This window comes from Hakea prostrata, chromosome 8, assembly GCF_041222555.1.
Source record: "Hakea prostrata isolate BN-2017 chromosome 8, UWA_Hpros_2, whole genome shotgun sequence".
NCBI lineage: Eukaryota > Viridiplantae > Streptophyta > Magnoliopsida > Proteales > Proteaceae > Hakea > Hakea prostrata.
In genome coordinates this window covers 40,163,906-40,235,287 of record NC_142607.1, presented here as the reverse complement: position 1 = coordinate 40,235,287, position 71,382 = coordinate 40,163,906, and the positions used below count along the sequence as shown (strand labels likewise).

Sequence of the window (71,382 nt, the reverse complement as noted above, 5' to 3'; positions counted from 1 at the left end):
GATGGTCGAGTACTGATCTAAGCATGCAGCAGTCTCATGTTTGATGACTTTTAAATGGAAGATGCAATGGAACATGCATCTTTCTCATCCTCCACCCCCCCCCCCCCCCCCCTCTTTTCCTTTTCTGAAGTCTGAATTGAGTTTTCAAGACAACATGATGTCCCAAATTAAAAAAGAGTTATAAAGTCTAAGTCCAACTTGTTTGTTTGTTTTAAAGCATCCTAATGTCATGTTTTCTGTAGCTGTGATGAAAAGTAATGTTTAATGGTGAAACAGAAAGAGAAGAAAGAAAGAAGAAAAAAAGCTCAAACCTAGAATCAGAAAATCATTTTCATTCAGAAGAAATTAAAAAGTATACAAATGGAATATGTATGGCTGAAGGGTACCAACATAACAAAATCACTTGTCTTTCTGAACTTTCTTCCCGATCCAGCCGGCTACAATGGGAGTGAGAGCTACGGTGGGAGGAAACCTGATTGGAGATGCAGCTTTATGTGCAGCATATGCCAGAGCAAATGTTCCAACTTTTTCTCCAGTCTCAGAAGCAGGAATTCCCACCTGGAAAAGAAAAAAACCAGAATATTCAGTCTCCATAGAAAGAAGGAAGAATTACAAGCACAATCTTCAATTAGATAGAAAAATTAGATGTTCTAACTTCTTTCTTTACCTTCTGCAACAGTACTTGTACATCAATGCCTGCACTAACGAGGATGTAACACAGGGAGAAGGAAATCAAGGAGAGAGTAATCGAAGTAGCAAGATATGCTCCCCCGTATTTCGCCAATAGCTCTTTAGCTTGATCGCCTTTGGATTTCTCACCTTCCCCTTCCTCTCCTTCCTCTTTCGAGCTAAATATCTGTCAAGTATAACTCCATTAAATCGAGAAAGGTAAAGTGAGCACCTATTTGAATAACGAAAAATTCAGAATCGATAAAATACCTTCCATAGACCAGCTTCGAGACCGAATTTCTCTGTAATTTCTTCAGGAGATGGAGGGGTTGTTGTATTGGCTTCCTCTGTCTTTTCTTTGAGAGCTTTGATTCTGAAGTGCTTAAAATCAGATTTGCAGCGAAGTGGAGATACATAGTTATACAGAACTCGTTTATTGCTCTTCAAGAGCGAATAGGAAGGAAAGTTGGAGGAGAGAAGAGGGAAGAGCAGAGCTGCTGCCATTGCTACCAAAATATCTGTCTTATCTATCAACCGCTTACAGCTATGGAGCAGAAGAGCAACGGAGAGAAGGAGGAGAGAGAAACGAAAAATAACAAAAAAAAAGAGAATATTTGTGTATTTACGCTTTTAACCCATTAAAGTCCTTTTTGCTATCAACTTTCATTTTTTTTTTTCTTAAATCATTTTTCATTTGTGTTTGGTATCTATTCTTAAGCCTATTATGACTATGAATTTATGACTTGAAAAACAATAGTACAAATATTATTTACTCAAAATTTGTAAAAAAAAATGTCCCATTGTCCTTCCCATCTACACTTCAATTGACTTTTATAAGACCACCATCAACTAGCATCCCATAAAAATAAAAAATAAACCATTATAAAACTACGTCCAACTATTTACTTGCCAAGCCTAAATGGTTTTAAGTATTGATTTATTTTAATAAAGCCAGCATGAGAACAAAGATTGACACCAAAAAAGGTGTTAAGATTGATTTTGGTACTATTTTTCAATCTCTAAGTAGGTGTTTGATAATGATCCTACGCAAATAGTTTTTATCGTTTATTTATTTTCAGATAATAGAAGAACGAATGGTAGGTATTTGTCCAAACAACTCATTCTTTCACTCTTAGGCTGCGTTTGTTTGCTGGAATAAAAGTGGGGTGGGAAAATTATTGAAAAAAATGTAGATTTCTTATTTTTTCCTTAAATCCCAAAATGGTGGATTGTTTGGTTGCTTGGGGTGGGAAAGTGAGAGGCAAGTTCTGCTGATGTAGCAGCCCAACTTTCCCACCCTAAGTCATTTTAAAACCTCACATATTTGGACTTTGTGGAAAAGTTGAAAAAAGTAAAAAGTGGGACCTACCACTATCACTTTTTCACAAAATAGATAAAGTTTTGTGAAGGTGGGAAACCAAATCGGATTTGTATTTTGCCCATTTCATTAATTCAAAATAAATGAAGTTTAGGGTAAAATTGACATTTAATCTTGATGCGGATCAATTATGCTTCTGGATTCGACTGAGCCTCCTCTTGTATCTGGGACGATGAGTCCTGCAAGAAAGGTTATATGCGGGTCGGCTTGTGTGCCGGGCAGCCGCCTCCGATGGCAAAGTCAGATAATGAACAGAGTAAGGACTCGTGCAAAAGCTACACAAGATTATACTCAGAATGTATTGGATTGCTTACCAAGGAGATGCGTCCCCTATCTTATAATGATTAACTTACCTTATACGTATTTGGTAAGTTAGCCCAATAAGGGCTATTGTTTCTTCTAGGATCATGCTTCCTTGTCGTTGGTCCGATTCAATCAGCTGCTGAGTTGACCTTCTATATCAAAGATGATTGCTATATATGTGGCGTATGTTACGCTTTTGGTCATGGATGATCGGCATCTTTCCCGATTAACTAGCATGTGGAGCCCCATCCGGGTCAGACCCGGTCGGATAGAAATCTTCCGTATCATAAGCCCCCTATTCCGGACGTTGTTTACATCGTGCGGGATAGCAAGGAAGATTAAAAAAGATGCAAGTCCTTATGGAAGGTGCAAGATGAATGGGATTGACCCGATTCAAATAATTACCTTAAAAAAGGTGTAAGTCCTTATGGAAGGCGCAAGATGAATGGGATTGACCCGATTCAAATTATTACCTTAAAGAATGTGTTACCTTAAAAAAGGTGTTACCTTAAAAAAGGTGCAAGTCCTTATGGAAGGCGCAAGACGAATGGGATTGGCCCGATTCAAATAATTACCTTAAAAAATGTGCAAGTCCTTATGGAAGGCGTAAGATGAATGGGATTGACCCGATTCAAATTAGTACCTTAAAAAAGGTGTAAGTTGACCGGGATTGTAGAAGGACCCACACGGGTTTCCAACCGATGTCTTTGATCATTGTAAATTCTCAATCCTCCCGATCGTTGTAAATTCTCGATCCTCTTGATCGTTGTAAATTCTCGATCGTTGTAAATTCTCGATCCTCCCGATCGTTGTAAATTCTCGATCCTCTCGATCGTTGTAAATTCTAGATCATCTCGATCATTGTAAATTCTCGATCATCTCGATCATTATCACGAGCAACATGATCATTCCCTTGCGAAGCTCGTCCATATCTGCTGCCGTAGCATACCCCTGAGGGCCTCGGGATGTGCATTTCCCGTTTGGATTTTCAACGACCAGGTTCCCCTCGGGAGGATCCTGTTCCACTCGGGTTGAGTGGACTCCATCGTCTTGATGTGTTTGATCTTCGGGAATCTGATTCCCGCCAACATTTTCTATTCGGGAACGTCTATTATTTCCTCTTCGTCTTGGCATGACTTGAAGATTTTGTCGTTCCCACAGACTGCGCCAAACTGATGCGGATCAATTATGCTTCTGGATCCGACTGAGCCTCCTCTCGTATCCGGGACGATGAGTTCTGCAAGAAAGGTTAGATGGGGTCGGCTTGTGTGGCGGGCAACCGCCTCCGATGGCAAAGTCAGATAATGAACAGAGTAAGGACTCGTGCAAAAGCTACACAAGATTATACTCAAGAGTATATTGGATTGCTTACCAAGGAGATGCGTCCCCTATCTTATAATGGTTAACTTACCTTATACATATTTGGTAAGTTAGCTCGACAAGGGCTATTGTTTCTCCTAGAATCATGCTTCCTTGTCGTTGGTCCCATTCAATCAGCTGCTGAGTTGACCTTCTATATCAAGGATGATTGCTCTATATGTGGTGTATGTTACGCTTTTGGTCATGGATGATCGGCATCTTTCCCGATTAACTAGCATGTGGAGCCCCATCCGGGTCAGACCCGGTCGGATAGAAATCTTCCATATCAAATCTGGTTTTATAAATGGGGTAGCATCATCTTTTGATTTCTTAATTATAATGAAGGACAAATTAGACATTACATATTCAAACTTAACGGCAACTTAACACCGTTATAAGGAAGGGGGCAACAGTAATTTCGTAAAGAACAGGGTTTTATTAGTAATAAAATCAAACTACAGGAGGGCATCAGTAATTATCCCTTTATAAAACCTTTCAACAACCGGTGCTCCATAATCTTTTGAAGGAACATGCCTATACGACAACCACTTTAGAGGATAACTGTAATAGAACAATATCTAGTATTTGTAACTGCTACCAATTTCTAACTTAATGCATTTTTCTTGTTTTATTAAAAAAAAAAAAACCAGAGAGTGGACTGGGTTGAGGAAATTTGGGAAGTTTTTCATTTTAGTTTTGAATCATATGTTTTTGCTATATAAATATGAATGGTAATCAATTTGCTGACTTTGACCCAAAAATGAAAAAATCAATTTGCTGACTATCTAGAAAAAACTTATGTAAAACAGTCGTCTTTTTCTAGACTTTGATGGTTGTTTCTTACTTTCATTGAAAAACCTACTTTCTTAACCTCTAAGCAATCTTCTTAGAGAACTCAATACAATTCTTCTTTTGACTGAGAAAATAAAAATAAAAATAAAGTATGGACAACTACGCTGCAGTGCTGTCTTATAGCTTGCGAGTTTTCAAATATTAAAAAAAAAATTTGTAAAATTTGTAAATATTAAATTGAAAAATATAATCTAGGGAGAGGGAGTAAAATAGTCCCCCTTTCTTTTGGTAGAAGAATAGCCCCCATTATTCAAAAAAAAAAAAAAAATCGAAGTCTCTAAGTAAGAGGGGAAGACTTTTTTTTTTTTTTTTATTTTTATTACGGACTTAAATAAATTGTACACAACATGTCCTCTCTCTTTTTTTGGGCTCATCTCCATAACAAGGATTCGAGGTCCATAAGTCCCGGAGATGGGGAAGAAAGGGGAGATTAGGAAAAGTCTAGATCACTTCCCTGCAATGTGCTCTCCTAATATTTTTTTCACCACACATTATATAGGGCCCACGTCTAAACATGATAAAATAACTTACAGTAACTCCTAATGATATACATGAGTCTCACACAATATATGTGGTGAAAAAGAATATTGTGTGCTTCCTTTTCGAACAAGTGATCTAGGCTCATGGGGAAAAAGTGTGGAAGAATGGAGACTTGAACTTAAGACCTCATAGCTATATAAGAGTCTTTCAACACTGTGTTACAAGCACATCATTACTTAATACCTCCTTGAAGCAAGGTGACTCGATTCCATGATGCCCTAAACTGCTGCTGTTCATTGAGGCATCACCAACCATACCACTTATGCAACATCAGAACTTCATTGATAATAGTTCAACATCTGCAATAGATTTCGAAGATTTAACCGTTCACTTTTCTTTGTGAATTCTTCTAATCCAAATCCAGCCCCAACAAAACAAACCTATCACCTAATCATGGTTGATTATCCTAATCCACCTTGATGTTGACAGCTATTTAATTTAATCTCTAATATCGATATAAATTTTTTTTTGTAAAATTTCAATATAAATCTATATGATGAAATCTGTATAATAATATTCATGTATATATTCAACTCTTGTCCACCGAATTCGAATATTTTAACCCTTTTTATATGTGTATGGAGGAAAAATCCTTTGAACCTTTATGATTTGTGATACTATTTCATTACATCTCATTGGTTGTTTAAAGAAGTCTTTTTTTTATTTAATTATGATTATAATTATTTAATATAACTTGCGAAACCAAACAATACATCTCATTGGTTGTTTAAAGAAGTTTTTTTTATATTTAATTATAATAAAAATTATTTAATATAACTTGCGAAACCAAACAAGCCCTTAAGCCTCTCAAAGAAAACTTGTGGCCGGTAGTGGGAACTCCCTTTCTGCTAGGGACTTCTTCAAAGAATATCCGCATAAACAATAATAAAAAAATATTTTGTGGGACCATCACGCAACTACTTCGTGGTGCCACGTCATTCGCTTACCAGATACCGTGCCGAGATCCATGTTGTCTAGCAGTCATAAACAAACCCAAGTCAACACATTTTTCATGTGGTACGAATAAAGGGTAATTTGTAATTTGAACTTCGTGAAAACATTGTTCCATTCAATCTTGACCGTCTAATTAATCATCTGAAACAAATGGAGAGGCGCTACTTCATTTAGATGCTAATCGTATGGTCAATATCATCAGAACAGCAACTTATCAGAAAGCAGCATGAAACTGAACCAAGGGTCAACGATCCAAATATTCCATCCTCCCAGACAACCAATAATTACCAGAAAGTGAAATGGAGGACAAGAGATGTTCCAAATAAACGGCTATGATTTCCTCCAGTGTTGATATAATCTAGAATTCCTCTTGCGCTGTGGGCGTTGAGGGCTCCCTCAACCCTTCCTCTCTCTCTCTCTCTCTCTCTCTCTCTCTATTTCTCTCTTTCCCTCTCTGGTCCTTCGATGACGCAGATTCGACGGAGGAGCTCTATTGCAGAGTACAGTCTTTCCTTCAAGGAAGACAACCCAAGCTCTCCAATCTTTAGTTGTGGAAAGAAAATCTCTCGTGTTGTAGATGACCTCGAGCTTATTTCTTTGGGATCAAAGACAAGATACACTTCTTTGAAGGATTTGAGAATCCAATCTCCAACTGAAACTACTGTTGGTGCTCACTCTGGCTATGAGATCTGCATAAAAAATCCTCTTGTTAAGCAGGCTGCTTGGGCTTATTTACAGCCAAAGTATGTTTCGCAGAATTCTTCTGGTCGACATTTCATTATGCGGTTGTTGGTCAAGTTTTCCAGGGAATACTTGAGCGGCCCTGTTATTCTCTGTTCTGAATTCATAAATCGACATGTTGTATCAAAGATCACCTGTGCTTTTCATCAATTATTTGGATTGATCTGGGCTGGAAAGAAATAAAGGAATACGAATGGAGAAGAACCAAGAGGCTTGGTTCAATACTTCAACTTGACAAAGAAGGGAGAGATATATTGCAAACTTTGCAAGAATAATAAAAAAGCAATTTTCAGTCGTGTCACAAACAATTGGTAATTTTTGTTTTTTAATACATCATTTTCTTTTCTTTTCTGGGTTGGGGTGGGGATTCATTCCTGGTGTGTCCGGGAATGGGAACGCCGTAATCTGAACCGAGCTGCACGTAGTGTTTCATCCATGTCTGGTTCTTCAGTAGCAGGAGGTCCGATTGAATCATCAGATGCCAATATGTTTGTATTCACCACAGTAGCTTCTGATTGTATGGTAGAGGGCAGTTGCTCTGGCACATCATCAGATTTTCGGGATATGAACTCTGTTCTTTTGATTCGATTCAATGATTTTTGCGACTCTAGGGATGTCGTGCTCGCGGGCCAGTTCTTAACAGATTGTCTTTGAATCTGCTCTTCAGGCGGCTGCACTGATGTTTCCATTGGAGGAGGTGCCGGATTGACAGGCTCTGGGTTGATTTTCTACAGGGTTCAACACAAAAAATCAGAACAAACCTGGTGGCATGAACATACATAATTGAATATAGGTTTTAAATGTACGAATTTTGGATCTTTGTTTGATGAATAACGATTATCTATTATGTACATGAGCCGTTTTAACAGAGATTGAATTGAACAGGTTGTGGATGATGAGTACACAAAGTTTGATCTCCTCTTTATGATTTGATCAATATTTTTCTTTCCTGCAATGCTGTTAGAAATATGAAGTACCTGTGAGCCAGGGCTTTTGGCCTTTGAAGATTGAGAAGCCAAATACTTCAGGAGTTGAAAGAATGAGCTTTGCCCATAAATGGCGAAGTTCTGCCATTGATAAATAATCAAATCCCAGGCTTTATACCTCAGTTCCTGCAACTTCTGGTCGATTTCTGTCTCATGCTGTGCGACATATGGCCGCAAGAATGTCTCGTACACATAGCTTGTTCCCTGAATTCACAGTGTCTCGTATAAAGAAGAAACCAGGCAGTACAACCTAAGAAAATTTTGGGAACCAAAAATGTAGGGGGTGGGGGTGGGGAGAGAGGAGACAATTATTTTGCATTGGTATGTCACCTTCACTTTTGGGTACCATAGGTAGATGTAGAACGCCAATTTCAGCTCCCCATACATGGGTAACCTTCATAAAGATTAGTAGAAAGCTCATTGTAAGAACTTGATTTTTCTTAACCTTCAAATTCATAGAGAGCTCTGCTTACCATGAGACAAAAACATCCAAAAACCTCTCGCATACAGTCAGTACTGCAACAATGATCCTGCAAAGTCAGCATTCATGGTTTATTCAACAATCATTGGAAAGATGGCCTATGTTCATACTATTCATTCATTCATAAATAAAGCCTCAACCACAGAAGCCATAAATATTTCTTCCTTCCCTGGGTTAGCATTGTTATCTGATTGTGTTCATCAGGCAACTCTGAATAGGAAGCAGCATTGGGTACAGGAGACAAAGATAGACACTGTAATACCAATGCATGCCAAGTACCTGAGCTCAATGCCCAAACGGTGACCGGACTGGACTAGACATCATTCAGCCTACAGTACCAAGATTGAGCTGGGGAGGCTCAACCCCAGGTCCATAGATGAGCTTGGGAAGGCACCCTTGTCATGGTGGTAATACTTTCGGTCCAAGGGCTCGAGCTTTGACCTTGGGATGCAAACCAAATAGTGGAAAAGATCAGTGTTCAGGAATGTGCGACTGGACCTCCTGAACACCTCCTCCAAAAGCCAAGAGTTGACGCATGCAGTATCCCATTGAGTCCATGCACAGGAAGAGGGCTCAGGAAGACACTGATCACCTTGGAAGTTTCTGAGCCCAAGTCAGATAGGAGATATATTGACCTAACAACATATTTGTCTCGGGTGGCATGTCCTCCGAATTACTGACTGTGAATGGCAGGGTCTGTCTTGTCAGCAGTGGCGGAGCCACATTGGGACCGGAGGGGGCCCGGATTTTTTGAAATTGGAAATATCATTGTTTTTTCTTATTCTCATCTTTAAATGGAAATACCACAGACCCCCAAAATTAAAATAAAAAAAGATAAGAAAGGGACAAAATCATCATAATCTCTATCAAGGTATCACAACCTAGTCTTAAGGAATAAAGGTAAATTTAATAAAACACTGAAACAACTCACACCGAATTCCTAATATCTCTCCTATTTTCTTTTTATTATTCTCTCTGGTTTCCTTTATTCTCATCTTCCCCCCAAAAAAAAAAAAGAAAAAAAAAAAAAAGGGTGGCATGTCTTTTCACCCAAAAAAAACCCCCGAATTTTCATATACCAATAATGTAGACTGACATAAAATATAATAAAATATGAGATGGGGGGCAGCCCCCTCCATGTCAACCGGCTCCGCCTCTTGTCAGGCCATGGCTAACACCTACAACAAGTTGACGTGTCAGAGAGATCACTCATATCCAACGTATCAACCTCAGAGGAGATCTCCAGCTGAACAATTTGATGATCATAATTGATCAAGTTACATTATAAAGATCCCAACCTACCTTAGTGATTGGTAATGCTCATTACTCTTCAACTACTTGGCTTGGAGCTCTAAAATGCCATCCTTAGGGTGGTCTTGTAATTGAATTTAACTTGATCGTTAGAGGCAGCTGTTCGACCACCCTTGTTGGCCCACTCTCACCTTTGTCTGTGTGAACAGGTACTTGTCCGACCAACTAAGTTGGTCAATGGTTCACTTGGAGGGTCAAATTTGGTCGCAACAAAAACAATGTCATGCTTGATTGCAGCTCGGAGTCTTGCGATCAATAGAGTAAAAGACTATTAAGTTGGCTTTCTGTCAAACCATCCAATTGCCAATTATGAACTGCATTTATCATTTGTCCTGCACCTGTATTTGGACTAGTGAGCTTCAATTCAAATTGATCTCTTCCTTTGTTTTCATCTAGTAATTCACCTTACTCATGAGACGAGTGGTTTCACCAAAATTTAAATTTTGTCTTTGTTTTAATTGATCGATGTTTTCTGTAGATGCTTAAGTTTATTTTGATCTAGGATTCCTAAAGTTTTCTTTTGGGTGTTAAAAGGGATCCTCCATGGTTGTGAACATGGCCCCTAGGGGTAAAAAATGCTTTTGAGGACCAGCTAGCAATAACAGAGTGTACTGGGTTCAAGCCTACCTGTTAACTCAAATAGTGCTCTCAATATTGAAGTGGTGATGTATTACAACTTGAGAGTGAAATATAGAATCTAAATCCTGAACTTCAGATGTAGATAAGTGTACAAATTGTCATATCATGTAACAGTTTTGTACTCAAATCTTTCGGATAATAAAAACCTAAAAGAATTTAACCCCTCATATTCCATTACATTAAATATAAGATTTAAAAGTCCACAGTAGTGAAGATCATCTCCACCCAACTTGTCCATCAATCATTCTCTCACACTCATATGAATGTGGGTCTCACAACACGGCCAGACCCTATTGAGTGTGGGAGGAAGTCGGATAGGCAGGTTGGGTGAAGAGGATCCAAATTCAATCCAAATTCTTTACTCCATTATTAATGATAATAAGATCAAACTGTGTCAAAATTATAAAAAACAAAATGGAGAGGTGAATTGAATTTCTTAAAGAGAATGTACTTCAAGAAATGCGGAATATGACATAAAACTATAAAATAGCTGAAAGAGTTGACATTTTCTCCACTATTTTAAATAAATGCATTTCTCTTACCAATATTGACACCAAAAGCGGAGTTGTTCAATCTCAATTCTGTTCTTTTCCACGGTTTTGTAGCATTCGTACGCAGGATATGCATATCCTAAAAGCAACCTGGCATCCAAAATTGGGAAACCAATCCCAAAATTCCAAGAAAAAGGGAATTGTAAGTATCTCGTTCTGTTTTTATTTTCCTCGTCTCTTGCTAGGAATTTAATGAAATAAAATGAAAACAAGATTAAAGCATAATAGGAGAATCAATACATACACAAGACCTCGATTTATGAAAGCACCCAGCATTTCTGCTTCCCTGGAAAATAAAAAATCATCAAAATCACAGTTTTCGTTCATCTATCCTCCATTGTTCGACATAAGTTTCTTCGTAAACACGAAATCTCGTGAGGGAATAACACTAAATTCTCAAGAACAGACGAATGCAATATCACACTTTGAACGCGAATGAAAAGAGATACCTTGATCTACTTGTAAACAAAGAAACAGACCGAACGTACGATGCTATCAATCTCCTGCAACAACGAAGAATCGAATTAAACACATAAAGCAGCGAAAGAAGAAGAAGTTTCAAAATAATTCAAACATTCAGTTTGTAATTGATATTTTCTCTAAAAACCTCCAATGATGAATCCCTAATTCTGCAATTTGGAAGAAGTAGAGAACATCAAAGTAGGAGAATGGAATTCGCAGAACCGAGATCGAAGAAGACAAGTCCGTGATGAATACCAATATATAGAGGAGGGGAGGGAGAAATGGAGAATGGAGTTGGAAGAGAGAGAATTTTTTGCCACGTATGAATTTTACCCTTATTTTTAAATTTTAAAAGGATTTCTCTTGTGACATTCTGTTGGCCCTTTGGCGCCTTTGGCAGTTAGGTTCGTTAAGGATCTTTTTGGCATTGCACGTGTTATGCAAATAAATCCAGGCCGTCGATGGTCGGCGTTAATTAATAATTTGCCCACCGTTTATGAACTCTATGTCTTTTTCTTTTTCAGACATTTATGAATGTTGTTGGTACTTTGTCGTGACCTTCATTGAACGGAACTGAAACAAAATACACTTTGATTTAATATAATTAATCCGGATTACTCGTTCATTCACTAAAATTAATGCTCCTCATTGGTCAAACCATCTTATCTAGAATTAACAATGTCCTCTTGGGACTTTGTAATTAGACTTGTAAATGGATAGTTGAAATCAGCCTTCGAATTTGTATTTGTATTGCTCGATTTTCATCGAAATCCGATCCACGGGTCGGTAATTGTTATCGGTGGAATTCCAAAAAAATTTCCGGGAGAGAAGCACATTTTCCAAAGTAGATGACGCGCGGATGGAATATCTAGGTAGAGTTAAAAAAATTTTGAAAGGGTGATAATGGACTAAAAGTATCATTATCGGAAATGAATAAATAAATAATAATGCAATCACCTCAAAATCGGATAGTTTATGTCCGATAAGTCGTACGGATGCTTTCTCTAGCGGTTGGTAGTGGTGTTGCTAATAATCAGATTCGGATCCGGATATTGGTGTGTTCGAGCCGAATCCGATCCGTTTATAGGTCCATTTGTAATGAGTTCAGTTCCTCCATTGTCTCTCACCAAAAAAATAAAAAAAGAGTTCATCTATTGTCTAGGTAGAACATAACTTTCTTTTGACCCTAGCATCATACATTTAACGATGTTCACTTTCACTAGGGACCCTTAGTTGTCACACATTCAAGGAGGCTTACTTTGTCACTGTTCAAAGGTGGACGACCTCTTGGAATGTTTAAGAGGTTAAGGGAGGATTATCCTCTACTTTCGAGGATAAAACATCCCATCTCATTTTTCATAATATTAATAACCCTTGTACGTTTTACATCTAATCATCCTAAAACTTGTTCTAATTACAATTATGTGGACCTTAGAATACAATACACACCTAATCTCAACATCTGGCAATATTTATCATTCTATTACTTGAAGACTAATTATAAATTGTCTCCGGAGCTCTATTTTATTAAAATACTTCCTCTTGTTTGATCACAACAAACCTAAAGAAGTAACAAAACTTGTCTCCGTGTTAAATTACTTCTTAAGTCACAACAAACCTAAGAGAAGTTGTTTCTTCACAATAGTATATTAGAAAAGTATATACATATTTGATAGAAGAAAGGCTAAATTTAGTCAACTCTTAAACAATTTTAAAAAATTATAAATTGTTTGTTTATAATAAAAATTATAAGATATTTTGTGATGAAAATTATACATTTTTTTTGTTTATAATAAAAATTATATATGCAATGAAAATTTCTTGATCACTTCATCACAATGGTAAAAACTTGTTAAGAAGACAAAATTTAAGGTACATGTCCCCATGATCTCTGCGTGGGGGAGGAAATTTACAAAAAGTTATCTCACTGTTGAGGTTTCCTTTTTATTTTGAGTATAGATTTTTATATTTACTCAAATGACTTCTTAACAAAAAACAATGATTATATAAGTATTAAAAGATTAGACTTGCTGAGTTTGTCATGCGAGTCATGACTCAGGTGAAGACTTGAAAAATCTGTTGACCTGGTCTTATCATTTTCATACTTTACCTAGTCTAGACGATTCTTGACCAAGTTATTCAAAATTTGGACTTAATTTGAGTTACCCTATTTTTCTTTTGGAAATAAGAACTTGAGTTATTTGACCTAATCACACCTTGATTTTCCAACTACATATATTATTTTGCCTTGAAGGTCTTTTTTTTTTCTATTATTTAATCATGAGTTGATAGCATGCTTAATTCTTTTCTAATTAATTTATAATTGGTTTAGTCAATTTCTTATTCATAAATGTTTACTAATAGCTATTAATTGGCATTTGTTCAAGTTCAAGCTTTGAGCAATTTATTTGATAGGATCTATCATAGTTTGAGCATGTCAGCTTATCTCCAATCAAGTAGAGTTAGCCAATTAATGACTTTATTAGCTCTTGGAATCAGGGCTAACTTGGGCTGAATTTTCATACCACTATTTTGGGCCCCTTCTGTTCTTCATCTTTAAGCCCATTTAGACAATCTCAACTTTGTTTGTTTGTTTGTTTTTTTTTTTGCCAGATGAATGAAAAATTCATTAACCAAAAGAGAGAAGGGGGAGAACTATAAGAAAAGCAATGGCCAATGCCCCCAAAGAAGCCAATAAGGCCAAATTAAGACAACTAAAATTGGAACTGGGCACTAAAGGCCGACGACAAAGAACCTAGAACAGCCCAAGGCTTAGACTATCTTTTCTTATTTTTATTCTCTTTGACCCTATAAGATTGGATATCAACTATGTAGTCTTCGGTGAGGTGATTCTGCCCTTTAATATGACATATACTTCTACTTTGATCTCGAAGCGGAGCAGAAGAGGTTTCGGCTTTCAGAGAACCCCTAGGTTCACTAACAAGCAACAAAATTGGTTGAGGTTATGTTCAAGAAGAGCGGGAGAGGCAAGCCTAGAAGAGGGGAAACAAAGGTTTGGGCCAGAGGGGGGGGTGGAGGAGGGATATGGGCTAGGTCTAGCCAAAGGAAGAGGAGGATGAGGGAAAATGATTGGGGGGGGATGTCTATAGGATTAGGGGTATAGAGGAAAGTGTGAAAAGTGGAGGAGTGGGTGGGGCCTAGGTGGTCCCCACCAGTGTGTGAAGAGGGTGGAGACAAGAGAAGAGGGCAAACAATGGGAAGGGGAGATGAGGAAATTGCAAAGATTAAGAGGTTGAAGCTTTGAAAGGGTAAATGTAGAGGGATGAGGAGGAGGGAGCAAGGGGCTCAAGGAGTTTATTGAGAAAGCTAGAACAAGGCCGATGGGGTGGCAAAGGTTAAGGACCAAGAGTTGCAGAAGTCAAAGACAAGGGGGGGGGGAGCTTCAGCAGACACGGAAGTGGGGGGGGGAACCAAAATGGAAGGGGGCAACGATAGATGTGCAGTAGTGGTGGAAGCCAAGGTTTCTTGGCCAAGGATGGATAAACAATTATGGCTTGAAGGGCCAAGGTGTTCTCTTTTGAACAACAGCTTAGCTTCACTTTTTCATGGATCAAGGATTTGGGGTGTTGACTAAAAAAAGGAGATTCAGGAGATTAATAGAGCCTAGTTCAATAGAGGGATTCATTATGCAAGAGGTATAACCAAAAGTGTTACACAATGGGTAGTAGGGAAGCTGCCACTTGTAATGAACCTCTTGTATGAAAGAAAAGCCACCTTCTTCCTTAACTAATATCACAAAGGGCAAGGTGGTTGAGAGAAAACTTTGATATAAATGAGGGCGTAGGATAGGTTGTCCTTCACTAGCATTCTAGAGTCCGAGGACAATCGTGTACCAATGCAGAACCAACAAGACCTAGCCCCTCAAAGCACCAATAATAGGGAGGGATCCCTAGGAATGAGACTTAGAGAGGTATGAAGGTGAACTTCTCTCCAGTTAGTGGCAATTCAAGATGCCAACATTGGAGGAAGATCGGTTTCTTCCCTACCATCCTAGGCCCTCCTTCAAAGACCCAAGTCTTGTTTACTTTAACCGAAATTTTGAAGAGGAAGAAACCTTGCTCAAGCAAATTGGTTCGAGCTTTCCATTAAGCTTTCATTGCTTAAACAAAGAATACTTGACTATTCGGAAGGGGGGGGGGTCAATGCCTAGGAAGTGGAAAATGAGGTAGCAACTCCAAAGGGAGGCTTCTTCGTCTAAAACTTTGGTTGGGCTGAAAATGAATGTCTGACCATCTTTCGAAGAGTGGGAATCAGGCGAAGGGGAAGGTCGGCGAGAGGAGCAAGGAGATAGGACCATGGGCGGGTAAGGATAGGTTGGGAGGGGTAGAGTGCAGTGGTTGGAGAGGATGGAGTTAGGGAGAGGGTCTCAAGGGAGCAGGGGGGGTGGGGTGGGGGAGGAGGCTCATTCACTTTCTCCCCAAGTGGATCTAGCTTCACCTTGTTTGTGCTTTTCATCAATAATTCTGAGACAATCTCAACTTCAATGAGTTCAATCCAATGGCAAAATCTATGCCTTGCCAACTCTTAATGTAGGGGAAGAATTGCCCTCTTGGATGACTCTAAAGAGCAACATTTATATCGATATACTATCACATCATTATGTCTAATGAAGAATAATGCTCGGGTTTTAGGAACATGTTCTGTTGGAGGAACAAAAACTTGATAAAATGGTCTTAACGAGGAAAGTCTCTCAAGAGTGCCTCCACCCCTTTACCTTGCTCTCCTACCTTGTGCCATTGTTCTAAAATTAGGTATGCATTTGGTTTTCATTTTGGGAGTTCAATTTTTGTGTTAAAATTGTTTTCATATGTTTCAATGCTAAGAAACCATTATTCTTTGGAAATGGGTTCATAAGCCGATTCAATAAATATTTCTAATTAGGCTTACAATATGAAAATTTTAGTTTTCTAGCATGGAAACAAGGTAGGAGAGTAAGGTAAAGAGATTTGCAAGGATCGGCATGGAGATGGTCCTGAGAGGCTTTCACCGTCAAGGCCATTTTATCAAGTTTTTGTTCCCTTAATAGAATATGTGTTACATATCTTGCAAAAATTGCAGGTTACATGTCTAGCAAAAATTATTCTTTAGACCACTTTTTTTGCCGATTCATTATTTAAGAACAAAAGAACGCCAAAGTGTTCTCCAAGAGCATTATCAAATGCATCCCGGAATATTGCAGGTTGGTTTAGGAATATTCCTAGAACTGATTTATCAAACATCCGTTTTCAAATAAAGAAGACCCACTCAACAAAAAAAATGTAAAACGATTCTATAAAAGAATTGTTACCAATTGGTATCGACCGATACCATTGTGGATAGGCAGATCCGATATCGATTTGTTGAACCATGAGGTGAGACCAGTACAGAAACTTGTCTTCAAGATCTTCCAGGTTCCAAATACGGCAATCGGCACGAATGGGTAGTTTCAGTCTTTTTATCCCTTTAAAATAACAGTTAAGATGCCACTCCGGCTTCCATTGTTCGTTTCTCGTCACTTGTCGTTCCCACTCTCCATTTGCAGTTGCAGGTAGGCAGTTGAAAGCTTTTTATTCCTTAATTCTGATACTTCATTTTCTTTAAGATTTTCACTTCAATTTCTCTTTCCAACGATCCGTTTCAAGAACTTCGATGCTATAGATCTCATTATTAATCTTCTTTCTCTCCTTAATCCCAAAATCGTGTGGAAAGACCAAGGAATATGTACACAGTAGCGAGCACAGATGATGGTATCTGTCAAAAGATTTCACCGTTGAAGAAACAGGCAACTCTTCGGTTCTGCAGTGTCTCAAGGTGCATGCATTAGGCGATTACAAGTTTCTCTTCTCTTTGTTTAGTTAAACATTCGTGAACAAGCGATGCTTATGGATCTCATGTTTCTTTTTAATTTCCAGTCATATGACCGAGTTACTCGAGTTGCCTGCAGAAGATCCTTCATTGCATGTTCTGTTCATACCTGGAAATCCAGGTTTCGTAACAAAGCCGACAACATCATAAGACTTAGTTTATATTGATTTCTATTTTTTTGAATGTAAGATTAATCTGAGACTTGGTAGTTTGGGTGGTTATTGAAGGTGTAATTTTGTATTATAAAGAGTTTGTTGAAGCATTATACGAGCTGCTTGGAGGAACTGCATCGGTAACAGGCAAGAGATTAACGATTTCCCCTTCTTTTGGTGCTTCGGTTTGGAGTTGATACCAGTATGCTAACCGTGCCTATATTTGATTAACATCATCAGCAATTGGGCACATCTCTCAGACAAGAAAGGTTGCTACTTACTGCGCTGAGCGATCTTTATGCAGAAATATAGCAGCTTTCCCCCTTATATGTAAAACTAGAGTTCTGAAATTCCTGCCGCCATAGAATTGTGATTTATTATGTATTTTTTCTTATAATCGTTTAAATATCTTGGAGTTACACTTTTTCCAAGATTAATGATATTTCAACGACTGGATGAATGGTGTTGATCAATTTCTATGCTTTGGCAGAATAAATTGAACTTCTTCATCTGGTTTGGAATGATAATGAAATCATTTGTGAAGCCCGCTGACCCAGCCAAGCCATCCTTTTCTGTCAATCAGATGGTGTTTTACTTAGGATGCCCTGAATGGATAAAAGTTTGTACACAGTGTTACAATATTGTCCAAGCAACTGTTGCCATGTTTACCTATGCCACAGACATGCACACACACACAAACACACACAAAAAACCTGCAATTTTCTCCACATTATTTCCTAAAAGAATGGTTGAATTTGCTAAAGATTTTTCTTTAGTTGTATAACTGGTGTCTTGAATAGGTGTCTTATATGTTTATATAATACAAAGAGAAGGAGGAAAGTAATTGCAAATCAAAAGAAGCCTTGCCAGAAGAAGTCAACAACGGCCCATTGCTTAGAAGGCCCCAAAACCAGTATGCCAGGAAGGCACTACAGATACAAAACAACACAACCAAAACAGAATAACTAGCTATAAGGATAAGGCTAATGAATCTCCATGCCTCTCAAACTAAATTGGATGCACTCCCCATTTTTGAACAGGGAACAAATTCTTAGGGGATTGCTTGTCCCTAGGAATACCAGTCTCCACCTATCCTCTACCTCTGTTTGATATCTCTTGATGCAAGACCAAATCTTTGTCTCACCTAGAAGTAATTGGAAGTTTCTCTTTTTCCAAACGTTGGATAACGTAGCTCAAATTGCTGGCGATAATACGACCAATAGAGTCCCCCCCGGAGGCTTTCTTAGTTCACCTCACTTCCAAAAGGATAGCAGCTCTCCTGGACTTTTAGATGGAATCCAAGTCTAAAAATATCTCTCCGTACTTTTATTGTTGGGAAAGAGCACTTCTAAAAATAAGTGGTCCCTGCTCTCTAATCCAGCTCAATGGAAGCTACAAAAGGGAGAAACTAGGATGTTATGCTTATTGTTTTGATCCTTAGTAGGAAGCCCCATCCCCAAACATCTCTAGGTTGTAGTTGAGTGCCTTTGGAAGAAGCCTAATCCACCTTTATGTATGGTATTGTTTTTCTTTTTATTATCGCACATCAACCATAGGGAAATCTTATGTTACATGATTTTTTTTTTGGGTTGGGGGGGGGGTGGGGGAGGGTTAGATATGGATGGAAGGGAAGTACGCTCTTCCTACTTGTACCTCATCCTCTTTATCTCTTCCAGATTTCACTTTGTATTGTTTATGCGGATCCTGTCGTTTTTCTTATGCTGTTCGTATTTATATCAGCAATATATAAATGTATTAGGGGGCACCGGGGCACGGCCCGTGGGTAGAGAGACCAACGGGAGGGAGGGGAAAAAGTTCAAAAAGCTACACATCAAACCGCGAAATAATTTAGGTGCCGTTCTTCCCACCAAACACCAATTAAATTTAACTAGATTTGACTAGTTTCAATCTTGTTTTGAAACCCGCCCTGTCCAAACAGCGCCCTTAGGTATTTTTTTCTTTGACATGATATGGAAATTAGCAAATTTATTAACCAATAAAACTTATCATAATAGTTCTTGTTTTACCAAATAAATGGCATTGAAGTTAACATTTAGTTTTTTCTTGTTCCTCCTAGAATTGGGAGCATGGACGTTTGTTCTCATTACAAGATCAGATAGATCATAAGGTAATGTAATATCTGTGCGTGATGGGCCTCCTTGGACGTGGAAAAGGCATTTGTAAGACCTGATTATCCATAGATAAATATAATTGTACAAGATGGGATCATATTGACATTGTTAAAATGCCAATGTTGGTGTTTTTTACATTGAAGCACAATTTTCTTTTCAAATTCAAGTCATTCTTACAAACAGAAGGCAATTTCCTGATTTTTATTTTTGTTGAATTTTCCACAATTTTTTTGTAAATGATGGTTGTCCTATTAAACTTATTTCTAGCAAGCTTGGTGCTCTTGAAGTAACTCTTATTTAGTTAGTGGTTGAACATGTTGTTGCTAAAGCTGGTCATTTGCAAGTAAAGTATTTAATCTGTGTTGGGGGGAATTCTAATTCCAAGTCAATCATTTCCTATGCAGATGGACTTCATTAAGCAAGAGATGCATCAAACTGAAGTTCCTCTCTTTTTGGTATTATCCATTTTATTATAGAAAATTTTTAATTTAGAAGACAGCTTGATGTCTTTTTTATTTCTTCTGCCAAGTTGTAGAAGTGCATCATTTTCTTTAAGAAAACACGCCCATGACTGTGAGTAGGAGCATAGAATTACAAGGGTAAAATTCCACTGCATGATGTGGTTGGTGCAATATGTTGCACATGGAATCAATTGTTTTCAAGAAATTCTTGGCCCACTGCTTAGTCAACCCTCATCAGAATCAAACAAACTGGTTATCCGTAGATTCTGGATTTATTTCTTCTTGGACCTATACTTGATATGAACAAGTCAGTAACTTGATGGACAGTAAACTATTGTCCAGGTTCTTATTACAAAATTTACCTTGAAATAAGGATTGTGTCCTGTCCTGTTTTATTCTTCTCTCTCTCTCTCTCTCTCTCTTTTTCTCCTTTTTTCTCCTTATTTCTCCTTATTTCTAGTGAACTTATTATCACAACTGTAATTCTTCTCTGGCACTTGGGGTAGAAAGTTCTTCTAGGAGAAATACTTTTGAAAGCACTTCAGGTTAAAACAATTAGTTCAGAATCACCACATACCTCAATATGTCTACAATTGATGAAGTATACTACAAATGGTAGTAGCCAATAATATGATGTGAAAACAGGTACTGAGAGCTCAATATAAGTCAAAGTACTATGGGAATTATTTTGACCAAACTTTTACAAAAATGAGAAGAAAAGGAAAGATGAAGAGTAGCACCCACCTTTCTTCCTAGTTTCACCCTGACAAATAATAAGTACATGCCCCAGGCTTTCCCTGACTGATTTTTTCTAAGGCTTTATTCTTACACTTATCAAAATGAAAAATCACCAGACACTGTTTAACAAAAACTCAGTGTTTGATATGCTTCTTCAATTACAATTTGTCTGGACTGAAAACTACTAAGTCTTTCCTCTATCTCCCATTGGACTTACTCAGCTCACTTGCAGCTGATTTGAGGCACGTGTCAGTTGTTGTCAACAGCCAAGTCCTCCAAATCTTTGACCTCCAAAAGAATTACTTGAACTCCCTGACCATGTCTACTATTGCAGATTAACTACATGGATTGACGATTTATGGAAAAGAAAAAAGAGAGGGAAAGAGAGTGACTACATGGTTTTGTCTGTTGCACTGAAATCTATTTAAACGTTTGAAGAGAATTAAATACTGAGCATATGTCAATATGACACAGCTTGCCTTTATTTATTATGGAGAATAGAGTACAAAGAAAATAAGGAACTATCCGGTGTGGGAGAAAACACAAAAAATAACTTCTAGACAATCCTACCATTGTCCACATATTACAACAATGTGAAATTGGAATAATACCTATGATGACCAAAACACCTTTTTACTTTCTATTCCAAGGGTTCTCTCCAATTGTATACAGACTATAGGTCAAAACTTGTGCTTCTCATTCTAGGGTGTTCCTTGAAGAGATGGACATCCAAAGAGCACAATTCTTTTTTGTGAAAATTTTTAAGTAGAATAATGTGAAACATACATTCTTTTAACTTGGCAATAATAAGTGAGACATCAGACTGATGATGATATAATGAGGGTTTTTGTGTTGTGCACTACTGTATTCTGTGCTGAGAACAATAGGCTTTGCTAGCTGCATAGTTGTCAAGTCAACTAAGCAATCAAAGGCATTTAAGGAAGCACTTAGGTGACAAGGCGCTGTAGGCTTCATTAGTGACCATACATAATAAGAATGACTAGTCTTTTGTCTATATGCAACATAGAAGCTATACTAATGCAATATGTTAGACTTATTCTAGTACAGAAAATCAACCTATAATAAACAATGCACCGGAGCAAATTCATCAAGAAACAAAGCAAAAATGTCAATCAATTTAAACCTAGGAACCATCAACAAGGCATAGTTTTGCTTTGGACGCCTTGACAACTATGGCTAGCTTTTGTCTTATGAATGTTGCATACGGCTATTGATGAGGAAATACCTGTACTGTTTTCTGAAGCAGTTAACATCCTTAGATTATTTAGCAGAAGTATGAGAAACTGAAAACTATGGGTAATTGGCAGTGTTTTCTTTTCATTTTTGTGTTAACATGAGGTTTTTAATTTTATGTAAGGTACTAGAGGCTGACTTGTAGTCTCTTGTTGAAGGTAGGGCACTCTATTGGTTCCTATATATCGCTGGAAATATTTAAGAGAGTACCGGAGCAGGTTTATTTGCCTATTTATTATGCCCATGTTTATTTGCTTGTTCTTCTGAAAGATCCAATAAAGTTAAACCATAATTTTTGTTGGATTTTTCAGGTGAAATATTTTGTAGGGCTTTATCCTTTCCTGACTTTGGACAAGAAATCCTTTAAACAGTCTGTGATTGGCAAGATTTCAGCGTATAACTCAATTCTTGTTCATAAGATTTGCCCATTTCTTTATTTTTTATTGTTCAATTAGAGCCTCTGCAGTCATTCTGTTGCTTATGCATTTTCTCCTTAACTTTGTTCTGCATGCTTACTACTCTCGACCCTTTTTGAGTAATAATTTAATACTAGTTCTAGGCTTCAATTCGTAGCAATGATGAAGTCCTTTGGGAACTAGGAACTAGTAGGGCAACTGCTTTACTTCTGTCTATTGCTTCAATCATTTTCTCCTTCATCCTTTTATGCTTGTTACCCATGGAGAAGAGATCAAATTTGGATGTTTTCCAATATATTAATTTTTCCAGAAGAGAAATATTCACTGAAAGGGGAATTGGTCCCTGTTTGAAATCATAAGACTTCTCAATTATGAACTCCCAAGATGTTTCATGCATGAACTTGCATATCTTGTGAGGACTTGTATGCTGCTTGGGCATTGCTGTCGGTTGCTACTTGAGTATATCAGGATGGCAAGTATTTCAATCATAGTTGTCGACGCATTGCCTAAGCGTTGCCTAGGTGACACCTAGGCATCTTGGCCCTTTTTTGGGTCAATGTGACCTATTGCCTCACCTCGCTTTCTTGCCTTGACAACTATGATTTCGATAGGTTAACATGAAAGTCTTAGATTTGAGTATATATATTTTACACTGTGCCTAACATTTACTAGGCATAAAAAACTAAAGTTTGTGGTTTGTGTTTTGTTTCTTTGGTCAATTTCTGAGTTCTTAACAATGCTCTTTCTTGTCCTTTTACATCGATATCTAAATATTTTTGTTGGAAAAATATGTAAAACTTATTCATATAATCAAGGAACAAATTTCGATCGAAACTCAAGTTTTGACCGAGGGAAAATGTGAGATTTCCAAGTTTTGACCAATATTTCGGTTGAAACCAATGATTTTTTTTGAAATTTCGACCATAGGTTTCGGGCATTATTGGTACCTCCATTTCATTTGATTTCTTGCCTCCTACCTATTTAATGCATAATAAACACAATGAAACTAGTATTTTGTCAAAAAAAACCATTGAAAATTTATCATTCAAGTATTCTAACAAATGACTAGTTCCAACAAGTACAAATTGTATTGCATAAGACATAGAATCATTAGCATACATGAATTGTTGGATAGAATGGTTACATATACATCAAATCAACAAAATAAAATGACCAACTAGATCAAGTGATGGTGTCTCACATATATTAAGTTGAAGCCCATATATATATATATTTTTTCAAATTACATAATTTAAAATACAGTTATTAAAATCAGAAAATAAAAAAATGGTAGCAAATAATAAAAAATAAGTTTAATAACACACAATCATAGATCATAGTCCTAAACTAAACATATATTAATTTTAAGGCAATGCAGGATCATTTAAGGCATAAACCAGACGCGCGCCTGCGGCGGCAGCGAGAACCGCAAAGGCCGCAACACGGGCGACGCCGCGAGGCAACACCACCCGCCCGCCAACCACAGAGCAAAGCAACCGCACGTTTAATTGTGCAAATTTCTTTAACAAAACACAAGCCGAAAAAAAAAGTGAGCCAGACGAGGCCCAACAAAACCGAGGCCCAAGGCGCGGCAAAAAGTGAAGCAGAACCAATCAACAATAACAAAATCATAAAAAACAATGACGAAACGGAAAAGAGACATAATTTATCAGCGGCCGTGGTAAAAGGGGAAAACACACGAACAACAGCCAGAGACAGACACATAGCGCCACACAGAGGTAAGAAGAAGAAATTACTACTGATTTTCATTCACATGATCCGAATAGCAACACATAATATTGTTATGAATCTAGATGCTAAGAGATGAAGTTATGTTTTATTCTTTTTGGATAATTTCATAAGGATCTGAAGTTTTTTATTTTTATTTTATGAATGTGATTGTTGAATGTTTGTTTAATACTTTAGTTTATTATAAAAGTATTTGTATTAAAAGTAGTTTAAAAGTAGTTATATTAAAAATATTGACTAAATCGTTTGGTGCTTTGCCGCTGCGCGTTGTCGCCTATCGCGCCCAATCGCTTTGGTTGCTTTGCCTCTTTAATAACCATGGCATAAACAAAACAAAAAATAAAAAGTGGGAAGTTTGGAACTGTTGGGTGGCTCATGCTTCACATTCTATTGTCGCCGGAGTTTCCTTCATAGTTATTGTGGCTTAAGAGGTGTTTGGAGGCAAAAGAGGTATTTGAAGGCAAAGGAGTCGTGGAAATTAGGTGAAAATGGGATATAAATCAACAAAAACCGAGGAAAAACAAGTTGGAGTGTTGAAACTTGTAAAATTTAGGTCAAAGTCTGCGAAATTTCGGTCGAAATGAATCACTTTGACGAAATATTGAAGTTTTGTTTCGATTTGAAAAAATGCAGGTATTTCGGTCGAAATTTTGACCATTTTGATCGAAATTTAGTCCATGTGTGTAATTGTTAATTTAATACATAATTATATATTTATTTATTATTTTCCCCCTCCTATGTTTTTTGTCTCGGGAATGTTAGTCCCACATCAGATAGTGAGGAGCTGATTATTTGCTTTATATATAGAAAGCACCTAAGTTATTTACCTATTAACTTATGCGGTTAAGGACCACACCCATCCGAGACGGTGTGAAGCCTTATCCGATGTGAACCTAGCTTGAACCCTAATGCGACCGAGCCATGGATATATAGCTTATATATTAATTAACTTTTAATATTTCTATATATGACTTGGTACTTGGGACCCTTGAGATTTGGGGCGTGGGTTGTGGATCATGGGTCATAGGCCTTGATTTGGAAAGCCCATTGCTTGGTTAAAATATGGAGATGCCATTAGAGAGGTACCTTCCCATAGGGAGGTGACTTGAAGAGGTACCCTCATAAAGGGAGGTGACCTTACCCTTTTGCCCTTAGCTTTTGTGGTTCTTTATAAACCCAAAATCAAGCTCCTTTTTGTACAATTAATTTTCCTCCTCTCTCCTTATTGTCTTTCTGTTTAACACTAAATAGCCTGAAGGCACCTGAAGTAACCTTTTTGGGGTGCAACCTTAAAGGTTGGGGTTGACTGATCTTATGGGTGAAAATGCACTTGGAACCCATGTTGCACAATTCCTGGCATTTAAATTTAAATGCCTTAAACTTGTTGTAGAAGACTTTGCACAATCACTTGTAAGACTGTTGTAATAACGAACTTGACAGAGCCGAAATGTACCACGATCACTTGTAAGATTGCTATAATCACGAACTTGATGGAGCTGAAACATATCAGCAGGATCAGTCAACCCCAACCTTTATGGTTGTACCCAAAAAGCTTACTTCAAGTGCTTCAGGCCGTGTTAGAGTTAGACAGAAAGACAATAGGGAGAGAGAAGGAGGAAAATTAATTATACACAAATGAACTTGATTTTGGGTTTATATAGAACCCTAAAAGTTAGGGGCAAAAGGTAAGGTCACCTTCCTTTATAAGGGTACCTCTTTAGGTGACCTCCCTATGGGAAGGTTCCTCTCTAATGGCATCTCCATATTTCCGGATCAAGGCCTATGACCCATGATCCACGACCCACGCCCCATGTCCTCAGGTCCCAAGTATCAAGTCATATATATATCCATAACTCGGTCGCATTAGGGTTCAAGCTAGGTTCACGTTGCACAAGGATTCACACCGTACTCGGTGGGGTGGTCCTTAACCACATAGGTAAATAACTTAGGTGCTTTCTATATATAAACCAAATAATCAGCTCCTCACTATTTGATGTGGGAATAAAGTTCCCAAGACAAAAAACATGGAAGGAGGAAAAGAATAAATAAATATATAATTATATTAAAATAATATTACACGACTAAGTTTTAAAGGATTTTCCAAAGACCTTTCCAAACGTAAGCTTTGGGTTGATTTGTCCTTTTGCAATCACATTAGCTAGCTGGCTGGGAGTTTTCCATTAAGTCAACAGCAATAGAGTACTTTGAAAAGAAGCTCCTGTCTCCACATTTGTATCTAATAGCACCTGTGCCTACCATCCCATGCTGTTGATCTTTCAACTAGTAAAGACCTCTGTTATCATTGCAGTAAAGATCTCAGTATCGACCAAATTAGTGCTTACTTTCTCTGTTTCCTTTTCTTTTTTGCTTTACAATCCTTTATGAAATGCCTTGGCTTGCCACAATTGAAGCATTCTCGTCTTCTTCTTTTTGAAGTTAATATCTTTGTTAGATGTCAGAGACTTGTTGGGTTTCTTCTTTGTTTGTTCTTTTTGGCCAGTCTCCACCAAGTTGCCCTTTGGCTTATTGGAATTAACAAGTTAATTCTTGAATCGGTTCCTCTCTTATATCTTGGTTTGAACCACTACACTATCAAAGGCCCAATATTCCTCTTTTGTTTCATTATGAGTCTATGACCTTTAAGGCACTCAAGGAGGAAGGAAGCTTGTGTATTAAAGGACGGGTCACAAATGCATTTGGCAAAATGATGTTTTCCTTTGCTAGATTTCCTACTAGTACTTGATTTTTGTCTACTTGGTTAGAGATACTAATCCCATTGACCATTGTAAACTTCAGAAAATTTTGAACAATAAACCTTAGGTTTTGGCATCTTTAGAAGTGTATTTCTTAACCAATGCCTCCTGGATCTCATTGGCATACTCATAAGAGCTATACACATTGTATAGCTCATTAGATAATGCATTTAAAATGCGATTCTTACACTTAAGTCTATTGTGAACCATTCGATCATTTTTTGATCAAGTAAAGGATCACTTGACTTCTTAGGTATGGGTTTATTCAAAACGAATGCTATCCTAGATTTAGTAAGAGCAAAGTACATCATTTGCTCCAGTGTTGGAAGTTGTCACCCTTCGAAATAAGAGCATAATCAAATTTCTTATGCCACTATTGTGATTGATTTCGTGAAATCAGAAAAGAATTTAGCTGATATGTTCACTAATGTTATGCTTACAATAACTTTTATTGAAGCATTTATGAGAATGGGCTTAGGACCTATGACATAGGTCATGTGGTGGATACCTAACCTATGTGAAGAGGTTAAATCCTAAATTAAGTTCAAAGGGTAAGTAATGAAGTCATTAGATGATCTGTTTATACTATTATATCTATTCTGGATAAACATAGTAAGTAGTACCACCATATTGTTGATAAGATGAGCAACTTACTCTTTATCAAGTGAAGCTCACTAAATGTGGGGGTGTGTTAGATATGGTGCACACCTAGTGCTAACCTAAGTAGATATAGAAGGTGAGGCCGCCTTTCGTTGGAAATTTTACGTAGGCAGATTTCCTTAAAATATCCGTGAGATCAAGATTCAAGACAAGGCTAATAAAAATGTCTATTTTACTTTAATAAAGGGCTTATCAAGAAGGTCGACCAGTTGGATATTAATGGTGGAGTAGCTAACTACACTGAAGAGGATAGGTTCAAGAAGTTTGACTTCACCGGTGCTTTGTAGCATGCCTCAACAAATCTAGTGTAGATTCAAGTCTAAAAGACATCTACAACGAAGTGTCCTACTATGCCTAATGTGTTCACTGTTGCTTGGGTCTTTATTGTTTGTGTTTGAAGTTTTAACCGTTGTGGTGGATTGTTGGAAAAAGCTATTAGACTACGGCTATAGGCTACTGACAACTCCATTGAAGTAGTCAATACAAACACTAGAAACGAGCTCACTAAAAAGGAGTCCATTGGGAAGGGGATTGTAGATTTTGTAAACATTAGTGCATTTGAAGAAAGTTACTAAGAACAACACTCCTCTTCCATTTTTACAAGCTTTGTAACCAACAATAGGAAAGTAAAATTTTGACAAATTGAGCAATTCAAGGGTGACAATTTCAAACACTAGAAGCAGATGCTGTACTTTGCTCTTACTGAATATGGGATAACATTCGTTTTGAATGAACCCTTACCTGAGAAGTCAAATGATCCTTTATTTGATCCAGAAAGGATCGAATGGTTCACAATAGACTTGAATTGTAAAAATTACATTTTAAATGCGTTATCTAATGAAATATACAATGTGTATAGCTCCTATGAGTATGGTAATGGATCTGGGAGGCATTGATCAAGAAGTACACTCTTGAGGATGCTGAAAACTTGAGGTTTATTGTTCAAATTATTTTGGAGTTTATAGTGGTCGATGGGATTAGTATCTCTGACCAAGTAGACAAGTATCAAGTGCCGGTAGGAAATCTAGCAAAGGAGAACATCATTTTGCCAGATACATTTGTGACTAGTGCTTTGATACACAAGCTTCCTTCCTCCTGGAATGTCTTCAAGGTCAGAATGAAATAGAAGAGGAAGGCTTGGGCCTTTGATAGTGTTGTGTTTCAGATCAAGATAGAATAGAGGAACCGACTCAGGAATCAACCTATTAATTCCTAAAAGCTTAAGGCCAACTTTGTGGAGATTGACCATAAAGAATAGTCGAAAAGGAAACCCAATAAGTCTCTGAAATCCAACAAAGATGTTAACTTCAAAAAGAAGAAAATGGCATGCTTCAATTATGGCAAGCCAGGGCATTTCATGAAGGATTGTAGAGAAAAAAAGAAAGGGGGAATAGAGAAAGCAAGGGCTAATTTGGTCAATAGTGAGATCTTTCACTGCAATGATAACAAAGATCTTTACTGTTGATTGATCAATAGCTTGGGTGGTAGCATAGTGCTATTAGGCACATCTGTGGAGACAACAACTTCTTTTCGAAGTACTCTATTGCTGTTGACAAGGTCATCATGGGAAACTCCTAACTAGACAATGTGATTGGAAAATGACAAATCACCCTAAAGCTTACGTTTGGAAAGGTCTTTGGAAAAATGTTTAAAGCTTAGTTGTGTAATGTTATTTTAATATAATTTTATAATTGTTTATTCTTTTCCCCCTCCTATGTTTTTTGCTCGGAACTTAGTACCACATTGGATAATGAGGAGCTGATTATTTGGTTTATATATAGAAAACACCTTTGTTATTTACCTTTGTGGTTAGGACCGCACCCATGCAGTACGGTGCGAATCGTTATGCGGCGTGAACCCAGCTTGAACCTAGCTTGAACCCTAGTTCAACTGAGCCATGAATATATAGCTTATATATATTTATTAATATTAATATTTCTATATATGACTTGGGATTTGGGACTTGGAGACTTGGGTGTGGGTTGTGGATCATGGGTTATGAGACTTGATCCAGAAAGCCCATTGCTAAGTTAAAATATGGAGATGCCACTATAGAGGTACCTTCCCATAGGGAGGTCACCTGAAAAGTTACCCTCACAAAGGGAGGTGACCTTACCTTTTACACATGGCTTTTGTGCTCTATATAAACCTAGAATCGAGCTCCTTTGTGTACAATTAATTTTCCTCCTCTCTCCCTGTTGTCTTTTTGTCTAGCGTTGAACACTGTCTAAAGGCACCTGAAGGAACCTTTTTTGTGGTGCAACCTTAAAGGTTGGGGCTGATTGATCTTGGGGTTGAAAATGCACTTGGAACCCGTGTTACACAATTCACGACATTTAAATACCTTAAGGAAAGTACCACTGGTATGTTTCAGCTCCGTCAAGTTTGTGACTACCGCAGTCTTACAAGTGATCGTGCAAAGTCTTCTACAACACTTTTTGAAGTAGTTCTAATATTTCGATTCCTCATAGGTGAAACAGATAAAACTTTAGTCCTTTCTCTTTTTTAAGAAATTATATTGTATTATATACTTTAGAATTTTTTACATGAACCCCCTTCATTAACATTGGAAATAGGACGCACACCCCTCATAATCAAAACCTTACAATGACCCCCTCCACTTTTAACACAGTTACCAACTGTATTAAAACTGAATTTAAATTGTATATATACTTCTAAATTTTTTACATGAACCCCCTTCGTTTCCATTGGAAACAAGGTGCACCCCCCCAAAAATCAAAACCTTACAAAGACCCCCTCAAAATGATGGGAGCACTTGTCTGATTTATTGCTGGTCCTGGAAAATGGTGAAAACATCAAAATTCTCATAAGAACTCTGTCCCCTGAAGTTTGCTAGGTAGAATACTTGTGACTAAGTTTGTTTTCTAGTGAATACTGGACCCTTTTTTTTTTTTTTTAAAATTTACAAACCATGATTTCCTTATGAGAATGAAGATAAGATGTAAACTAAGAATGTGCTTAACATGCCTAAATAGAAATTTTAAAGTAGCCACATTAAGACTCATGCAATTGCCCAGTATAGAAGTCTCTTTACATATATTCCCCTGACATCTAGGCTTTGGGCAACCCTTGCAACCTATCGTATTAAGAATTAGATTAGCTGACCCTTAAGAGAGTTAGGTTAGCCTCTGAGGGAACTTAGTGTCCAAGAATGAGGTTAAGGAGCAGATCTCTATTGTTAGATGAAAAAGCCCAATAGAATGTCAAATGCAACTGTCCAGAGGATTTGGGTATGCTTTTTAGTTGATGGCTTGATGCCATGTCAGGGTCTGGCATTCTCAAGTGCTTCTATATTGGAATTATTTAAGCATTGATGCCATGTTTTGGCAATGCTTTTAAGGTAGGGCATTCATAGTGTTCTTATTACATTTTTTTTATTACATTTTGTGTTTCAGGTCTCCAGGTCTATGTGTTGTCCTCAGTTCTATTGTAGCTATGCTTGGCTTGCTTCCAAGCTGGGCTACCAGGGTGCTTGTGAGAAGATCCCTTGGGTACTCATGGACTTCTACAGCAGTTGAAGCTACTTGCACTCACCTGCTTCGGGTGAAACTTTCCCTTCTCACACTATGCATATGCAGAACTACTTAATTTCGGGATGTGGTGTACTAGAATACATGTGATTTTTTTTTCCTTACTTGATGCCATATGGATTCTTTTAATACTTTGTCTGAAAATGAATATGATGTAGCCTTCTTATTGAAGAGCCCGTTCTTTTCCCTTTTGCTTCTGCTTCAGTGGAACTTCTGCTGAAATATCTAGCTACTTTGCCAACTGTTACTCAATGTACAGTTCTTTGGGGGAGATAAGCATGTAAATGAAGTGGTGATTTTGGTTACAGAGGTCATTTATAGATTATCTCAATTTCGTTGGAATCTTAGTCAGTACATCTAGATATTCATGTGATAGTCATTATCATGTTATAATATTGTTTTCGAAGAATAGCAACCTATAGGCATGGTTACTGCAGCAATTGTATAGTATATTATGCAACCTCTTGAAATGGAAATATTGTATAGAGACTATGGATATCGTGTAAATTTGGAGACTGCATGAAACATATATTGATGTGTCAACTAGTATTAGTACAGGTGGTCCTCTCTACTTCACCATAAATGACCATCTGGATCCAAGAATGTTAAAGAGTAGATAAGGAAAGTGTGAAAGTCACATACTGATTTATTTATTTGATAATGACACTACTATCTAGTATCAATCACGATAGTGACTTGTTCCTTTGGTAGATGCTTGTCTTAAGTTGAAGAAGGATATAGATATGGGAAAAAGGCTTGAGGAGATGGAAGGCACAATATGGAAGGACCTAAGAAAAACGAGAGGGGAAGCAAAAACCCTGAAAAAAACATCTACCCAAAAACCCTGAAAAAATCATCTACCCAAAAACCCTGAAAAAATCAATAAACAGAAAGTTTATTTTTAGTGAATGGACCTCATATCATTAGTCGAGGAGATTTGGAGCTTTTGAAGAAGAAAAGGATCCCTAGGGGTCTAGTAGCCTTTTACAGGAAAAAAAAAAAAAAAAAATAAAGGGTCACAGATGAAGAAGAGAAGAAGGTGAGTGCCTGAAAGGTCAAGCGGGAGGAGAGAGAGCAAGAGGCGCTGGCATCTAGGTTCTAGGTCAGGAATTCTGGGAGGATCCTTGATGTAACCAGGGTTGCACCCTCCCTATAATTGGGCCCCAAAAATCAGACCAAAGAGGCCCACTTTAAAGCTGACTGAATGCTCCAGGGGTATTTTACAGCCTTTTTAGGGCTCAAGAGCAGTCTGGTTGGAACCCCCTTGATCCAAGGGTCATGAATCTATCTTTATTTATTTATTTAGATTAGTAATTTGTGAGTTATGATAGAGTCCCAGTCTATGTAAGACTCTGGGTTAAAGTCCAACCTTCAAGTAGGATTCCTTCTCAGAGTTGGTAATCCGATTCCTTCTAGATGTTGTATGTGAGTCCAATTAGGGTTTCTTTAAGAGCCCTTTTTTTTCATTTAATTAGTTGAGTCCTTTATGGGTAAGGTTCCCTAGTTTGAGTCTTAGTCAAATCACTTAGGTTGTAAGGCTGTAAATAGCCCATGGAGTTCATAATGGAATCAGTCTGGAGTTTAAGAAAAATCAATGGCCTGGGCATGGGGGAGGAAACCCTGCGGATTGGGCTGAAGAGTGATTCTTGAGCAAATTCAGCAAGTTCCAGCAGTCATCTTCTTCCTAAGCTCTCAGCAGCCAATTACAATCAAATTCCAGCATACAACTTGGAGGTCCAGCAGTCCCACATTGATTCCAAGTACAGCCCCTTTCCCTTCATCGCATAGCACCCCCAGCCCCCTCTCCCCATTCCAACAACAGCCCTCCCTCCTCCTCTTCTCCTTTACCCTTGCGGCAGCAAGAAATTCCCCCCCTGCCCCTGCCTCTTCTCTTTACTTCCCCCCCCCCCCCCTTTCTGTTTTTTCAATTTTCTGGTTCTTGTGGCATAACTGAAATAGAAAAAGGAAAAAAGAAAGAAATGCAAAGAAGAAAAAGAAAGAAAAAGAAAAGGAAAGAAAGGAAGAAAGAAAGAGAAAAAGGTGGAAGCAAGAATCACCCCACCCCCAACCGGAAGACCCCTACTCCCTCTCTTTCATAACTGCAAGGTTCCCTTCCCCCTTTTCTCCCTACTGCAGTCCTCAGGCTTCCCTGGCCCGTCTTAGGTAAGTCTAGGTATCCCTTGGTCTCTCCAAATAATTTGACTAAACCCTTTTCCACCCCATTTCATTTTAGGTATCTGAAATCCCTACCCACATCGATTTTGTTAACCCTAGGATATTCCCTCCCTTTTCCTACCAACCCTGAGTTCATCCCATAGGACCCCTGGGTATCCTAACCCATCTAGGTTTTGTTAATTGAGTTTTTCCCATAGCTTTCCAACCCAAGATACATATACAATAGTCCTTTTCTCCCGCCCAAGCTATCCCATAGGGTATCCTAAATTTTTTAACTATCCCATAGCATACCCAACCCTCCCATGGGATACCCATAGGCTCCCAGGATCTCAAAAAACATCTCCAGATCAACCCAAAGAACAAATCCTAATCCTTTGATAGCCCAATTTGCTGGTTCTAATTAAAGAGGATCCTGGAAGGTCTATCCCAGACCCTGGGTTACATCAATCCTGCGCTTAGTACTCCTAGAACCATATGAGATTACAAATATATCCAAAATGCTCTAACCCTTACATTCCAACAGTAAATTGGGTAGTCTAACACAAAAAAAAATGTCATTCCTTTCTTGAGTGAAGGAGAAGGTAGTCTAACATAAGATTTTGCACCATCCTTTCTCTGTCTTCTTCTTCTTCTTCTTCTTCTTGAATCTTCTACTTTCATTCTCTTTGTTGCTGTACATTTTAATAAATCTTCCATGTACAGTACCAATTGAAGCATTAATGTTGCTACTAGTCAGATTTCCCATTGACCTTTTAACTAATCTTTCTCTGCCATCTTTTCTAGTCATTAACTTCCAACTGATTTTGCTTCTCTCAGATGCTGGACCAAACTTCCTAGTAATATCTGGAAATTGAGCTGCTTACGCTCTTTCCCAGCTGCTTTGTCTGGAAGTAATGGAATTCTCCCCAGGCGATTGATGCTAATTTGTTCTATTAATAAATTGAGGAACCAGAAACTGAGCGGCCCTCACTTTTCTTTTTACTCTCTATACCTGAGAAGGAAATCAATTGCCATTCTTTTTTTGCTGCTTGGGGGGGGGGTTGGTTTTACTAGTAATATTCTTCCATTCTCTACTTTACCTTTAGAGGTTTTCCTCTAGACTCAATATAATAGATATCTATTTTCCTAGGAGTAGTCTGTGTTATCTTTGTCAAACTTTTTGACTTTCAAGTTGTTGTTACTTTGGTGAAATATAGCCAATGGAGTACGATTTTTTCTTTTCTGGGGGAACTAAACTGAGAAATTAGAAACATAGCTTGACAAGGTTTCTATGTTATAGAAACCCAAGAAGAGAAACAAGCAGCTACATAAAAATAGAAATTAGTGCCTACTTCCTGAATATCAAACTTGTCATTGAACTTCCAAATCTCCATGAACAGACAAAATTGAGCCTTGTAAAAAGAGTCTTTCAAATTATCTGGTCTTGGGTCCTATAGGATCTTCTGAAAATATTCTACCAAGGTAAAATATGGGCCTGACATGGTTGATGTGAACAGTGTTTTGGCCTCTTGCTCTTCGTGTTTTGTTCTGCATCCTCTTGTCTACCTCTAGTTAAACTTTATAGTAATTTAAAAATTTTCCTTTAACCAAGATAATTTCTCAGTGTATCTAAAGATTCTTCATCCTAGACAATTTCTATGCCATCATCAATCTGATTTTGGCCTCACAATCTTGGCTACAAAGACTTTTACTAACTTGTATACATATTTTATTGATTTGCAGTACCATTGTATGCGGAATGTCCTCTTCATGGCAATGACTGAGTTCATAAAGGTGAAATATCACTTGTTTACATTACAATCTGTTTAAAGAATTTAGTAGTTGTAGACTTGTAGTACAACCAGGGGCCGGACTTGGTGCAACGGTGCAACGGTTGGTGGACCACAGTTGAGCCCCGAGGTCAAGGCATCGAAAGAGCCTTCCAACAAAAATTGTTGGGGAGAGACTGCATAGGAAAACTGCTCCCTGGAGTTTGCTTGTGGGAAGCCTTTGGCACTGGGTTCACTATTAGACTTGTAGCGCAACTACTTCTCACCAACTATTCATAATAATAGAACTAATGTCAAGGACCAAATGTTATTGTGTGACGTAGGCGTATGGTTTGTGACATGCCACAACAACTGCATCATGGCATGTGGGCATTCTGTAGTCATACGTTGCTTGTAATAACCATGCTTAAACATGGTTGTATTTGATGAAGATAAATTATTCAAACATTTCTAGCCTGAATTTGATTTCATTTAACTGGAGACTGGTCATGCCTAGAATGTTACCAAGTCAAATTCAGAAAGTAATTGAGTGGACTTTTAATTCACTGTTATCTCTTTAGTTGGTAGAGTTCACCTAGTAGTCTAATATATATTCAATGAAGTTATGACAAATTATGGACATGGGTGATAGTTTTTTTCTTCTTCCTCTTCTTCTTCCCTAAGTAAATTACTCGAACCTCTCTTGACCTGCACGCCACAAACCTCCCCTACTTATCAAGCATCATTGCACTAAGACTTGTTCGTTAGTATTTTAAGGTGGGTCAATGGTCAACATTGAAAATAAATTTTCATTGACCATACTACCCTTGATAGCAATGATGTTACCTATTTGTCCCTTGAAAAAAACCCTTTTGTCCCTTAATGAAATGCTAATTCAATCCCAATCCGATTGTCATAATCTACCTTCGATAAAACCTCTCAGCCTACCAGAACAAATCTGGTTGATCCTTCCATATTTCATTATTGATTTCAAACATACTGCTTTAGGTGACTCTCTTCTTGAAACAACAGAATATTGGAAAAATTAATTTCCTCCTGGGTTGGGATTTGTGAATACAGGGTGCTAACTGATCAGGTTACTTACTCAGATTTTGTGTCCCTTAGATTTTCCTGTTCAATTTCTTTTCTTGCGGAAATTTCTATAAAGAAGTCCAAACCCAAAGGTTCAACTCCAGCTTCTGCTGCTGATTCAACTGTCTGTGACACCTAGCTTTACACTGCAGTCTAACATGGCCATTCCGTGGTCAACCACGTGGTTCTTGTGCTTAAATGTGCCTTAGTTCAACTCAGTTCTTCAGAAAACTTCAAGTGGATGACTTGGCCACATGCTTAGTGGCAGATGAATTCTAGGCCTTTAGAGTCGAACAGTGTAATTCAGCATTTTAAGTTCAGGGTCAAGTGTGTGCTTACATACCACTATGTGAGACTCATGGTTACCACCTTTTCACAGATCAATGCATGATTTGTGCCAGTAGTGAGTAGTCTGTAGACCTATTTTTCAGATTTTGTTACACCATTGGTCACAATGTAGGTCAATGTCATGGAGGGATCTATTAAACTTCAATTTTAGGAATAAAAGCATAAATAGGAGATCATAAGTCTATTAACCTATGAGTCTAGTCTTCACCACAGAACGGGAACCCGTGAGAGATATCTTGCTTTTTTTGAGAGCCAGATGAGATAGGTAGCAAAATAAAAAAGATAAAAAAATAAAAACTAGAAAGAGCCCCAACTCGGTTGGGTTGAGTCAAGTTCTCAAACCAAGATTTCAGTCTGATTGAGAAGTCAATGCAAACCATGGTATAAAAGGCATTCTAACTTGATCCTTGACTTGATCTCGCTCAGACCGAGCCATTTCACCTCTGGTCTCAATCTCGTGAGATATAGCCATTTCATTCCTTTTCTGTTGCTGAGTTGTCAGATTTTCATTTTCTTTTTTGCTGGATTTATGCTTTACAAGCCATTGCAGCTGATGGAGCTGGTGCAACTGCTTAGAAGTTAGCACATCTGGGCAATTTTGGCATCATGTGGAACATGCAACAACATATATGAACTTTGAACATGTGTACTGTATAAACAAACTTATTGAATATTATTGTATTAGTTAAGGGCTTTGTATGAAGTATATAATGTATAAAATTGGACAAAGAATTTGTTGGCCCAAGGCATGGTGCTGCCCAAGACTTGCCCAAGGCATATAGGCTTTTCCTTTAGCATAGGGTTTCCAAGTTAGGGTTAAAAATGGAACTCTCATTTACACCTGTTCTTTAATAAATCTGAGGGCACCACTGTTTCCAAAAGGCCTAAATAGGCTGGAGCAGCTGGACAACAACTTTTAAGCCAAGCAATACCATATACTCTTTGAGATGGCGTATTGCATCCCCCCCATCCCACGCAAAAAAAAAAAAAAAAAAAAAAAAAAAGGAAACTACAATATCTTGCCAGGATCTCACCAAGGTCTCAGCCCAACCCACTATTCGAAGGGTTGAGATTGCCCTTGGGCTAAAGTTTTTGATCTATGGTCTTCAGTCTTCACAACTATAGTGCTGTTGAAGCTTGATGAAGATGTTGACACTTGGGTCCAAAACACTTTAAGTTTCTTAAAAATCATAGTTGGAAAGAAGTCACCTAGGCATCAATGCACCTTTTATTGGAAGGGCATCTTCTTGGTGCCATATGGATTTTTCTCTCTCTATCGCCTTTGGTCGCCAGGTGCCATGACAACTATGTTAGAAGTTCTCTGATGCAAGATTTCTACCAAATGATCACTGTTGGAGATATACTGTTGTTGCTCGAAGTTCAGTGATCTATGCATTCTTAGCTTCTCAAGTATTTAATACTCCTGAGAAGGTAACTAAAAAGACCTTTATTGTCCGAGTATTTCTCTCAATGGAATGGTAGTGAAGCATCCAACCAAAGATGGACCTGCAACTCATTATTCCTTGCAAATTGCAAGGTCCTCAGGATTTCCCTTCTGCCTATCTCTCCTGGTTAAGGATGTTATGGCTTGCTTTTGCAACTTTGAATGAATGTCAGGTTCTCATGTCAATCATCAGAAATACCACTTGTTCTTGGCTGCTGCTGTTGCTGAGGTTGATAAGTGCAGTCTGAAGGACAAGACAAGTTCTCCTTAGGTTGTCTGCTACTCAATTATTTGGGCCTACCCTTGACCCCCTCTGAGCTGTTTCCTCACTACTATTCCCCCATCTTGATCTTGTGTAGAAGAGGCTTTAATAATGGAAGGGCAAGTTATGTTCCTACGTCTAAGTTGGCTTGTACCGATTAGATCTGTACTCCTTATCCCTTCATATTCATTCTTTTTGGGTATTCCTGGGATTAGGGAAGAGAATAAAGTCCCCAACATGCACCTTCCTCTTGAAAGGTTGTGACACTACCAACTTCCTCTACCCTGTCATTTGGGCTTTTCATTTGTGTTTCCCAAAAGATAAGGATGGCTTTGGTATGCTTGACACTTAAGATTCTATCCATCTGGCTGCCAAGAAGAAAAGCATCTGTGTTGACTTGAGTCCTGCTATAGGATCCTTTGAAATGACTCCATTTGGACTGCCTCCTCTTCTTTGGATTCATTTGCAGTTAGAAGAAAGGTCCTGAAATCAAGTTCCTGGCTTCTGGGGTAATTGAATTACTTATTGCTAATGGAGCAGCCAGTCATCTTTGGTTGGACCACTGACAACCCTGGTGAATCCTCATCCACTAGGTGAGAGATCCAGCATACTGGGTCAACAGTCTGGCCATGTTTTTGAGCATTGTCTGCTTTGATGGTTAGGCCCTTTTGTTTTTCCCCTTCCTCCAGTTGGCTGTCTCATTTGCTATACTGACCATCTTAAAAGGCCTTGAGGGAGTGGAGGTACTGTTATTCGGTCAATTTCTTCCTGGGTCTATTCAGCCCCAAGTCTGCTTGGTACCTCATCCAGGCTAGGATATTGGTGGATTCTTGCCCTTGGTGCAATTTTCATTTTTTGGTTCAATAAGCAAATTCCCTTCGACAACTTCACTCTCTGGAGGATCTTTAGCTATTCATTCCCAATGCAGTCTTTCTTTATTTATATATATATATATATATATATATATATATATATATATATATATATATATATATATATATATATATATATATATATATATATATATATATATATATATATATATATATATATTCTTCTTGTATGTGTTGCCTGGGTTGGAATTCCCTTAATATGTATTGTTCTTTGGTTACCCTTTCTCCTCTGTTTGAATTTTGAAAAGTGCTTCTTGCTGAATTTTGGTCTCAAAGTAGGAGGATCCTACCATTTTGTATAGAATGGAATTGAGTGGATATGTTCTTTGTTAATGACTCTAGTTGTGATGCAGTAAGTAATTTGGCCTTTGGCACCACCATTTAACCATATCTTGACGGAGCTCAATCTCAGAAGATGGTCTTCCTAGTCCGAATCATTCCTGAAAATTTGAGATACCATCTATTTCTACATTATAAGCAAGTTATCTATGGTCTCCCATTGCATCAACTTGCCAAGGAATGAGGAGGAGGTTGTTGATTCCTGAGTCTTTCCCTTCTCTTTGTACCCACCCAGTGCAATGGATCACCCATTACACACATTTCTTTGAAGGGTTAAGAACTGATTTGAGTTGGCAACATGGCTGTTATGATGAACAATGATGTACATGCAATATGTTGAAACCCCTCAATGTTAAATTCAGTGAGGGGAATAAAAAAGAGAACAGAAGAAAAGACATGGACATTATTATGGTTCTAATTTCTTTTCCAACCTTTTTGGTGTTTGGGTGTTTTCATATTTTCTAACCATTTTGATGTTAATCCAGTAGTGACGATTATGTTTTTGTATTACAGTTCAACAGTATGATGGTACTTAGTGCAGTCAAGTGTTTAGAACTCTAGATCTATAACAGGATCTACTTGGCCAGTCCTATCTGTTTTGGCCCCGTTTTGAAGGAAAACCTGGGTTATCTCACAGTCAATGCAGCTGACTTAATCCAGACACCTGGGGCATTAGAATTAGTGGTTAGGTTGAGATGTGGAGGCTAAAGTAGTCATTTTGGCCTTTTAGTAGAGAAGAGATCCACTTGGTCAGTCACATCTGAAATTCGTGGAACAACACAAATATATGGTCCACCATGTGTCCCCCACAAACTGCAACTGAACATCTTTCATATTGTTCAACCGTATTTTCTTGCGTGGTGAAATATGTGTTTACATATACTTACCACAGTTGTCATGGTGCCTAGGCAATCCAAATCAATGAAGAGAGTAAAAAATCCAAGGTGAGTAAGGTGTCCATGATTCCCACCTAGGTGACCAAGGTGCCCACATTGGTCATGGCAACACATTGATGACTGTGATACTTACCATATGAGGTTGCAAAATTCTAGCACCAACTGCCAAACAAGGAGCCTATGGTTCATTTGCAGTGCTCTAAGCTGTTGGAGAAGTTTTTCAGGGGACCTGAAATTTGACAGTTTGTTCGTTGCATTGCTACTTGGACTGATATTGGCATAGAACAGTTTCAGCAAGAGTCTTTAGCTATCCTCCTCTTGATGTAGGTGGTGGGATTTTTAATTTTTTGGGTTGAGATATCGATCATGTAATGAGGATTTTCTTGTAATTTGTTGCATATATGGGTCAATATATGAGTCAGTTTGTGGTAGTTGGCTTTGTCATTCTTGTCATTCTTGCTATTCGCCTTTCCTTTAATTACTTTTATAACACTGTATTTGGTGTGTCTTAGTACCAGTTTCATTTATATATATAATAGATAGATAGATAACTTGACTGATCATAATCCAATTACAGCTTTCAGAAGTGCCAGACTGGACGTTCATAAGAGGAAAGCAGGGTCAAATAGCCTTTTTGTTTGGCATTGATGATCACTGGGGTCCATTGACGATGTTTGAAGAGGTAAGCACTATATTTTGTCATATCTTGCCAGGGTATAGGTTCCAACATACAATTTGCATATCAACTGGAATGGAAAGTCATCTAGACCAAGAATAGACAGATCCATTCTCCCTGATGCTCTCCCCTGACATGCCAATGGTTATTTCTGCATCTCATAAACGAAAAACTAGGTTATCACCTCCCATTCTGAATTATAGTGATAATTATGGTAAAATTAGGGCCAATTTTACAATGATTTAACAATTATATTGCTCTATTTCTTCATCCTTTAACCAGCTTTTGGTCTAACATACTCAGCTTTAGATTGAATGGTTGGTTTTAGTGAACAAGTATCTGTAAGTACTCCATTATCATTATAATGTTATGTGTTGCTACAGTTTTTTGACAAGCTTGAGCAATGCACAAGCTTTTGCAACTGAGGCAAGTCATAATTTTAGTAAATTTCATGAAGTGTTTGACCATGGAAACATACTTGACTATCTTCCTTTCAGATGTTTGATATACTTAAATACCCAAAATTGAACTAATTGGTCACCACCTTGACAAGATAGCAAAGAGAAGAATACTTATTAGATTATCCCAGCCAACCAATCACACTGCGCTTGTGAACAAGGGAGGAATATATGTAAGCCATCTCCTGGACAAGATAGCAAAGAGAAGAAATACTTGATTATCCCAACCGTCCAATTACACTCCAATGTGTATCTGTCAATTTGTGAACAAGCGAAGTATAAATTCCGATTTTTCACCAACCGAATAAATAACATTTTCTAGTACATTGTATTCTCTTTAATTTGATGTGTGTATTGAAGTGAAGCATGAAACTGATAAGTTGGAAAGTTAGCAAGTTAGGTAGATCACAAATATCCAAGGTAGCTTAACTGTATCTTAAATAGGTGATGAGAAAAGAAAATTTTGTTTCATCATGTACAAAGGGGCCATGTAGAGGTTGTATGGTAACACATCCGTTCACCCCCTCCCGGGTGGTTTTTAGCTTAGGCACAGTTTTTTTGTGTGTGCTGTTCTTGAAATTATGTATGGCTATACTGAGGAAATAAAGCATTTTTGTGACCAAGACAAAATGAAAACTTGTATGGTTCACAATAAACAGACATGTTTTAATTTTAAAAATGACCTAACAACGACTTTCTGTTCTTGCTGAAATTAAATTTCTATGAAATAATTTCATAGAATAGAAGAAATGGGAAAACTTTCTTGAGAACTTGAGATGGTTGAATGTTACGTGAATTCTGATCAAATAAGACTTCCAAGTTGAACCCACCTGAGAACTCAAATATTCTGTCTTATTAGCAAGATTTCTCACCTCAATCTAGATCCCTGTCAATATTTTCAAGCGTAGTGCTTTGAACTAGAAAAAAATGAGTGTTAAATTTTAAAAGTTTCTCACTCTCTTATGCATGGCCAATGATATATTGCATTTTCTCTTTCATCGTAGGTCCAGATTCTTGGTTGCACATACTCTTTCATAACTGAGATAATTCTGGTTACATTAACTCTGATTTCTTGATTTTCATCCCTACTCATTCGGACAAAAATTAATGATGTTGCACGTGTTTGTTAGCAAATCAGAAATATTTTTGACATATCCCTTCGAGTGTAGCAATGACAAGATCAGTTTGTGGGGTGCCTACAGTCTGCCCCCAAAGAATCCATGGAGGAGACATTTATTTCAACAAAGGAGCAACCTGACTGTTAATGAATTTCTTGGACGTCCATACTTTTTCTAATCCTCTTAAAATCATTCCACTTGAAACTGCGGCATAAATAGAGTGTAGAAATCTAGTACATCATGCAAGCTAATAAAGTAAAACAATGGCAAAAGGAGGAGATGAATTTACTACAATGGTGTCAAACCAGAAAAGCCCCAAAATCACCTCCTTGCCAGTTAGTAGAGGGAACATGGAAAAGACAACTGCATACTTTTACATGATTGTACACTAAAAGCATTTGCCCAAAAAAAAAAAAGAATCTAATCATAATCTTGGCAATTGCAGGCGAGAACAGGAAACGAGGCACCAAGGGAAGAACGAAGGGGGCAACCGGATGAGGAGGGCCAGGGTTTGAGTGAGGTGGCCGGGGCCCGCGGGCCCAGGGGGGGGGCCCCGGGGGTCGAAAAGAACTTGCAGCAGTTTTAATCTGATTAAGCATGCAGATAAAGACAATTAAAACAGAGGAAGAACAATCAGTCCTAACTAATGACATAACTAAACAAGAGTAAAAAAAGGGAAACAGAGGGATAGGGATCATGGCATCGTAACCCCAAATTAAGTGCAAGATTATCAAGAAACCTAAAACAGAACAATTTCTGAGACTCAATAAATTTACCTGCTGGTCTGGCTGCAAAACAGTGGTTAGAAAACGACAAAGGAACAAAAAAAGAAAGTAATGAATTTCTGGGTAATGAGGAAAACACAAGAAAGGAAAATTATAGCAAGGTTGTTGTACAGGAAAGTTGGAAGAAAGAAGAAAAGAAACAAAGAAATAAGAAAATAATGCAGTAGTGAGGTCTGGCAGACAGAATAGAAGAGAAAGAAAAGGAATAAAGAACCGAAAGAAGATAGAAAGCAAGAAGAAAGAAGGCAGTAGAGATGCGGGACAGAAGAAGGGAGAGGAACCTGTTCATGCAAGAGAGGGAGAAGAGAAGAGAAGAGAAGGACAGAGAAGAAGAAAACCTACTGAGTGAGAGAGAAGAGAAGAGAAGAAGAAAACTTACCGAGTGAGAGAGAATGAGAGCTTTGCGCAAGAAAGAGAAGCCTTTTTTTTTTCATCCATTCATTGCCAATCGGTACTCCAATGCGATGGAAGATTTCACATTGCTATGGGGAAACAAATGTGGCTGCTGATTTGGGATCAGGCAAAAGAGACCGAAGAAAGGGAAGGGAACGAGGAATAAGGAGAACAGAGAGAGGAAAAGATAATTCTCACAGGAACAGGGCATTCCGAAAGAGAAAACAAGGCCCATAGGAACCCGACCCAACAGATCAGCCCCCGGACGGACGCCCAGAGGAAAACCCAAGGGCGGAGGCCGCCACACGGGGCCGAACACAACCAGAAGGACCCGCAGCCCGGCGCCGGCCGGGGCACAACAGCCTCCCGGAAGGAAACCTGTCCCAAGGTAGGAGAGGAAACCGCTGGGGAGATCAAAGGCGACCAAGCACCCAAGGGAAGCCCCACAAACAGAAGGACGAGGGGGGGGAAGGGCGGCACAAAAAGCCGGAGCGGGGGAGGAGGCAAAAGGAACGGAGAGGAACGAGGAGGCGCAGGGCGTAAGCAGGAAAGGAAACACGGGATGGATCAGCAGAGGAGGAAGCAACAGGCGAGAAGGCTCAAACGGAAGGACGAAGACGGAGAAGGGGGAAGCGCGCCGGGAGATGGCGATAGGGGGCACAGGCCCAACCCCACGGATAAGACAACGGCGCGGGCGAAGGCAACGAGGGGGGATAAGGGCAAAAGTAGAACACCAGATAAGGACCCATGGCGCAGGAGTGCCGGAGAAACGAAGATAGATGGTGGGGGAAGAGGAAGGGGAACAGAAGGAGGGGAGGAAACCAAAAGACGGAAGCGCCCAGGGGGGGAGGACAAGACGAAAACATCCAGGAGCGATCAAAACCCGGACCACGATGGGGGGATAGGCGTAAGGAAGAGTTCGAGACGGGGAGTCCTGAAATCGCTCAGAAAATAGGACCGAGAGGGGGGAGCAGCGTTGAAGATCCGAAACGAAAACGCAATTTGTGGGCGTAGTGAGGAGGGAGAGCGACGAAAGGGATTTGACAAGCGATCTATCACCACAAAAGAACCTCCCGAACGCAAACGAAGAAACCATCGAAATATCCTCCCAACGAAGGAATTGGAAGGGGAGAACCGCGGGGTGGGCATGAGTGTCGTTTGCAGCATGAACATGGGCCACAAAACTCACATCGGAATGCCTTCAGGTGAAGTAGCGAAATTCTTTCAGCGGGAAGAAAGGAGTGCCACCGAGAGGTGGAGAAATTCTGTAACAAAATGCTCTTAAAGGAAGAATCATCGGAAGACAAGATTTGATGAAAGAGGACAGGAGGATACCCGAACCCTCCACCCGACGAAGAGGAGACGAGACCGATCGCAGATCCCGTAGGAATGTCGGAGTAGGTGTGGTGATTGTTAAGGCAAGAATTCTGATCTAGCATACGGGAAAGAGAACGAGCGATTTTCCTTCGGCCGGAGATAATTTCAAAATGAACCCTAATAATTCACCAACCAAACGTTGTTGGGGTTTGGATAACCGAGTCGAGAGTTGCGAAACGGATCGGGAGGATGTAGAATCTCGCAGAAGTATGGCCATCGTGCGACGGATTGTGTGATGGCTAACATTTCTCGGTGTATGTAGAAGCTGTGCTCTCGCAGACAACTTCGGCTAAAGAACGGATCGGATGGCCCTCGAGTGAGTACGGCGCGATCTCCGAGCCGAGGCATCCGCTCCACGGAAAGGGGCTGAAGTCGCAGGCCAATATTGGAGCGGATCAATCGGCGTGCAGCTGAGAAACGCTCTCGGCGGCCGGGGTCCGGATGAACCGCCTGCGAGAAGTCTGAGAGAGGCGAAGCAATGCTCTCATAGTTCCTTACAAACCTCCTATAATATCCTGTAAGTCCCAAAAAGCCCCTAACTTCTCGCATGTTTTTTGGTATGGGCCACGCCAACACGGATTTTATTTTCTCTTGGTCCATTTCTAAACCAGATGCAGATACTACATGTCCCAAGTATTCAATCTTCTCTTGGCCGAATGTGCACTTGCTCAGCTTTGCAAATAAGTTGTGGGCCTGGAGAGTTTGCAATACCACCTCTAAATCTGCATATGTTGGGCCCAAGTTGGGCTGTATACTAGCAAGTCATCAAAGAATATCAGAATAAATTTGCGAAGATGGGCTTTAAATACCATGTTCATCATGGCCTGAATGTACTTGGTGCGTTAGTTAGCCCAAAGGGCATTACCAAAAATTCATAGTGGCCCTCATGTGTTCGGAACGCAGTTTTGTGCACGTCTTCCAGCTTGACCCGTATTTGGTGATACCCGAAGTGTAAATCAAGCTTAGAAAAATAACGGGCTCCATGTAACTCATCAAAAAGCTCATCTATCGTGGGTATGGGAAATCGGTCCTTGATTGTGATGGAGTTCAAGGCCGATAGTCCACACAAAATCGCCATGTTCCGTCCTTCTTTTTGACCAATAACACGGGTGAAGAAAATGGACTAACACTCGGCCTTATGATGCCATTAGTGAGCATCAAGCTGACCTGCTTCTCAATTTCCTCCTTTTAAAAGTGAGGATACCGGTAGGGCCTCACATTAACCGGCTGAGCCCCACTTTGTAGGTGAATCGAGTGATCTTGCTCACGGAGTGGAGGAAGGCCCATGGGCTCCATAAACACTCTATCATACTCCCTCAACAAAGCTGTAATTTCAGGTTGCTCAGTATGGGCTTTCGGTTCCAATTCTGGGCTGAGAAAATCCATTTCCAACTTGTATATGGTTAGATATTCATGGGCCTCTGGCATTCTCCTTAGCCCACAAAAATCCATGGGAAGTGGGCTAGGATTGAGCTCACCCACAATCTTTATGGTTTGGCCCATACTTTCAAATTGGAGTGTTAACTGACTATAATCGAAGACCAACGGGCCTAGCGTGGACAGCCATTGGACTCTAAGTATAATGTCAGCCCCAAATACAGGTATCACATAAGCATCAATAGAAATAGAGTAATTTTGTACCTTCAATGGTAGTTTACGAACTTGCCCCTCACATTTCAATTTATTTCCATCACCAACCCGAACCGTCACGGCCGCTGCTGGCTCTACCGTCAATCCCGTGTTGAGCGACTCGCTCGAATAAAATATGGGACTCCACATCGACAAGCACGACCGATCGACCTCCTACCTTCCCTGTAAATCTCAGAGTAGTAGTACTATTCGATCCTACTAAAGAGTGATAGGAGAGTCACGCGATCTCAACCTCCTCCCGAGGCTCGACGAGGTCCCGCGGGTTGTCATCGATACCGGAGGATCGCCTGGTCAAATTCCAGCCAAAGTAGTTGCCGGGCACACCGATGCCCAAGGACGAATCTCATCGCAGAGTAGCAAAGCCCTTCCCTTCGCTGCATCTCCACAGGGGTAAGTCGGATCGGAACCGGGATGAGGTGGGGTCGGGGTTGAAGATGGGAGTGCAGTGGCCGTGGTGGTAATGGAGCAAGGGAGGACGTGAAGTGTCATCATCACTCGAGGTGGTCCTTTCCTTGCTCGCTACACTCTCATACAATCGAGCCATTCCACCCCGGTGCATATCCAAGGGTCGTGAGCAAATACCTCACTACGGATTTGCCGAGCCCCAAACAAACAGACTGAAGAAACGATGGAGATACCCCACGAGTAACCAACCGAATGGGCGGTATCAGCACCGCCAGGGTTAGTCGCAAATTCGCAGGATCCTCGAAGGGCGAAGGACCGAATCATAGTAAGAGCGGTGAATCGCCCAGATCTAATCAATCCGGCGCTTCCACAGCGGTACCGGGCCGAGCGACACTCTCCATGTGGAAAGAGGTGACCAATAGCGATTGTCTCGGTTGAATGATATTCGAAGAAATTCTCCGCCGGAAGAGCCACCCCGCTGGATCGTCCACAAAGCTGGAAATCGATCTGGTGCGGGTTGATTCCTCCATGATGGGGGAGTCGCCAATGAGACAGAGGAGTAGGTGCATAACTCGGCGTGATGTTTGGTCAACACCCCAAGGCGACCGTCCACGCGTAAGTCGATGACCGCCAAGGTTCCGTCACTAGTGATCTTCGCCCCAACGGCCGCAGAGCGCCAAGTCCTCCGTGCCCTGAGTGCGCGAGCGCTGAGGGCCACGGACCGGCCGCCAGGATCCGGCAGTCGACCAAGTAGTGATGCAATTATATTGAGACTTCTGAAGAATAGGGAAGGGAAACAGAGGAATTTTAAGGAGAACAGAGAGTTTTAGAGGATAAGGGAATAGATAATTCTACTAGGGTCATTCCAAAGAGAATTATACAAGGCCCATATTCGGTATACCTTATCCCAATCATTGATTCACTTCCGGGACGCATATTACCGCCCAGATGGAATAATCCTTCAAGTGTGTTGGAGGCCTGCTCAAACGCTGTGGTCTTCTAGAACATTCAACTTCAGTAATGTCTTTGTTACCCTTGTTCAGCCCTTGTGTTTCTTGTCTCGGCTCACTAGGGTTCACAACAGATTTCCTAGCTAGATTATCAGCAAGGTCCACATCCTCAGAAGTTGATACACAGTGGTCTAGTTTAATGAGAAGAAAACTCCAATGGGAGGCCTCTGATTGTCCTAGATATCGCTTTTAGATCTTCATTTGTTTGCTGTAGTTGCTGCTAGTGGAGTTACTCTTTCTCCCTGGTTTTCTTATATCATTAATGAGTGTGGTGCCAGTGAGGTTAGGTGTTTTGGGTGCAGCTAATATTGTGGGTCGAGTGGTTTGGTTCCTTAAATCAGAGAGCAATTGTAACTCTTTTTCGCTTTAATACGGATGACTTTTTAGCAGAAAAAAAAAATCCATTCTCCAATACAAGGCTTTAAATAACTTGAAAAAAATAAAATAAAATAATCCCTCCCAACCCTACAACAATTCCCATGAAAAACCCTAAATAATTCTCTACCCTAGATCTAATATGTAGGGGCAAAATTGGAAACCCCAAACAAAATAAAAAAATCTAACCCATGGGCTAAATATACCCGTGGATCAACCCAACCCAAAATTGGATGAACAGTATCCATGCCCAACCCACAAGGACTCACAAACATAACAAAAGAAAAATCTATAGCAAACCAATACCCAACCCACTGGGACTCAAGAAAAGAAAATAACAAACAACCTATGGGCAGTGCTCCTTGTCAAACCTTAGGACTCTAGCAATCTGATAGCCTCCAAAGTCGTCATCCATCCACATGGATGCTATCGTGGGATGATCTCTACGCCAACACTACTGGTAGTCTGGAAACTATTGACTGATGTCCTCATCAATTTCTCATCCTAAATTTGAAGACTCTTAAAAGAATTAATCGTTGGAGATTGAAGAATTGATCATCGATTTCAGGAGAGATTGAGAAACATAATCAAATTGAAAAAAATGAAGGAAACAAATGTGTGTTGCTTTGTTGCCTCTTCATAACTGATAACACTCGTCACTGACTTTTGGCTGCTTGACTTCAAGGATTTCCGAGAGGTTCTCTATAGACTGATTGAGGGAGCCAATGTATCTGAAAAAAAGATAGAACAAATTACAACTGAAAATTGATTAGGTCGAAGCCAAGCTATGTTCAAGGAGCAAGAAGAAAATGTTCAAATACAGAAAACCAAAACCAGAACTATGAGGTGAAAACCTTGGTGCCGTAGGACAAAAGAATAACTTCTGCAATGAAGACAGGAAGAATTAAAAATGAGAATGCTAGACTTGAAGGAGGAGAAGGTTGCATCACCGTCCTCAATGGCAGCGGTAATTGTTTCATTTTCTTGTTCAGATTCAATGCAAAGACTTGAGGTTCAAAGAGATGTAATGTTTTCAATGTAAAGGATGACAATGCCCTTTATGACTTAAGTGATCCTCTTGTGGCGTTGCCTTTCAGAAAGAATTGTTTTTCTCTTAAAAAACACCAATATGGTGTTTCTAAAATGGGGCTTAAAAGTGCGTTCAAAGTCCGATCGTTTCAAAAAAGCTTTGTTAAGCATGGTGGGAGATCTCGCGAGATATCTCGATTTTTCAAAGAAGTGAGACGAGATGGAGATCGAGAGCAAAGAGTTGGGATATCTCACTCGAGATCTAGCCATATCTCGGCTTGGATCTCGCCATATCTCGTTGGAACTCTCAAATTGCCCTTTTTTTTTTTGTGGATTTCAGCTAGATTTTCACTTGCAACTAGTATTAGCACATCTACAACATCGAAGGAAGATCAATCATTCTCTGCTTGTCTTATGAACTTATGATGTGATGACTTATATAAAGCTTCTAATGGTTGTATAATTTATCATTCTATTCTTGAAAATTGAGATTGTGATACTTATATGGATGGAATTTTGATGACATTTAGGTTAATTGATGAAGCTTCTAATGGTTGTATAATTTATCATTCTATTCTTGAAAATTGAGATTGTGATACTTATATGGATGGAATTTTGATGACATTTAGGTTAATTGATGCATTTGATCTTGCTTTTCATTTATATGCCTTAAAGGTTCTATATTACATGTTGTATAACCTTGCATTCCCTAATCCTACAATATTTCGGTTTTACACTATGGGTAGACTTGAAAATCATACTTTGGGTTGTTTTCTAACAAATCTAAGGCCTCCAATGTGTTCAAAAGGCCTTAAATAGGCTAAATACTAAGTTTCAGCCCAATTGGGACCCTAAAGCCCACCGAGATGAGCCACCAAGTTGACGCAAAAAAATCGCATATCTCGACCGAGATCTTGCCGAGATGGTCGAGATCTCGGGTTTTCAAGGTGGCGAGATCTCACTTGAGAGCAAGATCTTCTACCATGTTGTTAAGACATCAGTGTTGAGGGTTATAGTATGGAGGGGTATACTGTAGGGGGGTAAAGGAGCTGTAGGGTATCGAACCCAAATGACCAGGTGGCAACAAGGAGAAGGGGGTTCACTAGGGAGCAGCCACATTTCATGTGGGTACCTTTTTGAGAGTATGCCCTAGGTGGAAAGTAGTTAGTTAGGATCTTGGTTATATTAGAGGAAGGGGCTGAGGTAGGTGGTAGGCAAGAATTGAGTATTGGGAGGGTGAGCTATGCTGCAGGGAGAGGAACACTCTCAGGTTTGGAGCAAGTAGAGTAAGATTTGCAGGGTTTCTGGGGGAGATATTCTATGGCATATTGGCCTTAATTGAGAGTTAGTTGAAGTAATTCCCTTGTTCACAATCCCTGTTCATCCCATTTATTTGCAGCATATCTGAGTTGTGTGTGGATTGTGAGGTAGTTGCAGGTATGTTGCACTAGGAGAGGAGCTTGGTTGCCGGGTTCGATTGAGGGAGTAGCTGATGTTTCTAAAATGGGGCTTAAAAGTGTGTTCAAAGTCCGATTGTTTAGGAAAAAAAACACAAAAACGGACAGTAAAGCCCTACATGATTTCGACTTTTTGCTCCAAACACGGAGGTCACCAGGGGGTGGGGGGCTAGAAACATCCAAAAAGAACGTCAGCACAATGTTGGAGCTAGGAAGGAGAGCTTAATGGAGCCAAGACCAAAATATTTAGACATTCCTAGTAGGCTTAGCTAGGTAGTAGAGAACTTGGACGTTTAGGTTTGGCAGAAAGAGCAGAATGGCAGAGTAGTAACCTTGATTTGTAGGAAAAAGGTTTAAAATCCGAATGCTAATGGCAGGCAGGGTCATCTTATGACCCCAGGAGTTTCCAGAATCTGGAGACGTGGCTCATTGATTATCCCTGGAATTGAATACAATATTAGAAGCTTGCAACTGCCATATGTAAAGCCAAAACTCTGGTACAGACTCTCCCATGATAGTCTGCTATTTTACACTCATTTTTCCCTTGTAATATATTGGAAGACACACATAGACAGCATGGACTGGAATAGTTAAACCTCAATTCTTCCCCTGCAAACAATGTTCTTCTCTCTCTTCTTTCTTTTTTTTTTTTTTTTGGTTGCTGATCTTCTTTGTTCTTAGTAGATCTCCAAGGAAGCTCCAGACGTTGCTTTATCAATAGAGAGGGAGGGTCACACTCATTCTTTCTCTTGTACTGAGGCTGGGTCAATATGGGTCGCCCAACATGTGGTGAGACTGATCAAGCGTCAATGTCAAGATGCTAGTGGAAAGCAGTAAGGTAAAGGTTTCACTCTGTGCCATCATCACCTTTTTCAGAACCAAATGATATCCAGGTTCTTTCTTTGGTGATTCATCTCTAGTTCTTCATTTCCATCGGACAGGTAATGCTTAAAGACACCACATGTGAGTACATTGGTGCTGGATATGTTGTTATATGGAAACCATGTTTTCTGTCTTGACACATTCAGGGTGATTGATATGGATATATTCTAGACCGATGCAGAGATTTTTCTTAGAGGCCTTCTAAAATGGAAATTAAAATGTAGTAATTTCCAATGTAGAAGCTTCTGTATTTCTTTTAATAAAATTTTGGTGTTACAACATCCACATGGTTGATCACAAAAGGAACTAATTGACCAATGAGGAGAACACCCATAAGCTAAGTGGAAAGTTTCTACAATCTAGTTCTTACCTGTTCCTGAGGTTTGATGGGCCCTTGGTCCACAGACTCTAGTTCAGTTCAAGGTAATATTTTAATACATGTATCTTTGTTCTGCAGGAACCAACAATGAATTTGGTATTGTGGTTTGTTTTTCTGTTCTCTCATAGTGAACTAGGCATATGAAATAGCAAAAAAAGGAGGGGGGGTGTGGGAGGGAAATATATATATATATAAAACAAAAAACAATGCCTTTTTTGGTACAAGGGAGCTATTATGTATACCTCCGAGGAGCATGGTTCAAGATCTTGCTCTCAAGCGAGATCTTGCCCCTTCAAAAACTGAGGTCTTGACCGAGTTGGTGAGATCTCAGTCGAGATATGGTCTCTTTTTGGGGGCCAACTTGTTGGCCCATCTCGGTGGGTTTTAGGGTCCAGGTTGGGCTCAAACTTGGTAGTTAGCCTAATTTAGGCCTTTTGAATACATTGTGGTCTTGGATTTATGAGAAAACAATCCTAAGTATGAGTTCTAAGTCTACCCTAAGGGTGAAACAGAAATACTGTAGGATTGTGGAATGCAAGGTTATACAACTGCGTATAGAAACAAAACGAAGGATTGTGGATATGAAGAATGGCTTATACATGTATTTTCATGTCGAGACACCGTTTTAAGGCATATAAATGAAAAGCAAGTATATCAAATACATCAAATAACTTAAATGTCATCAAAATTCCATCCATATGAGCATCACAATCTCGACTTTCGAGAATAGAATAATACAATTATACAACCATTAGAAGTTCTATATAAGTCATAACTCATAAGTTCATAAGACAAACATAGAATGATTGATCTTCTTTTGGTGTTGTGGATGTCGTAAGAGTGGTTGCAAGTGAAAATTCAGTTGAAATCTGCAAAAAATGAAGCAAAAATTGAGAGTTCTAACAAGATATGGAGAGATCTTGAGCAAGATGTGGGAATCTCACCCTTGATCTCATTTTGCCCTTCATCTAGTTTTGCCTTCTTTAAAAAGTGAGATATCTCACAAGATCTCAAACCATGCCAGGGAGAACTGAACCCATGACCTCCTCACTAAGAGGTGTTGGTCATGCCAACTGAGCTAAACTTTTGGTGGTGCAATAGCTTTTTCTTCCAGAAACAAGTAGGAAAATACAAATCCGATGATACCTGACTCTTTCAGCATGCCATCTCTTGTCTCAGTAATTTGTGTTCCCTGAGAGTGGTGGGAAGAGTCCCACTGGGTCAGCCTTTGTATGCCCAGCTCCCCATTCTGAACTCTCTCTAATGTCTCTCACGGTCCCACCAGATCTCTGCAAAAAAATCTAACTCATCTGACAAGCCTTAGTTGCAGAAATGTGTGGTCTGCAGAAGCAACTTTCATTGGAAGCTCGCTTAAAGCTTGTGAACTGATCTTTTGATTTTATCTTTCAAGAAGATTGGGCTTCTTGATAGATATGGTATTTTCCAATTTTAGTATGATCTTTATTTCTACCTAACACATCTCTGCTTCCTGCTTTAACCCTTTCTTTAGTCCCTGTTTTTCCCCCGTTCCATCCATGTGATTATGCTGGTTTCTGTTAAGCTATCAAGGCCTAGATTCCATAGGATTTAAAAGGTGATGAATTGGCAGTTGTTTAAGGTACATATCTTTTGGGATGTGACCCTGCAGCTCTACCACCCAGGAGCTCCTCATAAATTATGAAATAGTGGTGAGCATATTCACTTCCATTTATATATCTCTTCTGATTTCTAATTTCTTTTTCATAAAGCCAATGCATGTTAATCGTGTCACCTCTCTCTCTCTCTCTCTCTCTCTGTCTAGCTAGGTGGATAGATGAGATATTCTTGTATTTGTATGGATTGATTTCCCTGAATGTATGGTTAACATTTCTGAAATGCTTGATTTTCAAGATTGTATTATGGATCAGTGGATCTGGTAATGCTTTATAAACTTAACATTGCTGAAATGTTTGCTTCCCTAGATTGAAATGTATAGTACACTTTACATGCATTTAGTTTCAGTTCAGAGACTATGTTTCAGTATTATTGCTGAAATGCTTGATTATCTAGGTTGAGATGTGAGGTTTACTAGCATCTACCTTTCATACACCATCTTTAAAGCTAATTTCCATGGATTCTTACTGATTATGATTCATCTGGGACTGATCCAGATCAATCTGGATCTTATTCGTTGTTTTAAGCCCCTGGTTCAAAGCTAATCTGGGTCTGGGGGGAGATGAATCAGTCTGGACCAGTTTTATCTTTGTTGTTCTTATGAACTTGTTTCTTGTGACCTCGTTTTTGATCTTCCATTAGTATATTGTTAAACGGAGTATTATTTTGTCTCTACTAGTTAGGATAAAGTTAATTTAGTTATTTTAAGCAGATGTAATAGGGAAGATTTGGTTAGCATATATAGGAGTGAAATCTTTCAAATGCTGAAACTGAGGACAAACTTTGAAGGTTTGGCCTTCGTCAGTGGTAGAAATGATATTCAGTGATTCATATGCATATAGTGATGGTATAGTCAGACAGAGGATGTTCCAACAGGGTGATTTTGCAATGCATTTTGCTGGGTTGGATGATATTGATGGAGGAAAGCCAGTAGAAAATTCAGACAGAAGTGTTTTTTCTTTTCACTTTCTCATTCATTAGTATTGGAAGGTCATGCTTGCTCTGTTGGTCAAGTGTCCACTTGCTGAACATTTGGTCATTGATTCAGGTCTTAGAAACAGCCTCTTTGGAACTAGGATAAGGTTATATACATTAAACCCTCTTTATCTGCTGCTAACACGGGAGTCTTGTGCATTGGATACAATCCTTTTTGTGTGTGCATGTGTGTGTTCATGTCTAGAAAGCTCATATCTTATTGTGCTCTGAAAGGCGTTCTATATGGTGGTGGTCACTTCCAGGTAGGGATAGTAATGGGAACATGGGGAACAAGGGTTTGGGAATTGTTGAACCGAACTTCTCCAACCCTAATATATTCTCTTCTTATCTGCTCTCTTGTGTTGATTTCAGCCATTTTCTCCTTTTGCTTTTCCTTCTCTTCCCTTCCTGTTTCTGGGATTTGCTTTTCCTTCTCTTCCCTTCCTGTTTTTGGGATTTGCTCCAATTTGTAGAGGGTTTAGCCATTGATAGATTCTCTGGCTTTGGGGGAATGCCATGAGAGCTCTCATTTTTAAACTCTAATTATTTTGGCATCTAATCTATTTTTCGCTCTCTCTTTCTTGTGTTGCTACCTACCCTTGCTCTTTCTCTTTCTTGTGTTGCTACCTACCCTTGCAAATGTGATGCTACTGCGTGGATCCATGCGCATATGGCTATGGATCTCTTGTGCTATGTATCAAGTTGCTATTGTTATTGCCCATATATTGTTGCTTGGCTCATTGTCTCGCCCTTGAGCCTCTTCGCTTGTGTATCTTTTTGCTTTAATGTTGCTTGGACAATTGCCTCTTAGGTTGCTTGTTAGCTGAGGCACTATTCTCGCTCTGTCGCTTGCTTGTCGCTTGTGCTATTGTATTTTCTTCTTTTGGTAATGAATTATTCAATCATCCAAAAAAAAAAGGACGGAAGGTCTTTTAAAAAAAATTAAGAGAATCAATTCATATCAGGCCAATGCCTTAATTGGATTGGTTCAATTTGGGATATTACAGTCCCCAACCAAACTAAGAACTGGAAAAGCCTAAATCAAAACCAAAACCAAAACCACTCGATTTCCAAACCAAAATATAAACCAGACTGATCCACCTAGATATGAAACTGACAGTAACTTAAAATGCATCACAAATTTTTTTCATAGTTATTATAAAGAGCAGAACTGGATGTTCTTAATCTTTGGTAGTTATGTTTACCTGTGGTCGTACTTTGATACTATGGTTGGTGTATTAGGAAGCATTCCTTTGATGATGATTTGAAATGGAAGGAATAAAAATAGTCACAGAATCTGAAGTCAGATCCAATAACAGGAAACTAGTACCAAATAGAATCCAAACCGTTACAAACCCTCCAATATATACCAAATCAAATAAAATCAAAGCAAAATTGGAAATTTCCTAATGGTTTGGTTTTGATTTCCCCAAAACACATAAAGTAGAACTGAAATTAGATAGGACTAGGGTTGCAACAGGGCCGAGCTTCCAAACCCAATTCCAGCGTTGAATGCTCTTAGCTAAATCCATTCCTACCCTGACCTTGACTTAGGGCTTAAGATTCTTGTGCTTGACCTTGAGCCTTGATGGGCCAAGCCAAACCCAATCACACCTTCAGTGTCACCGTTTGGGTTGGCCTTGTCCCTGTCCCTATCCCTGATTTGCTTTGTCAATGATCTTGGCCTTGGCCCCAACAAATCTAATATGAGAAGTATCTTAGCTAAATAATTGAAAATGATATGCCCAACCAAGCAATGAAACTTTCCAAAATCCCAACTGTTATTAAATTTAAAATAAAACTCAATTAAAAAAAAAATTGCAAGCTATTGTTGTTAAATCTAGTTCTTTTCATGTAAAAATGAACATAAAAAGAAACAATATGACTTCCAAGCTAGGATTACTATGCCCTTGATAATTCTGATGTCAATAATATCTCAACTAAATGCATGATAGATAAGTAAAACTTTGATAATCTAATTTGTGGTTAAATTTGAATCATGTATATATAAAGTAAAGAAGCAATAAAACTTCCAAGCTACTATTAAATAGATATAAAAATAAAAAAATAATCTTAGGCAAATTCTAAAGTAAAAATGCATAGAAGTATAAAACAACTCAAACCCCATATTGTTTCCTAGTTCACACAACTATAAAACAGTTTATAAATTCATATTGTTGCGTTGTCCACAAAAATTAGGCCAAAATCAGGTTCAAGATCATGGCCAAAATTTGAGCATCAAGGACAGGTTAAAAGTGAGCGTATGTTTGAAGCACACACAGCAAAACGTTTTTAAAATAATTCTAGATTGCAACCGAATATAATATGTTTTTAAATGTGTTTGTGTTAATAGAGTCTAGGCATGAAATTGCACATTGTCATTGTGGTACCCTTTCCCTTTATTGTTAGATTTCTTATATCTTTGGGCTATCTTGATTCCTCATCTTTAATAAAATATAGTGTTTCTTCCTTTTTCTTCCTTTTTTTTTGGGGGGTTGGGGGGGGGGGGGGGGGGACTGAGGTTTGCCTTAGGCCAACTTATGCACACCTTGACTACTCTTCAGGGGTGTAGCTGTTACATATAATTTAAATATGAGGCTGGGCTTCACCTCAAAGGGTTGGCTTAGTTGGCAAAAATCAACGCCTTAGAGTATGAGGTCAAGAGTTCGAATCTCTTTGGGGCTAGTGGCGAAGCCACATTGTATGTTTAAATAGTTATAAAACTACCCCGTGAGGATGTAGTCAAGTTGTGTGTAAGCTGTCTTGGACAAACCTCTAGTTCGACTTAAAAATATTCTAGATTTGAGGCTCTATAGAGTTGATATTAATTCACGATAGAGAATGATCCTTGGTAAGATATTATAAAGCATTTTTTTTAAAGCTTTTATGAAGGGACTGGAACTAATTTGGCTCATCTGGTGGAGGAAGACTTTCATCTTAGCTCTAATAATGGGGTTAATAGATGGTGGTCATTAACATTATTCAAGATGGATCATTTGCCATTTGATGCTGACTTTCTCATTTGATACATGATCTGCATTCATGTCTGGGCTACGTCCTCATCTGTCCACTTCTCCCCATTCTGTGTGAAGGAAATTTTGTTGCAGAGAGTCCTGCAGGACATGGAGCTGCTACTTTGTCAATCATCTTTATTATGGGAGGGAACTGATCCTGATTTCATCTCCTTTTGGTTAAACTGTATTCTTTGTGATATCCCCTCTCCTGTGGTCTCTAATAATGTACCTGCCTACACCACCTGAAAAAAGAAAGAAAGAAAGGGAGTTGACATTAGTTATGGTCCTCTGGTTTTGGGTTTAATTCGGAATTGGAAATCAAAATATGCATTTAAGAACATTGAACCAACTAGGTTTTCCATGAATCCTGATAATACTTGCAGTGGGAAAAAATCGGTTGTGCACAGCAGTGCACCACTAAATTGTGACACGTGTAAAATACCAGTTTAATGGTTGAGATCAAAATGGTAATTTTTAGGTGTAAAACCCCTAAAAAAAACCCATTTAACGTACACCCCTGCATATGAAAAAACCCGATTGATTTAACAACTCTGAAAACCCAACTTCCCCTTCGTTTCTTAGTGATCGTCTTCTTCCTCCTCAATTCGTGGGTTGCAAGAACTCCCCTTCGTTTAATGAAATCTAGAGAAGAAGTTCCCTGTCATTTCTTAGTGAGAGTTAATGCAGGAGAATGCTACTCACTCTCAAACCTCAATTAAAACTCCCAGTTGTTCAGTTCCTGACTTCTTTCTTACTTCATGATTTGAAGAGTCAAGAGACAACAATGAAGAATAGAAGAAGATGGGAGACTGAGACAGAGAGAGGATGATGTGAGACTGAAACTGAGAGAGCCCACAGTACCAGTGGACAGTACAGTATGATCCATTAACGGAAAACCCAAACCAGAAATTGAGGGGAAAAAATCGTGATGACTTCTTCTCTCTCACTTAACCTTTTACCCATTCATCTCAGCAGCATTTCAAGGTTTCTACACTAGATTTTGCGGAGAAAATGATGAGAGAAAAAAAAAAATCAGTTAAATGAAGGGAGTTGTAAAAGCTAAAGATGGAAAAAGGAAGAAGACGACTTCGAAGATGCGATTTTAAGGGGGATTTTCAGAGTTTTTAATCATTTGGATTTTCTCATATGGGGCGGGTATAGGTTAAATGGGTTTTTTTTAGGGTTTACACTTAAAAGATACCATTTTGATCTCAACCATTAAATTGGTATTTTCACGTGTCACAATTTAGTGGTGCACTGCTGTGCACAACATACTATTTTTTTCCACCTGCCAGTATGTCATTGATTAGAATCCAAACTTGGTGGATTGTCCAATAATCAGTTATTGATGGGTTTTAACAGTTTCAAATTGATCCAATATCTACTTAAAAAGTCTATTTGTAAAGTCAAGATCCTCTACCGCAGGGCGACGAAACAGTTTTCCATCTGATGATCAGGGTTCCTCCAAATCTTGATCCGGTCCCTATTGTGATGGCCAAATTGTTGTATTAAAGTTTTAGTACTTGTCGACCCAACTAACGTGTATAAGATCTCTGGAGCATGAAACTTCAAATTGAATTTGAATTTTTTTTGGTTGTATGGAATATGGATGTTGATTATTTGCCGGTTAGGTGTTTGATTTAAATGGTGCTTTGACTCTATTAACATGTGCAGAATTAACTGAATAATTTGGTTTGAAACCTGAATTAATAGTTCCATCTATTTGGAAACATTTATAAATAAAAAAAATCCAAAATTAGATCTGATACTTAACCTTATTAACTGTTGGCTATAAAAACTACCCAAAATTTTGGCAGTTTGGATTTCTAATGATCTCTTTGAGCCCAAAAATTCTGTTTCTTTGTTTAAAATCAAACATATTATCGCAAGGCAGAGTGTTTTTCTGGGGTGATGGTAGAAAAGTTGACAGATAGAAAATTGTTGGGTAGGAAAACTGCCTCCCCTGGAACTCTACTGCCTTTGGCACCGGATTTGCCATTTATAGTGGAAAAGTTTACAGATAAATCACCCTTACCGTGATGGTGAAAAAGATGACTGATAAAAAATTGTTAGGGTAGGAAAACTGCACCCAATCCCCTTCCCCCGCATGACTCTGTTTGTGAAAGCCTTTGGCACCGGATTCACCCTTTTGCCATTACTCTACAGAATCATGCATAAGAGATTTTCACCACATACGTCTTCTTGTTCAATTCTTTTCAAGTCATTGTATCATTTTCCTTGATCAAGAATCCCCTCCCTTATTCCACTCCATTGTGAAGAGTAATTAAGATCAATTTAGTCGCGCTTCATTTTCTAATTGAACACTCTTCATTTTGGGGCGAAAATGAAAATATTTAAGTATATAGGGAGAGAGATGATTATATTAGAGTTGGTTTGGGAGTAATTCTGGGAAATGATAAGCTATGAAAAAATTGATTGAATTGGCAGTCACGTTCAATAGAGGCCTTTAAATGCTCCTATACAGAGAAGAAGTTATTCCCAATCAAAGAAATTTGAAGAATTAGAAATAGATTTAAGATGACCGTAAAAGAAGTGGTGAGGATGGATATACATATCTTAGGTTTTGTATCTAGTATGATTTCAAATAGAGGTGACTCGAAGGTAAGGACAACTCATGTAGTCGACCTCATTTTGTTGGGAAAAGACTTCTTGTTTTTGTTGTTAGATGGGCAAGTCAGCATCACATGTTTCTCTGTCTCTTCTTCTAATGAAATGACTCTTTTAAACCTCAAGAGGAAGGGGGTGGAACATAAGGATTACCAAAACATAATAAAAGAACAAACATGACATATTAGTCGCATGGTTCTTTGAATACTCTAAGTAAACCTGGCCTTTTAAAATATGTTTTCTCATTAGTAAGTGAATATTAAACAAATGGTTAAATGAGTAAACAACAAAGCTTGGTATATGGTTTATCAATTTTACTCTGAGGTTTAATAAATGAATGAATTAGTTTCTTGTTGGGACTTCCATTCTCAGCTTAAAAATTAAATTTTTTTCCTCTTTGGTAAAAGCTAAAAATTAATTTGGGGAGAAACCAATTGAACATTTTAATTGCTAATGCTGACTATGATCAATAAATGTGATCTGATTCTTTTTGGGTTTCTGGGTAAAGAGCGAAACTGTTTCTCTGTTCAAAGACTCCATCCCTCACTTCACTACATTATGATGGATTCCAGAGTTGCCTAAACCAAAGTTGTGTTTAATGAACCCAAAGTACAATTAAAGTGGGTAGTTTAGTGAGATCATGCCAGCATGGGCATAGGATAATTTATTTCAGGAATGCAAAGTTCCAAAAAGTTAAAGCAAAACTGGGTAACAGTGAGGGGGAAAATTGAGGCAGATTACTGAAGCAGATTGTTGCAATAGATTAAGGAGTGGGGGCCATTTTTGGGATCTGGGTTTAGTCAAGGTTGAATCCATCAGCGAGGTTTTAGCTTCACCTGATGATCCCAATGTCCATTCTTCTATTCCTATTCTTCTTCTTATAAATCGAATCTTAGTTCTATATGAAACCCTTTATTTAATTCTTTGAGTCCTTCTTGGCTTCTTCTTTAATGTCTGATGACTTCACTTCACAAACCCTTTTAAAAAAATCCAACACCCTTTTCTGTAATTAATAAACTCATTAAGATAAGTTGATAAAAACCATAAAAAATTGTTTCTGGGGGAGGCAAGACGGCCCCCACCTCTTCACTCTCTCACATGCACAATTTATAGAACAGAACCTCACCACCTCCACCCTTACCGTACCCCAACCCTCATTCAAATAGCATAAAATCCCTCAATTAGATTTGATTTCCTTCTCTCTCTAACTCTCTCTCTCTCTCTCTCTGCAAAAATGTCTTTCTCTTCCAAACCCCACAAGAGAAAGATCAGTGGGAAAGCACTAGTAGTGAACATAGGTTGTAGCTGTAGAAGACCAAAGCTTGGTGCTGCTTTCAGGCCAAAGGCAAAGCTGAAATCATCATCTCAACAACACCGAAAACCAGATCTCCATCTCTCTTCTTCCACCTACTCTTCTTGGGACAGAAGTGGTGGGTTTTCCATCAATGATGAAGATGATAACACCACCACCACCACCACTTCTTTCTCTCAATACCTTGACATCACTCCTCCAACCTATTCTGAGCCAGAACCAGAAGAAGCCTATTTCAATACAATCAAGTGCTCAGGTGCAAAAGCTGTTCAAGGGTTAGGGAGAGTCGAGGAGAGCGTGGCTGTGATGAAGGATTCAGATGACCCATATATTGATTTCAAGCAGTCCATGCTCCAGATGATACTAGAGAAAGAGCTTTACGCTAGAGAAGATCTAAGAGATCTTCTTGATCGTTTCTTGCAGTTGAATTCTCCTTATCACCATGGGGTCATCGTTAGAGCTTTCTCAGAGATCTGGAATGGAGTCTTCTCTTCATCTTCTTCTGTAAATAAGCAAAGGTTTTCTTCTTCAGGTTCAGCCACTCATGCTTCTACCCCTCTGAAACCGCGGTTTAAGTCACGTGAGTTGTAGGGGGTTGCACGTGTGCTTCACGAGTTTTTTGAATAGTGTCCCCATGGTGGTGATCAAAGTGAAACCATGGAATGGGTTCTCTTCTCTTTTTCTCTTTTCTTTTTGACTTTTCTTTAGAGACTCAGTAGAACCCAGTGAGTAATGTATTTAGCACTGTGAAGTCCGTGATGATCAGTGGAGTTGGTGGTTTGTGTTTATTTGAGTCTTAATGAGGACAGTGATATCCTTTATGGTTACATTCACTTCTTTGCTCCTTGGATCTGAATGCTGACTTCTTTAGATCACTTTCTTTGCTTTGTTTCACTTATTGTTAATGAGCACTGGGCCTCTCTCCCTCCCTCCCTCCCTCTCTCTCTCTCTCTCTCTCTCTCTCTCTGCGTGTCTTATTCAATGATTCAAACAGTCTAGTGTTGTGATATTCAAAATTTTTAATGTTGATGTGAAACTTGATGAGAATGGGCAAGCAAAGAAATGGGCAGGTAGGAGGCTTTCAGATAATCCAAGTATCCAACAGAGCATTTAGAACTCTGAGGTGAGATATTTTAACTAGTGCAAATTAATGTCTACTAACTCCTCTTTGACTTTCATGGATGAACTGAGAGTTTCATTACTTAAAATTAATATTTTAAAATGTTGATCAGCATTAATTTTGTACAGTTACTTGAATGCAGCTATACTGTTTTGAACCTATGGGTCTGCCAAAAATAATTTCTGGTAAAATTTATAGATATTAAAATCCTTAGGAACAGTCTTAATCTACATTAATTATAACTGCAACTACTCAAGCCAGAAATAAGTAAAGTTATTCGAAAGATATTTCTTGATAATAATATAATTGTAAGTTGTAACCAATCTTTATATATGTCTAATTTTATGAATGTGTATGACATATACCACATATCAATCCTGAAAGGTTTATCGACTTTAGGGCCATTGTTATATGGTTTTCAATGTCTCTAATACTATACAAGTTCCAAATATCTCCTTCTAAGTTATATATGAAACATCACTCTTTTTACGATTTTTTTTTTTTTTGGTAAGCCTTTTTACGAATTTTTGTTTGCTGTTGTGTGAGTATCTTCTAGGATCATGACAATGTTTTTTAAGATCCAATGACTGTGATGTCTCGTACCCTTATGAAAAATCATAGTCGTTGGATCTAAAGGAAGTTACATATTGCTATCTAAGAACCATGGCAACAAACATAGGTTTTTCTTTTACTGATATTTAGAGTGCCAGTGTCCAAGGGGTATAAATGAAAGTACAAAGGATAGATACCAAGAGTTGGATCTTTTATCTACGAGAGGTAGTACTCCTCTACAGTTCCACCATGCATTTAGGAGGGGGTCACTTTCAACCTAATTTTTTTAGTGCTTACAGGTAGGTTTCTCACTTAAATGTATCGTGAAAAAACATGAGAGATGTACAGTCTTCTAGTCCTGTGGATAGATGATCTATACTCAGATATCACCGTCTACTAAATGTGAGATGGTCCCAAAACTAGATATCTACTTCTCAACAAAATTTGAAACACTTAGTGGTTTATCATGTATGAAATTGTTTGATTTAAGAAAGGGAAAGTTTGACTGTACCTCTACAAGGTGAAAGAAACATATGTGATTTAGATAGCAAAAATGCTCTTTGCTACCCATACTTATACCCGATGAGAAGGAATCTATGAGGTCTTTTTTCTTTTTCTTTTTTCTTTTGGTTTGGTCTTTTTTTTCCTTTTCCGGTAAGCTATCAAGTAATTCTTGAAAATACAAAATTCGAGGTGGATATTTATGTACATAGAAGGGAACTTATTAAAAGAAGATTTTTAATAGTGAACACTAGTAAATAACTTTCACATTTAGGTTACTTAAAAATATAGAAGATATTCGAGAAGAATAATTTGGATAGGTTAGAATAATACATTAATTGGGTTAGAGGAATTAATATTAAATTAGGAATACTAATTTTTCTCAAAAATAAATCTTGTAGTAAAACCTTTTTGAACATCTTTAGATTAGTCTTTTTCAAAATCGGTAGATTTGGGAAATTTTCCCTTCTTTTAATTACGTCTTGATATTATTTTCAAAACATATTTAGAATGAAGTTATAAAATAAAAAAATTAAAGAGATAATTATTGCTGCCTCTGTAGTTTGATTTTATTACTAATAAAACCCTATTCTTTACGAAATTACTATTGCCCCCCTTCCTTATAACGGTGTTAAGTAGCAGTTAAATTTGAATATGTAATGTCTAATTTGCCCTTCATTAAAATTAAGAAATAAAAAGACGATGCTATCCCATTTATAAAAACTAGATTAAATATCAATTTTACCTTAAACTTTTTTTTTTTAATTCATATGGGCAAAATCCAAATCTGATTTGGTTTGCCGCCTTAACTTAGCTTTATTTATTTTGAATTAAAGAAATTGGCAAAATCCAAATCCAATTTGATTTCCCACCTTCACTAAACTTCATTTATTTTGAAAATATTTTAGGTGATATTCAGTTTCCAATTTGAGTTGAATTCGATTTTCCTTTTTCTTCGGTTTCTATTTGAGTTTTAAACAATCATTCTTTCTTTATTTGGTAGTTCTATTTTTATTTTTATTTTAGAATAAGACAGATTATAACATTTAATTAAGGGTACTACTGTAATTTGACAAAATGGTAAATAAACAAAGAGATAAGTATAAGGGTATTTTGGGGTTTTTGAAAAAATATAAATATGCCACATCATCAGTAAACTAACAGAACTTAACGGTAAGGGGCAATAGTAATTATAAACAAAGTTAAAGGTTAGATTAATAATTTTGAAAAGTATAGGGAATACAGTAATAATAAAATCAAAGTACATGGGGACAAAAGTAATTATCCCAAAATTAAACTAATAAAACAACAAGAGTTTGATCCATCCTTGTTTCTACAAGGACAGAAATAGGTTTTTTCTTTCCACTCTCTTTAATGGGTGCTTTAATGGGTGTTCCTCCTTCGTTATCTTTTTTTTTTCCACATCAACTGAGTTAAATTTATTTTTTCTTTGAGTAATGTCTTTTTCTTTTTGTGTCCTTTCCTTTTCTCCCTTCTCTCTCTTTTCTCTTTTCTCTTTTCTCTTTTGTCATCACTATGAATTTATTTCATTTCATTTCAGAAATGGAAGTGTTGATATCACTTATGAAAGTTTTTCTTCACCGTGACTATGTGATTGGGCTCTGAGCTCATCAATGGCTCCCTATCCACTCTTCTTCCTGGCCACCTCACCAGCTCTAGTTGTTCAAGGAATTCGGATCATCTCCCTGGCAGCTTTTCCACCACAAATATGGGGGCCCCGAAAAAATAAAAAAAAAATAAAAAAACCCCCCTCACCCCACCCCCGGGCCCCCCCGTTTGGGGGGGGGGGGCGGGGGGGGGCTAGCCGCGGGGAGCGTCCGGACTCTTGTTCAAGCACCGAATATTCTTCTAAATTTCAGTTAGAGGCTTAAATGACATGGCATGGATTCCTTTTCCTTAAGTGAAGAGAAATTTAACTTCTTTGTGAAGTTACGAATGTACGAATTCGTTTGAGCAAATTAAATCACCAGTTTTTTGTTACGTCAATATAGACTCACAAGGCTGATGAAGCCAAAAGCTTGAAAACCTAAAAGAGAAAACAATTTATGATTAAGACCCATGCATGTGAGCATGGATTCTTATCACAATGGTTAACGCAAGTGGAAAAAAAATGTTATCTATATGAAGAAGCTAAGACAAGGGTAAGAACAACTTGTACAAGATCAACACAAGGTGCTTTATTATTAGGTCTACTACAACAAAGACATGTGATGATGGATAAGTCTAAACTTCTCTAACCTTCACAATTTTTCTTTGTTTTATGTCTACTTCCTTTGTGTCCTAAAGGTGACGCAACTTGGTGGAAATCCATCATCGGTTCAGAATCAATGGATTGGAAGCTGTTCTATCCAGGAAGCGTTGATAGCTGATGAATATAAGGTCTTCTGTGATGCTGCCGTTCCTCTTGATGGTGATGTGGGTGGTATTGGGTTTGTAATTCATGATCAAAGAGGTGCTTTTAATGTAGCCTTTTCTGAGCCGGCAATAGTAGTTGAAGCAATTGTTCGAGAAGCGATGGCAATTAGGTTTGCACTATTTGAATGGTTTCACTGTGGAGTTAAGAAGGGTGAGGTTATTCTCAGATTATGAAGCTCTTGTTAAACTACTTGCTGGAATCTTGTTTGATGTTGATAATGTCTTGAGAGAGCATTATGATTCTTGTTCCCGGAAGGCACTCACCTCTCCTTCTAGGATTGAGTGGCCATATTCCACCCCTTGGTTATGAGAATTGTACTCTTCTTGTTTTTCGGCCTTCGCCCCTTATTGAATGATAATCTCTTCTACCAAAAATATAGGTGATGCAAGTTGGGTTTCTTCAATGCTTAATCTTCAAGTCATTTATAAAATTCTTTTTTCCAACACTCCATGAGGCCTTGACCCTAATGTTGTGACCTAATTATCCAATCACAAAGTAACCCATACACGGTATACGAACATGTCTACAATCATCGGACGAGGATGATGAGTCAAAGGTTCAGGTAGGTATATGATCATATCCATTCAACAGACGAAAGTATAACCATATATCATACATGTGCAAATGTGTACACTTTTTTTTTTTTTTTTTTTTTGATATAAGATCAAAAGAGAGATTTTGAGGAGTTCAAAGACACTCTAGGAAAACTCTCATCATCTTGTTTGTGAAGGACTTCCTCAATCTGGGTGTCATACACACATAAAAGAGATATTTTTTTTTGAAGCTGAGGTTCATCCGGACCAGCTTGCGCGCACCTTAATTACATCCTCAGGGGGGAGACGCTATCTGCAATGGTCGAATCCACGACCTCTCCACTGAGAAGCATGGATCTCTGCTACTCTACCAACCCTGCATTAGCAAAAGAGAGAAATTTCGTTAAAAGACTTTCTATAAATAGCAAATCCTCTTTTAAAATCAAAATCACAACGGAAAAAACTATTGGTTTGGTCAATTTCAGTTCTTTACTAGTTTCTCGTAACAGTCTTTATGGGTCGCTTAGTTGTCCGGTTTCGCATTTTTTATATATAAATGACACCAAAGGTTTGGTATGCGGAGCTACAGAAATAAGGAAAGAGGAAGGAACAAAAAAAGTGAATCAAACTCATGAGTGGATGTTGCACCATCCAAGTATCTCTTGCTTTCAAGCTTAAGTCCATTGCTAACTTTACAAAGTCGCTGAAATCGTACTGTTGATACGGAATCTCGCTCGTCCTTCCTTGTCACGAACCTGCAAGATACGAGCTCGACCTTGGGGGGTCGAGGTACGTCTCCGACGAACAAGTCAGTACCAATATTATGATCTCAACTACTCAATAGAGAACTCAAGTAATTGATCACACAAAGTATGAATACCTACCTCATAGTGTTTACCTGAGGTCTTTATATAGAGTATGGTAATGGAGTTATATTCGGAATATGACTCTAATGAAAGTTGTCACAGGAGAGTAACTCTTTAGGAGAGTTCTTTTACCTAACTGGAACTCCTCTGTGGTTGTCGGTTGATAGGACTCTACCTTTGTGAGGTTTCCTCACCCTGTTAGGTGGATGCTATTTATCACTCTGGTCGGTCCTACCATGAACCGCCAGGTCGAACTTTACTAGTGTTGAACCTGGTCGGATCGTGCAACTGCTGGTTTAGACCGGGAGATATAGAATGACCATTTTAGTCATTAACATTCGTACCATCTATTAAATGGTATAGCTATGTTACACTGATACTCTACCATATTCATTCGACACGATATGGTTTTGATTTTGACAAATGAGATACGACATGAATTGACAGTGTAAGAATCAAATGTACACAACATCTAATAATTACTTATGGGGTTTTAAGCTAAAAATAATAAAAAATATATATTATGACTTCAATGTGGAGACAAGTTCTTCTACTGCCTTGTTTGGAGTAAAACAAGTTGTCTAAGTTGGGTGCCCAATGGATGAGAACATGGTATAGAACCTAGGTATGGAAGAGAGTGAATCAAACTTCTTGGGCATGGCAAAGTTTAGTGGCGGGAAGAGAGGCCTTGCGGCCATGGTTGATGTGGCATGTGGAGACGGGGGAGGAGGTTTGTATTTGGGAAGATAGATGGATTCACAGTGTGCCTTTGTTTGCTATTGGTGAATATCCTCCCCAAGGCGTGAATGGTATGATGGTAATTGATCAGCAAGAAAGAACTTGGAAAGGGCAATCAAAGAGGGAAAAGAAAAAGCATTAGGCTGGGGAATAAGTTTCGAACTATGAGCTACATCTTCTAGTTCCCCTATTCCTCTCCATTATCTCCTTTCTCAAGTTAAAATCTTCTGTTCACTGTGGGTGAATAAGTCTCTGTTAGCTAGTTTTTGGGCTGGGGAATGTCAGTAATGGAAATCCACGACGGTAAGGAAATGCACAAGGTAGGGTTGAGCAGGTAGGACTAAGAATATATCGAGCTTTTGCGGGGTTTTTTTATTTTTTATGATCCCTCTCAACTACAGTGACTATCAACAACCACCATTAATCCTCAGGTTTTTTCAAATCTCTAAGTATCCCACGATGTACAACATTTATTCCAACACCCTAACGTCTCTTGATGCAGCCTGCTTTTCAGACGGTGCTTTAACCCCTTCTGGATTTCAAGTTTCTCTTTGTTGGTTAGGTCTGCATCCTTTTTCCAAGTTTTTTGCAGGTTCTACTCTTGTTTTCTTTAGTTGAACTTGGCTCTACTAGATTCTGTGGTCTTCCTTCTTGGGGGTTGTTTGGGCGAGGGTTCCTATGGTGCATACAAGGAGATAGTCGAATGCAAGAGGTTATTGTTTTCAGCCAAATCTTTCTGTGGGAAATGTTCTCAACTCTACAGGGAGGGATCGAACATGGATCAAGGATGGTTATAGGGGTAATATGAGTAACAAGGGTTGGAAAGAAGCGGGGTCTTCTGCTTTTTTGGAGCGATGTCTGAGCTCAAAAACACTTTATGGGAAGCTCATTGGGGAAAAAAATGAAACTATTTCAGAGACCTATTAGTTTTTGGTTGAACTATGGGTGCCTCTTAGAGTGATAGATATATGCATTATAGGCAAGGATGACTTTCGTGCGATTTTTGCGATGGAAAATGACAGGAATGAAGTGATGTCAAGGGCCCCTTGGTGGATTGGCAATGGTATGTTGCAGTTGGCACTAGAGCCTATACCAGAGGTAAGAAAGGACGTTGTTCTTCCTCCATTACCAGTATGGGTTCAACTCCAGGGAATTAGGTTTGACTGTTTCGAATATGGCTTGATGCTGAAAGCTGCTAATGAGTTGGGGAAAGTGGTGGACATTCAATTAGAGGTGTAGGAAATGAAGTTACCTGAAGGATCTGCTAAAGTGAAGGTGATGCTGAACATCAATCACCCAGTGAAGCTCTATGCACAAATCAAAAGCAATGGGGATGAATGGGTTCATGTTAAGGTGAAATATGAACTTCTGGTTTTATGTGAAGCTTGCGGGAAGATTACCCACTCCACTGGGCGGTGTGCAAGACGCTAGATCCAGCTGGGGAAGCTTTGTCCTATTTTGAGGAGAAGATCTACAAAGATCTAGTTGCAAAACCAATTAAATTTGGGTACAATCGGTTGTTGTCAACAAAAGCTCTGGAGAATCTCTTTACACTTCCATTGTTGGTGAAGAGGGAGTTGGCTGGAAGTTGTGCTAACGAAAAGGAGGGGATTAGTGGCAGTTGGCGCTATGAAGATTTTGGTAAAGAGTCTATTAAAATTCAGGAAAGAGGGGAAGAAGAGAGAAATAGAAAGAAGATGGTGAAGGGAAATGGTCTGTCCACAGTGGAAGAAGGCAATTTGGAAGATGCAGAAACACCAAAAAATGCGATTTTTCTTAATAAGGAAAAAGTTTGTGGGAAAAAAGGGAAGAACAGGAAGCAAGGTGATCCTTCGGTTCTTAGTGGTGAAGAAATTATGGAGATGGTCCAGAAGACAGAGGATACCAAAGGTATGGAAGATCGCAGAAACAACAATTTGTCTCAGATTTTGTTTAATTAGGGAGGATTGGACAGTGAGGACAAGGGTAAGGGTGAAGATGAAAGTAGAGTGGAGACTTATGTTGCAAACAAATTGCTTTCTAAAAAATAGAAACAGAAAGGGAAGAAAGTGATGGAATATTAGATGCAAAATGACAAGTTATGGGAAAAAGAAGGAATTCATATGGAAATAGCAGAGATGAAGGAAGATCTGAAGGAAGGCGATTTAGGGATTTTGAAAAAAGTGCTAAAATAATGGAAATGATGGAAAAGTTGGAGCGTGTGTCAATTAAGGCACTCAAAACACAATCGGTAACTTTTGTGTCTAACTATGATTGTCCTAAAGTAGAACCAAACAAAGATGAGAAAATGGAAAAGAAAATCCCTAAACTTGTTGATGCTCAAACATAGACTGATGAGATGTTTCCCAATGAGGGTGAAGCAGCGGAACCTGGAGCATTCATTACCTCCCCCCAGCAGAAGCGCAGTAGGAACTCACCCGAACCCCCTGACTTCATGCAGCTTCATCCCATTGAACGTTTTAATCTTTTTCTGGATGCACTGTTAAGGGACTCTTCTGATCCTAAAACCTTGTTTTGGGATGCGTGGGGATCCATGGAGGCTCGTTATCTTCTCAATCCAATCCTGTGGTACCAATGCAACAAATGGTCCAAGCTCAACAAGTACCTCAAGTTGTGTTTCCAAATCCGGTGGAGGAACCAGAGGCTAGCATTCCCCAGGTCTTTCCATACATAAGTACTCTGAGTTCTTTGATTTTTGCATTGTGCTTTTTATTTATTTTCTTGCTGTGATAAATAGTTGGAGGAAGAAGCTTAACCCAAAATCTAGGAACAGGTTCTATGCTTAATCATATTTTAATTTGTTTTTTCTTTCCTTGTTTCCATATAATTTGTTCTATATGAAAGTGCTTACTTAGCTGGAAACTGCTGTGTGTGTTTTTCTTTCTTCTTTGACCCTTTATGGTTC

General features: G+C 38.7%; 4 protein-coding genes across 9 annotated transcripts in view; 2 read left to right on the top strand and 2 right to left on the bottom strand.

Moving 5' to 3' along the window:
* The window catches only part of LOC149007850 (FAM210B-like protein), a 4,497-nt gene extending 3,268 nt beyond the window's left edge, over positions 1-1,229 (bottom strand). Inside the window, exons 1-3 of one of the 2 annotated variants that reach the window (XM_089167322.1) lie at positions 940-1,229; positions 668-856; positions 391-558 (exon numbers count right to left, since the gene is read on the bottom strand). In XM_089167322.1, coding sequence (XP_089023448.1) covers positions 400-558; positions 668-856; positions 940-1,173 — 582 coding nt within the window. In that variant the 5' untranslated portion in view covers positions 1,174-1,229 and the 3' untranslated portion in view covers positions 391-399. Of the gene's footprint in view, positions 1-386; positions 559-667; positions 857-939 lie in introns of both variants that reach the window. The other variant, XM_089167321.1, reaches the window with a different exon arrangement.
* Positions 1,230-6,996: 5,767 nt separating this feature from the next.
* LOC149007849 (putative HVA22-like protein g) lies at positions 6,997-11,437 on the bottom strand. Of its 2 annotated transcripts, XM_089165723.1 has the most exons (8): positions 11,372-11,437; positions 11,214-11,267; positions 11,009-11,050; positions 10,756-10,854; positions 8,256-8,312; positions 8,113-8,176; positions 7,774-7,986; positions 6,997-7,524 (listed from the first exon to the last, which is right to left on the bottom strand). In XM_089165723.1, exons 3-8 carry the CDS (start codon positions 11,038-11,040, stop codon positions 7,165-7,167), a joined length of 825 nt encoding a protein of 274 aa, XP_089021849.1. In that variant the 5' UTR covers positions 11,041-11,050; positions 11,214-11,267; positions 11,372-11,437; the 3' UTR covers positions 6,997-7,164. The 2 variants fall into 2 exon arrangements, with proteins under 2 accessions (XP_089021849.1, XP_089021848.1); XM_089165722.1 differs by lacking the exons at positions 11,214-11,267; positions 11,372-11,437 and having other exon boundaries at positions 11,009-11,198.
* Positions 11,438-16,556: 5,119 nt separating this feature from the next.
* On the top strand, positions 16,557-52,301 carry LOC149007848 (alpha/beta-Hydrolases superfamily protein). 4 transcript variants are annotated; one of them, XM_089164663.1, is made up of 14 exons: positions 16,557-16,774; positions 16,936-17,037; positions 17,139-17,212; positions 17,319-17,390; positions 17,484-17,512; positions 19,321-19,371; positions 19,780-19,830; positions 21,987-22,046; positions 22,140-22,222; positions 30,823-30,970; positions 34,855-34,905; positions 40,732-40,836; positions 51,572-51,725; positions 51,829-52,301. In XM_089164663.1, exons 1-13 carry the CDS (start codon positions 16,707-16,709, stop codon positions 51,722-51,724), a joined length of 1,047 nt encoding a protein of 348 aa, XP_089020789.1. In that variant the 5' UTR covers positions 16,557-16,706; the 3' UTR covers position 51,725; positions 51,829-52,301. The 4 variants fall into 4 exon arrangements, with proteins under 4 accessions (XP_089020789.1, XP_089020788.1, XP_089020791.1 ...); XM_089164662.1 differs by having other exon boundaries at positions 51,572-52,301; XM_089164665.1 differs by lacking the exon at positions 51,829-52,301 and having other exon boundaries at positions 51,569-51,646.
* Positions 52,302-61,571: 9,270 nt separating this feature from the next.
* LOC149007847 (uncharacterized) lies at positions 61,572-62,586 on the top strand. Its single transcript, XM_089166543.1, has one exon. It carries the CDS (start codon positions 61,653-61,655, stop codon positions 62,319-62,321), a length of 669 nt encoding a protein of 222 aa, XP_089022669.1. The 5' UTR covers positions 61,572-61,652; the 3' UTR covers positions 62,322-62,586.
* The last annotated feature ends 8,796 nt before the right edge of the window (positions 62,587-71,382 follow it).

Bases quoted from the DNA above. Each gene is read 5' to 3' on its own strand.
- LOC149007849 (XM_089165722.1), bottom strand. From the start codon at position 11,091: ATGAACGAAAACTGTGATTTTGATGATTTTTTATTTTCCAGGGAAGCA. The intron at 10,855-11,008 runs GTATGTATTGAT...TTTGGATGCCAG, and splicing joins TTCATAAATCGAGGTCTTGT to GTTGCTTTTAGGATATGCAT. The intron at 8,313-10,755 runs GTAAGAGAAATG...CTGACTTTGCAG, and splicing joins CGCTTTTGGTGTCAATATTG to GATCATTGTTGCAGTACTGA.
- LOC149007848 (XM_089164663.1), top strand. From the start codon at position 16,707: ATGCCACTCCGGCTTCCATTGTTCGTTTCTCGTCACTTGTCGTTCCCA. The intron at 17,391-17,483 runs GCAAGAGATTAA...TAACATCATCAG, and splicing joins AGGAACTGCATCGGTAACAG to CAATTGGGCACATCTCTCAG. The intron at 40,837-51,571 runs GTAAGCACTATA...TGTTCTTAGTAG, and splicing joins CATTGACGATGTTTGAAGAG to ATCTCCAAGGAAGCTCCAGA.
- LOC149007847 (XM_089166543.1), top strand. From the start codon at position 61,653: ATGTCTTTCTCTTCCAAACCCCACAAGAGAAAGATCAGTGGGAAAGCA.